This window comes from Coffea eugenioides, chromosome 10, assembly GCF_003713205.1.
Source record: "Coffea eugenioides isolate CCC68of chromosome 10, Ceug_1.0, whole genome shotgun sequence".
Taxonomy (NCBI): Eukaryota; Viridiplantae; Streptophyta; class Magnoliopsida; order Gentianales; family Rubiaceae; genus Coffea; species Coffea eugenioides.
This window is the reverse complement of record NC_040044.1, coordinates 4,220,070-4,281,017: the sequence shown is the minus strand read 5'-3', so window position 1 is coordinate 4,281,017 and position 60,948 is coordinate 4,220,070. Positions and strand designations below refer to the sequence as shown.

The window sequence follows — 60,948 nt, the reverse complement described above, 5'->3', positions numbered from 1 at the left end:
GTTTGTAGCATATAATAAAAGTAAGAATTAATCTTTCTTACACTGACAGTGTATACACTATCAGCGTTGGATGAATGACAACTGTGTAAAATTTGAATTTGAAATTCCAGATTGTTTTGAGTCTAGCAAATAATTGACAACCAATTAATTAAGGTGCACTTTGTAACTAGCAGAAGCAGAAGCAGGCTTTCCTTAATTCATTGGACTCTAATGATTATAAGTATAATAACATTATTAGTATCAACAATTAGAGTACTCTTGAAACCAAAATTTCGGCTTGCAAAGTTTATGCATTAGATATCAAGACCAAAAATTCTGTATCAGTCAGAATAGCTAGATTCGAAGAAAATGCTTTTGGACTACGTATATGAAACGGTGTTCTAGTATTAGTATTAGGTATTCTCTTTATTTGTGTCCTGTTCAACATGTAGAGTCCATATGCCTTGTAATAAGTAAATACTCGTGTTCTAGAATGATTGTATTAATCACGACTTATAAATCAGTTTTAAGAGTTACATGCCTTTTAACAAATTGTCAATTTAGTACTTTAAATTTATGTTAGAATTTGTTTCACTACCTGCGGATCAATTGTAATTTTTTGTTAAACAGCAATCAAAAAGTATTGTGGATTTTTTTTAAAAAAAAATTTATCAGGGGAGAAAAAGAAGAGAGGGAAAAGACTGAATAATTATCTTCAGACCAATAAATCGGGTGGAGACATGATTTAAAAGAAAATAAAGATGATGGCTGTCAAGTGTCATCTTGGGCATCTTTTTTCTTTTAAATAAAAGTTAAAAAAATTGATTGAAAATATATATATGAGAATTTTGAATACAAATTAATCAATGCATTATTAACACATGTCCAAATACAAATAGTTAAGCATATGTGTATTGAATAATGTATTTATTATTTTGAATTACTTTTAAACAAGTTAGGTATTGGATACCCAAATAAAAAATTCAACCCGTCCAATGAATAAGTTGGGTTGTTCTTACCCAACCCAACAAAACCCATAACCCAATTGATCCAACCCATCCTTTAAAATTAATGGACGGGTTGGGCGGGTTGTTGGGTGTTGGGCTTTTTTGCCAGCTCTAGGTACAAATTAGAAGAACCCATATATGATTCAATTATAGATCTGCCAAAATTGCTGGTCTTACAAAGGGGGCGGATGAGGATCAGCCGAAATGGCTTGCTCTTTCATCAAGAACTCTCAAAGACCCCAACTCCATGAATCACGACCATTCAATCTCTGCTTCATTTCTGTTATCTTCGACAACCGCTCCCAAAATAAAGGGTGTTAATTTTCTAACACAGCTCATATTGTTAATATAGCTCATATTGTTAATTTTCTTTCTGAAATTTTGCCAATGCATTTCCATTTGTACTTTTCACTGGGACATTATATGTTCGGTGATGCTTTTAGACTCGTGTGTTGCGAGTTGAATGAGTTATTTCTTCGTAACCATGTTGACATAATTTGCCATGCTATTATTATATTTTCAAATAAGGACATGTGAAGGTGTATCTATTTGTTATAATTAATTTTACAAAACAAATGTTCTTACTTTTTTTTTCAGTTAATTTTTAACTCAGGACTATTATTTTTGTGCTAATGTTTCCAATTAGCAATGCTAAACAGAAACACTATCATGTTGAATCTGTATTTGCCATATTTTTTTATTCTTATATTGCTGATATTTTTCTAAATAAAATGTAATACTAATATATTTTAAATAATATTCTAGGTGGGCCCAAGCTGCGCCTTGGGCAGCTTGGTTTCCCTAGTAGTAAGACAAGAAGATATAGGAGAGCGAAGGACGTGATGGGCGGCGAGAAAGAAGAGAGCAGAAAAGCCTTTCGATGCCTTCTTCTCCTTTCTTTTTTCTTTCAAAATATATAAATTAAAAAATTGGAATTTATGTGCTAATATCAGCACCCTAAATGAAAAAGCAACTTAGCAATACCTACACGTGAAAATTGCCAAGTACCAAAAAATACCCCACACACGAGAACTTCATTAGGCGGAAACTGCAACCAATTCACCATTGACGCAACAAATCCATTCTTATGTTAGAATCCAGCATAAAGAAGTCTGCAACTTACATAATCATTAACCTTACAATACAACTTTCATGTCTGGACTGCAAATTCTCAAAATAGACACTGAAAATGTACGTGCCACACAATCTGAACTACAAAAATTTAGAATGGACAGTTCAAAATCCAAACATAGGTTTGGACACACTTGTAGCTTTTAGACCCCTGGAACTCTATTCTAATTTTCGCCTTTTATCAGGTTGTCCCTTCGCTTGACAATCAAGCAGTGTTTTCCCCTTGACGTGTTTTGCTAACATCCCCTTGTAAACAAAAGGCACTAAACTTGGATTCCATGAAGCCAAAGGGGACAACATTTTCTGACCTATGTTCATGCTCTCCATGTACCTATGAGCAAGATTTGCCTCAGAAAGATGGAAGCACTTTCCAGGATGCAATTTCACCAGTCCAGTATTGATTGCATCCTGCATATACAGCTTAGCGCCAAGAACGACTTTTCTGTCCAAATTTTGGGCCCTATCAACCACTGCATACACCAGCCAATACAGCTCATATGTGATAAGGCAATTGTGAAAGCAATCAAAGATCTAGGAGGCCAAAAAAAATAACCAGATATAATAGCATTAAAGAAAAGTTAACTCCTATAGAATATAGACCATTTCTTGAGAATTACATTCATGATCCGCTTAAGAGTAGGTAAAATCACATACCTAATTCAAATTGTAACAAGAAAATACTAGTTAGTATCCAATCGAATGGACTTCCAATCCGCATCAATGGGCATTTCTTATCTAACACTTCATCCTATATAATGTGCAATACTAGAAAACACACAAGACTAGTGACTACAAGGTAACTTAAAACTAATGCGCACCAATTTATCTGAGATTTTTATGGCAAGAAGTTCCAAAAGATGACAGAGTCAAGCAGAATGTTGGCCTTCATAATAGATGCGTACATTGCCAATATGAAGACATACTCAACCAAGTCAGGAAAAATTGTAATGGATAGGCCACTTAACCACCCAATTTGTTCTCCATTCCTCTCTATAACCCCGGCAACCATGCCTGGTTGGGTCCTGAAGAATGGTTAAGAGCTGAAAGAAGGTTATGCTTAATATGAGAGATACGTTGTGGAGTGGAGTGGAGTGGCAAACAGGTTCAAATATCTATAATGTGGCTCAAAAGTTCAGTCGTCACCTTTTCATATCTAGTGCAATTTGAGTGGGTTCTACATATTTCAAGAAGATGAATTTACGAATAAAATATAACAAAATTAAAAAAGTTAATCCAATTTGTTTTTGTATTGTGCAGATAGTTTTTTCTTTTTAAATTTATATTGCGCAGATAGGTTATGCACAAGAAACTACTTCCTTGCTGATTTACTAAAAAGTTAATTTTGCCTTAAAAAATGAATTAATAAAGAATCCTCACATCCTACATGATGAAAAGCTTTGCAATGAAAAGGCAATAGTGGCTTCTCAAATTCATCAAACAAGTCGATATAGACAGATTACCTTCGATTTGGGCATTTTTCGCCATCAACCACTGAATATCAACATCCACCAATGTTTTACCATGCATGTCCAAAAATACGACCACACCCCCGAAACATAAGGCTTCTAGATCTTGAGGCAAATGATCTCCCCTACTATCCAAGATAATCTCAATACCACCTGACATTGAATAATATTAATCAAAATTCAAAAATAGTAAACATAGGAAATAGCATGGATATCAAATGAAAGCATTTCATCGTATCTTCTAGTCGTTGTGCCAAAAGTTTGACTAAGTATATTCTCTAACTTATTCACCGTTCCCAACAACAAAATAAAATGAAAAACATTAAGAAGCCTGGATACTCAATAGTAAATACATTACTACAAATATCCCAAAAAGTTAAAATATAAACTATACCTCTATCTGACGTTAGTTTCTGCACCTGAGTAAGAAAATCATCATCGTTCCAGTTGATACATTTGTAGGCGCCTAGCTCCATGTAAAAATTACTATTTTCATCATTTTCTACAAAGACATTTGCAACCCAAAAAAATTGATTATCCCAGTAGCATTTTTAAATACAATCTGCGGCTTTAAACAGACTTTTGCATTTGAAAACTGAACGCAAACCTGTAGCAACAAACACCCGAACCCCCTTTAGTCTTGCCATCTGTATCGCAAATACTGCATAATAACCACAGGCTTCATGTACCTGAAAAGTTTCAAACTGACTATCATTTTGTATTATTATCAATGATAAGCATATCAGATTTTCTTAACTAAAAACATTTTATACCAAATGTGACATTCCAATATACATAAACGCAGAAACTTGAAAGATGGCAGGACACACTAAACACATAATAGCTTTTAAAACAACAATAGTAACAAACAAAAATGCATATTTAAAATGTCCTCCTCAGCAAAAAGAAAAAGAATAGGTCCAAAATCACCCAAGACAAAGTTATGATGGAATAAAAAATTCATAACACAAGTTTAAAGCAGTACATTAGACAAAACAGGAATTGGATTTTTATCATAAGAAAGTTGTAAAAGGATAGTTATTCATGAGAATGCTAATTACTCAATTACCAATATGGTTTTTCTTCTTTCTATCTTGACCTTGGAAAAGGCCTGCCAAATGGTACAAGCAGCCTCAGGAAAACATGCAGCTTCTTTGAGGGAAATACATTCAGGAACCTCAAAAACTTGATTGGCTGGCACTACCACTTTATCAGCATAACCCCCTCCATCAAGAATCGCACAAACCTGCATAATATGTCAATAACATTTTTTTCAAAGATACATCAAAACTAATCGAAGCATCAGCAAATACAACTTTAGTTGACCTCATAATTCTATCTTACTTGCCTAAGTAATAGAATAATTTTCTCTAACCCTAGTGCATCCAACAGAAGGAAATATCAAATATCAAATAGTACTATCCACTTTATGTTTTACGTTTTCATCCAATGCAATGAAAAAAATATAGAATAACGAGCAATTTGCTCCAATAAACAAAAAATTAGAAGAGCTAGAGCAACATATCGAGAGCCTTTCATGTGTTTATGAGCCTGCCTTCAACGCACTATAAAATATACATTTTCTTGCATTCCAAGCACCATTTAAGTTGGCCAAATACACATTTAGGACATCGAAATGCTAGAGGAACCACCAAATTACGATAAATACAAAAACGCAAAGTTGAATTCAAGAATCTTTAAACACAAGATCCAAACTACATTACATAAGCCTTCAGAGCACGCTCGACGAGGTAACAAAAGGATGTTTTTGGAGGGTAAACAGCTTAGTAGTTTAAATTGGTAACATTTTCATTCTCATATCACAAGTAACACTAATGCAATGAACATAGAAGAGATAATCAACAGTTAAATAAAGTTTTAGATTCCTTCCAGAAAAAGAACAATCAACAATATTTTATACCCATTTAACTTTATTTCTCATTCAATTGACTAAAACTTACCCGATCAGATGGCTTATGCTGACTGACATATTTCCCCACAGCTATAATACGCCCAGAGCATCCAAGCCCTGGACAATAGGCCACACCATTTGAGCAGTACTTCTTCCCTTCTATTCTTTGGTCCAAATCTATTCTGTTAACCCCACACCATTCTACATCAATTAAAACGTCATAAATTTTGATCTCAGGCAATTCTAATTCTTCCGGTATTAACACATCCGGCCCTCCAGCTCTTTGAATACGGACAGCCAACATCTTCAAATTAAACAAAAAAGCAGTTATTGATTATGTCACAAGTAACTGACACAAATTATGATGATACATACTAGCTTCAAGTAAATCAAGGAAAGCAGCCTTTAGGAACCGACAGCTTGGGGGAGGGACCACGCTATTAGAAAACCATTTTAAGACAGGGGACTACCCAGCTCCAAACATGAAAAAGGAAACTGAATGGAACTACCGTGGGCCACCATGGTTCCAACCACAAAATTGGAAACCAAATGGATATCCTTTTAGTATGTCTCTTCAAGATGCCAAATGATCAAAGATAACAAAACTAAATAGTCACTCAATACCAAATTTAGAGGGCCTGCTAAAGAGAAGTAAAGTAACACTGTGTAAGGTGCTAAATCAACTTTGAAACTCCAAACAAGTTGCCAAATGAGTTCATACATGCTCCACAAGAAGATAAATAAGGACAATTAAACAAGAAAAATGCATCTCAAAATAGCCAGAAACATACTATTAGAAGCATGTAATCATTGTTTTGATATCCTACATGGAAAGCATCACACCATCATTCAGTAATAACGAGTACAAAAAGGTGAAAATGAAAAAGAATAACATTTCAACAGCCAGCAAAAGCTTTAAGTGATAAAAGGAATGCATCATAAAATCAAGTAAACACTCATGGCCTTTACATTCCATATCAGGTAGTGATCACATTTTAGAGAAAATTTGATTACAAAATTGTCTCTCCAAAAATAAATGTTATAGAAAACTATTGAAATGCACTTATGTACAATTGTGATCACTAGCAACTGTTCACCCTGAACAGTTAAGCAATTATCATACATCAACTACATGCATTTTCTTAAGATAACAGAGTATGTGAGAATCATATGCTTGTACGAACTAGCTGTACCCCTTTGTGTTCTGCAGATTGTCAAGAAGCTATTAAAATGCCAACTCCTTTCACAAGCCACTGGTGCCTCTTCCTTGAGTGCAAATTGACCCAAAACTCCAATAACTAAACCAAGAGCCTATGGTTAACATTTGTTTCTTGCAACCGCATGAGTCTGCAACAGGACTAAATGTCAAGTTAACAACAAATATAAAGAAACAACATGCCACTGAAAGCATTATGATGATTGATAATAAGTGCTTGAATGATTAGTTTTCTACTATGGATTAAATGCTGCTATGTAAATGTTTCATTGTTTACCCCAGAGAATGGCAGCGTATGTCGCTAAAGTATATTTCCCAGTGAACTTGGTGACATCAGTCGCTTGAACTAGTACTAGCCTACCATTAGAAGTGTAACATCCCCTTCACAACAAGATTTGCGTCTAGGTCAGACTGGAAAGAAACTAAAATCTCTCTCCAAACAAAGAAAACATTTATTCAAATTATCTCCTAGTTCAACCAACAAGGATCCACACATTCACAAAAAAAGGTTACCTTAAATTCTAATGATTAGATAGAATTATATCACAAAATAAAGGCCAAGGACCTCAGCCTGAATTATTAAGTTTACCTTAGATGGGATCACAAGACACTGCTCAACAAATTGAGGTGAACACTGGAGTAGGCAATGGCTCCAAAACTTTGCAATCGGTGGACATTACTATGGAGTCATAAATTAATTACTCAAGTAACTAGAGATGTGCCTAACCGCCCCCCAGGGTTGGCTCGGTTGGTGCTGGGGAAGCCTCTTCAGGTCCTGGCACCGTGTAGTCGTGGTTCGATCCTTGTTATCGTCTTGTGTCTCTCGGGGGGCGGGGGCCCAAGCACAGTGGGATTAGTTGGGCCCGGAAAAATAATCCATCGAATCCCAGATACCCACTGTGTCAGCAAAAAAAAAAAAAAACTAGAGATGTGCCTAACCAACCTCGTAGAACTAATAGAGTGCGTAAACTTGAGGGATGATGGACTCATAGAAAACTTGGGAGGACATAAGTGATGCATCCTTTTGTCTACAGAAATAATTTGTGTACATGGACCTTCACTGATTTTCACTTTTAAAAGTATGGACCTTGTTTGCTAGGTGATTCACTCTTCCTTTGTATTATATGGTGTTTTCAATCAAGGCACAATTACAAACCAACTAAATACACACTAAGTTCCTAGTTACATATCACATCTTATTATCTATACTATATTTACAGGAAGAGGGAGGTGGTGTAAACTTTTTATATCACTTCATGTTTTTTCTAAACTATCCTTGATAACTACCCACTTCCCACTTCCAATATATCCAATACCGACTAAGATGTATTTCTTATTATTTTGCTTTTCAACATATTTAGTAAACCTTAATTTTTATTAGCAACTATCTTTTATGGTTATGAATTACTACTAAATAATTATTTATTTATATATTTTATTTTAATGAATTTTCTGCATATTTACCATTACAGTATAAAACTAGTTCTCTTGAAAATAATTTCAAATATAATCAAAAAATTTGACATAAATTTCTTTTATTAAATGTGTGTGCCTCGAACACTAGTCAAAATAAACTTTGGTCATGACATGATACCTAACTTTTTCTACATGCAAGTCCTTCTAATTACGAAATTAACAGATGGAAAATAACAATTCACGATATGGCTAATAGTTTGGAATTTAGTTTAACTTTTAAGGTAGTATGCTACTCCACTTTTATAACCACATTATCGATCAATTCTTTTAGTAATCCAACATCACATTTTATAAACCTTAATCCATCAGTTATTGCTGAGAGAATAAATATCTTTCAAATCAATAAATGTAAATAATCGTATTCATCTACTTATGGTCCTTGTGTAATTAGTGAGGTATGCTATACATGTTAAATCTACCAAATTGCTGAGAGAATAACTATCTTTCAAATCAATCAATGTAAATAATCTTATTGATCTACTTATGGTCATTGTGTAATTAGTGAGGTAATGTGCCCTACTATACATGTTAAATCTACCAAAACAGTTCATTGGATGTTATTTGGCTCGATTAGTTAGTTTACGATGTACCAATTCATTATCTATAATTCCACATAATTTTTCTTTAGAAAAAAAAAACACACACAGACACACAGACGCACATACAATCAAGTTATTTTTTTACAAGAATATCCTCATAAAAAGAAAAAGAAAAGGCACTTCGATTTATGAGGTAACCAAATATTAATACTTTTCATTTTAGAATAAAATGCAGTAAATTTCAGATTTTGTAAAGTCACAAAAATTTGTGTTGTTTTGCATTTTGTAAATAGGCCTTGGTTGGGTTAAAAAAAAAATGAATTTGTAGACTTTGCATTTAGCAAATGCAAACTCTTTGAAAATGCTAATGGTCTAGAAAATTTGTGAAAAATACTAAAATTTGCTATACCTCAAATTTGCTGAATGCTAGTTCATTTTCAGTGAGTTTTATGGGATTAATGCCGGACAAATTTTTGTTAGACAATCAATCGAAATGCCATCGGAGGGCATGGTAGCTCCAGGTCGATATCGTCAACCTCTAAACTCAAACCTATTTGCCAAACCATGGATTACTTTTTCTTAGTGATCGTTTAGACAAGGTTCGGAGTTGGACAATCTTTTTTCGTTTTGGAGCTGTAGTTTGTCAGAGTTGGCGTTACAAATTAATCCAACTGACGTGATTTTGAAATTGAAGTTAAATTCTACGTAGATCAATATTTGATTATAAAACTATTTCTTGGGCTTGACATTGCGTGCGCTTAATTTAATGTAATTTGTGTAATAATTCGATTGTTGCTAGCTGAAGCAAGCGCCAGAATGCAAAAACAAATTTTGTGAACAGCCGCTATTGGTTCCAACTATCAAGCAACTCCTATTTTATACAAATATGAGAAGGAAACTAGAGAGATTTTCCACCTTCCTTCCTTTAAGGAAGGTCCGTACGGGGTAATAGCACAATCTTTCCTCGATGGAGGTTCTTCTCCATTAAGGTGTGTGCTTGTGTGGCTTGAGCAAATGAGTAAGTCGCACAAACGTCCACAAGGTGGGGATTGTTGTTTAGAAGAGGCCAAATGTCTCGCCGGATCCCTTCAAGCATGTTACGCTTTCCAACCACATTAAAGGTGTTTATATTTATCCCTGCATTAAATAACAAAACCTCTAGTTATACAACAAGTTTGACTATGGTACCTCAACACAAAAGATGAATGAAAAGTGTTACTAATAAGATACCCATGATTGTTGCATCTTTAGAGACAAGATCCTTCATCTCCACGGAACTCCATTTCCAATGATCTTTATATCCAATACATATAAGCTTACCGCCAACCGCTAGGCTTTTCAAATTCTGGTCAACAACATCATCTCCAAGACAATCTAATACACAATTCACCCCTTCAAAAGAAAAAGGAACGAACGAAAATAAACGTGCATTAGCAAACAATAACTAACTAACAACAACATTCACCTGAAAGTAATTAAGGATCAACTACCATGCTGAAACGAATTACTTCAGTGTAGAAAAAAATTGAATCCAACTTTACCAAAATAAATAAATAAATAAAATAAAGGTTTCACATCTTCTGACTAGTTAGCAAAATTTTGTCATGAATCCTAAAATAACATCGTACACTTCAAACTTAGCCAGGGAAGAGGCAGGGGAAGAAGGGGTTGGAGTGCAAAGTTTCCATACAAAAATATGTTAGATGGAAAGGTGAGACGAAACCAAAATATGTACCAGTCCCATTAGTTTCACGAGCCACGACCTCAGAGAAATCCTGCTTCTTGTAGTTAATGGCAAAATCAGCATCTAAAGTCCTGCAAAAATCTACTTTTTCCTCGGATCCTGGAAGAAAAAACAACAAAATCTAATCAAACCTTGTACAACGGTTAACTCGTCATCTTCAATCTTAAATCTTAAGTTTGAACCTAGCTAGCTAGCTCTTGTCTCCTGCCATGTAATGTCGATGTTCTAAAATTATCTAAATTCTTTTGCAATTAATTTAGGCAACTAACTAGAAAGACCAACTATTAACTTGTTCGTATTTTAAACAAAAGGAAAATTTGTATGTACAATCCAATGCACACATACAAGAATTTTAAGGCAACGAAATGCAAGTCAGACCAAAACCAACAAACCTGCTGTTGCAAATACAACACACCCTAGACTTTTCGCAATTCTGACCGCTAATGAACCAACTCCCCCTGCTGCCCCATGAATCTGAAATGTTTAAAAAGAAATAATTTCTTATTTATTTTTATAAGCTCAAATAAAGAACACTCAGGATAACAAGCAAAGCGTTACCAAAACTTTGTCATCACGAATAAGATTGTTCCTTTCAAAAAAGCTGAGCCAAATGAGTGATGCTGAACATGGTATTGCAGCAGCTTGCTCAAAAGTTAACCCAGAGGGTATAGACATCACATAGTCTTCTGGAACAGCCACATACTCCGCATATCCTCCACCATTAAGAAGAGCGCAAACCTACAAGCAAATATCCCCTTAAGAATCTAGGCAAGTAAGCAGGACAGAATTCGGAAGCGGGAGAGGTGCAAGTAATATATGCTGAGGTTGGTTCATCTTGACAGACCAATGTCCAAGAGGGCAAAATTTATATAGACACAAGGACTGATGCATGGATGAGGATTTTGAAACCACTCTCTATGCATTACCAGATTGCCATTGGATCAAAGGATTTAGAAGAAGCTTGTGCTTCCTATATTTTAAAGGAGTTGTAGCATAATCAATTGGTAGAATGGATAGATTGGAACCTTAAAGTACCAAATTATCCACATCCCAAGATGTAAGCAAGCAGTTTTGTACTTTTCTTGGCAGACATGAAAAGCAGTTTTGCCTGTTTAAAGAGGTTAAGGTCAAGCTCACTTTTGCTGGTTGCCCAGGCAGTGGAGACTGGAGACCAATAAACTGGCATGATGAGGCAAGCAATGCAGATGAAAGAAGTCAGGTATACCTGTTAGCTATGTCTAGGCCATCCAATGTACCAAAAAGAAAAACTCGCATATCTTTGCTATTTTAAGCAGTTTTACTTGCTACAGTAACTATCTTCCACACCCCCTAATTTGGCATCTCTAATATTCTATAGGTGAACAGTAGCATGTCGCTTTCTTTTTGCTTTTACCGCCCTTGAATACCTCTCATGTTGCTTTAGTATCACTTCAAAGTTTAAACATAGAGGAAAAAAAAAAACTTTGTACCCAGTCAAAATTTATTAGTAGCAAGTAATGGACAAGAGGAACACAAAAGCATGTTTCAAAGTAGAAGCTGATTTGTATTGATTAATTTATTTATTTTTTGGAATAAGCACACAAAAATTTGCATGTAAATTAAGCTAAGCCAACCTTGGAGCCTATAGGCAATTTAGAAGCTGCTGCTCCTCTTTTTACAATAGTTCCCGAGCACTCAAAGCCCAAATATTTGTTCTTTCCCAAGTGTTGATATATGCCTTCCCGTATCCATAAGTCTCTTCTATTAACGCCACAGGCTTCAACCTTGATCAAAACCTCATTAAAATCGAGTACGGGATTTTCAACCACTTTCCACTTCAAGACCTTAGGACCACCACAGCTATCATACACTACAGCAAACATTCTTTGCAAAAACCAGCAAACAAACTGATTTATGTTATCAACTAACCATAAATGAAACATCAAACATCAACATTACTAAAATAAGCAACCATGTCATAAAACACTAGAAGATTCAACGGACTTAGTGTTTAGGACGTTCACAAAATATCAAATATCAATATTATCAAAATAACCTTCTATAAATAATTCCCAAGTTCAGCTCAGGCAGGAAGCTGTTGGAGCTGGTAAAACTATTGAAAAATATATGAGAAAATAGGGCTTGGATGGCCAGGGTAGACTTCTCAAGTAGAAGTACTAGGTGAAGCTGCCCACCCCAAATATGCAACCTCTAAGGATTATACTTAATCTTCTCCACGTAGATTACTGGATAAACTGATAGTCATTTCATGTGCACTCAAATTTATAACATTCAGAAAATATCTTTAAAATATGCATCGCACAGAGCACAAACAGTACACTACAACCAAAAGCATTTATTAATCTGAGAACATGTAGTTACAGAAGTTTTACTACTTCGACTTACGTGCTCAAAATATGAGCATCATGTTATTTATGTGCTGAAAGCTTTACCAAAACCATTATCTCAATTGTTGGATGGACTATGAATAGTCATTTTTCAGTTCTTCCATCTTAAAAAAAGGGAGAAAAGGCAATTTTACGAGTTGCAATCTAGAAAATTTCACTTTCAGTCAAAACAAGATATGATTGAATCAGTTCTCAAGAAAACCAGACCAAAGACAATATTGAATGACTAACCAAGCAAATAAAGCACCATTAAATCACCAGCATAACAAAACAAATTTTTATTTAGAATAAACCAAAGGAAAAAAGATCAAAAGCCTAAATAGACTCAAAATTACAGAGTATGCTTGGAATACGAAATAGCTTAGCCCAAAGAAACTAAAAATAAAACCTTCACTTGGAAAAGGTAGGAAAAGAAAACAAATACTCAAATTTAACTTCAATAAAAGTGGGCATTGCCATCAATGCCTCAGTATCAAGTTTAGAATCCATATGGATCCCAAAAAGAAAATCAATGAAATAAAAATATAAAAGATACCAATGCCGTGAAAGATACACCCACAACCTCCTCCTACGGGTATTTGGCAATTATGCTTCCAAAAAATATAATCCCGTGTCACCAAGAATACTAGCCCTGGAATAGTTCTTTTGTCCGAAAAATGTGACTTAAGGAGCAAATTAGTTCGCGATCGGCAACTTCTCTACAATAAGTCACTCACAAGTTGAATTAAATCTTAACTGTAAGGGATGCAACCAAAACACAAAACTAAGTACCAAATGGAAGACAATTGCCAAAGCAAACTGATGTAAACCACAGAGAATAGAAAAACAAAATGGGAAAATTTAAGTTTACTTAGCCTGATCGTGAATGGAGGAGTAGATCCAGGTAGGCAAACCAACCAGAGAAATGCAAATACCAGAGTACCCTGAAACTATAACCTGCAAGACCACAAATCACCATATAAACTGTGTCAGACTTATGGTAGAACCTACCATAAAATGCCGTCAGGTTTGTCCCGTCAAATAATAATTTCAATTGATCGAAGCCTAGAATTCAGCTAAAGAAAATATTAAGTATCAAATGCTACATGAAGATGAAATCACCTGTCGAGTCTGCAATTAACCAAATGACAAAGAAAATTAATAACTTTTGAACGAGGTTAAAAGCATCAAATTTTTTTTTTAGCAAAACAGAAATTTCAACTTCTGATTACGGGACTACTGAGAGCTAATCTTATTTCATGCTAATCTCTGTGCACGTTCAAGAAACAAAATCATTTAGACCTGAGTTTACAGCAAAACCTCACCCCAGTGTTATGTTAAATAAGTTTATGCATCAGGAAGTCAACCATAAAACAGAATACATAGCAAGAGTCGAGCTTTTTAACGAAATATTTCAAGCAAAATGGGTGTACATCAGACTAAATGCAAGTTTTATCATGTTTAGTAGAGAAACTATCCACTAAGAATAATCCGTTTTCACTTCAAAGCCTCAAGAACATCCTACTAAACATAATCACACATGGTGGTATTGAAGAAAAAACTCACGTTGCTTTGTGTTCTCGCCTGAAGGAAGAGATGCTTCATCCACTGAGAGTCACCATTACCAGCCGCGTGGCCCCTGATGCAGAACTCGTCTCTTGGTTGCTAATCCTGTTGAGTTATCTGGAAAGGGAATCCTACTAAACATAATCACACATGGTGGTATTGAAGAAAAAACTCTACGTTGCTTTGTGTTCTCGCCTAAAGGAAGAGATGCTTCATCCAATGAGAGTCACCATTACCAGCCGCGTGGCCCCTGATGCAGAACTCGTCTCTTGGTTGCTAATCCTGTTGAGTTATCTGGAAAGGGAATCCTACTAAACATAATCACACATGGTGGTATTGAAGAAAAAACTCTACGTTGCTTTGTGTTCTCGCCTAAAGGAAGAGATGCTTCATCCAATGAGAGTCACCATTACCAGCCGCGTGGCCCCTGATGCAGAACTCGTCTCTTGGTTGCTAATCCTGTTGAGTTATCTGGAAAGGGAAGTCGACGTGATTTTTATGAGGTTGCATTTGCCCTAGAAGACTCTCGGGATCTGCATATACTCACTAGAACGAAAATCCTAGAACGAAACAAAATTAAAGAAACAACTTTAATGATCTAACGATGTAAGTGGTAATCCAACGGTAGAAAATCCTCCGTCGAGAAATTGTCTGTCTTTATTAGCCGGTGTTCGGTAAGAGGATTTCGGAACAAAGAATTAGAATAAATTTCATAATTATTATTTGAATTACTACTATTAGAATTGAGACTTTGGAATCATGTCTAAAAATTTGGAATTCCTCGGTTCCCTAATAATCTAAAGGGTTTTGGATAAAACCCAAGCCTGATTTTTGTTTAGAAATGGAGTCCTTCTTATCATTGGTTTAAAAAAAATATATAATTATATATATTATATATTATAATTATAGTATTTTATTATAATTATATATTTTAGTATAATATAACTATATAATATATTTATAACTATTATAATATATTTATATTTATAATTATAATTATTATATACGCATATACTATATTACATAAATATATATTATAATTATTTAATTAAATATATTTATATTTATATTTGCAGGGAGGATATATTAAATACTTTGCAGGGGCAGGGAGGATATAATACTTTTAAATTATATAAGATCAATCAATTTTAATGTTTTTGCATGGGAAATTAATATCTTTTCGAATTGATCGCTTACAATTTTGCAAAAGTAATTCGTGCAAAAAAATGCTTACACATTTTAAGCATTAATATTTACATATTTATATCTATACTGTATGTTATTCATCAGTTCAAAACTTCTAGAAGCTTTTCTTAATAATTTTATAGATTTTACAATTATTTTTAGTTTCTTCTATAATTTAGTATGCACCATATTTCAAATTACAAAAATTCGACAAAATTCACAGTAGTTTCAATTGTTAAAAGGTGCTATCACATTCATTAATACTTTAAAATTCACCAAAAAAAATTTAAAGTACATTAATTTTTCTTTTTTTTTTTGTGTATTGCGCTTTTCACACTACAACATCTTATTCTTATAAAATACAATAAGGACTTTTATGATGTTTCGTGATTCAAGTATATACCTTACTAAAATATAAAATTGTAACACGGTGATTGCTACTTTTCCCAATCGCTACGACTACGAAAGATACCTAGTACAGCTTATATCCCTGCGAATCAATTACGTAGTTATCCCTTAGCAAACACTTCATTACAATTCAGCATTCAATCTTGGATCATTTTGTCTCCAATGCATACGAGTTTGTTACCTCTTCAAATAGGCATGGTACCACAATTTCCATGTCATTTGGATGCCAATCACACTTATCATTTCCCACGTACCATGACATAATAAGTGCCTGCGTAGATATGCCAACATTTCTAAGACACAATACATCACAGTTACAGGTATAGATGGCAAACAAATTCATTTAATTAATTTTATTCATACTTGTCATTAATAACTGGATATGAATATATTAAATTTTTACATATGAATATAAATGAGTTATCCTTGGATATAATTAGGTAATTCATCAAATTAGGTAATTTGATTAGGTAGTTCATCAATTAACTAATTCACTAATTAGTTACCTAATTGGATATAATTAGATAATTCATCAAATCCAATCAACACATTTAACTTATATTCCTAAACTTGTATTTCCACCATCAATTGTTGTTGTCTCCACTATCACCTTCTCCTTCCCACCAGCAAGTCCACTGCTCCTCCCCTTCTCTTCCTCCGCTACTTGTTTCCCCTCCACCTTCTCTCCGTCTCTCTTTAATAGAAGGCCTTTGCCCCTTCCTCGCCCGATTTCAATAGCATCAAATCCACCTCGAAAGCGCAAATTCCTGAGCTGATCTATGAAAAAACCCGTGGTGTCTTGAAGATTTTTCCAGAGAATGTCATCCGTGATGCTGCAAGTAACTTTGCAAGCCAAAAGAGACGTTAAACAGGTTGGCAAATAGAACAAAATATGCTGTCCAGGCTAATATAATTATGAAGTTCCTTTCGTTTTATACTTGTGAGAAGTTGTATTATGCTTCCAAATATACTAGCTACTGTTGATTGTTAGTGTTCGAATTGGGTTGGAGGAAAGGGGGATTGGTTGGTTATTTTTTGTTATTGAGATTGAGTTTACATTGCAATTACTCATTTGACTCATTACAGAGCAATTCTTGCATACTTGGTCGATGAGTAAGAAAGAAGATTGGTTTGTTTTTCTAATTTTTACAAGTTTTTAGACTAGTATATTTTTGCCAAATTTCTTTCTCATTTCTAAAGATAATTGATTCTACCTATACATGGTTCATCTCTTTGTGAAAATTGTTAAGATTGAGTCGTTTTGCTGTTGCTAAAACTATGTTCAAAGCACAAAATAAATTCTTCTAAATAGTAGTCTATGTAGTGCTTGGTGCTTGTTCTACCATTTTCTTTCTTATCTTCTGAGGGAAGTTAGTTCAAAAACATCTCAACTTTTGGCATGATTGCTTAAGGTCGTTTGTGGCTTATAAGTATTGAACATTGATCTCATGTTTTTTCCATTAGAAACAAATATAGGTGGCAAACAAACTCATTTATATGGCACAAAAAGTATAGATATGTGACCTTTTGCCTTTCGGTTGGGACTTAAAGAATCCAGAGGAGTATCTGGAGGAGCAAGGGAAATTGTAAGGCATTGATTTAGGTCTAACATCTACCCAGGTAATAGGATTTTAAAAATCTAAGTGGTTTACAAGGCAAAAATTGACTGCTATTGAGGAAAATAGTTCTCCATAATGTACCACTTTCTAGAATTTAATCTCTAATTTAACACAATTCCCTATAGGTGGGAATAATAATGGCCGATGCGATGAATCTGTTGATACATGAATTTTCCCTTTTCTCTTTTAATTGTAAGAAGATACAATAAGATATTTACTTGCATGTTACTGCTAATGTTAAAGCTACTCTTGGGCATTACTTTTTAAGATCCCAACTGGTCTGAAGGCATGGGTTTAGTTTTAAATTTAGTAGCATTCTTACAGCAACAACTGTATAGCATTTTGCTGTACTTGACTTCCATCCAGCCAGTTTAGTATTTTGAATTTGAATACTCAGTTGAGTAAATGCTTTTCTGAAATTTAGCTGTAAAGATCTCTTAGAACAACCATTTAGCGTCGATACTAATTGGCATTTCAATTTGATGAGGTTGTTGTCCTAATCACATCATATATATATATATATATATAGCCTTGCTAATCTTTCTTATTAAATATTTCTGAATTTGAGGCAGTCGTGTATCCAAACACAGTTAGTATTAGAATGAGCTGATTTAGCTCATTTATGTAAGATGGTTAGGTGTTGTTGCTACCTTTCGTACCTGTGAATTTTGTTTACTCAAACTTTGAGTAAATATGTGTTTTCGGGCTGAAAGGAATCTTCTGTTACGGGTCATTTTTTCATTTACACATGTTGAATCAACAATGCATGTAAGGCAACAGTGTGAAACAGGATATCTTAGAAGAAAAATCTTTTAGAGGTAAATCAGGGATCGGTAACATATTTCTTGTTGTATTTGTTAAGGGTGTTGAGAGAGTTAAGGGTGCTGAATTTGGGATCAATGCAAAGGTGTTTGCAGCTCCTGAGCATTCTGAAGGACATACGAATTACTAGTATACTAATTATTGTTGAAAACCAAGAAAATCCTTAACTCTATATGGTTCTGGTAACTATAGCTCTTGTTCAATATGCTTGATCGAGTATTGTGATCAACATGTATACCTTTTCACCAAGTAGGTATAACCTCTGATGTGAATGATTTGCTCCATAGAACTTAAAAAGTCACAGTGGTCATAATAAGATGAATCTGGTCTAAGCAAGTATTCCTATTCCATTTTTGTCCACAATGTAACAGCCTAAAGAGTTATAGTAGTAGGAACACTGGCGCCTTGTGAAGAAATAATTAATAGAGCAAAAAGTACCAAGCACTAACACAGTACTTCTACTACTACTAAAATACAAGGTAAAAAAATGGGTTGTATTACTCTATTGCTGCACTTCTGCGACTAAAGTTCTGTAGAGCAAAAATCTACTTGCAAGATTTTCATGTTTTGTACTACAGTACTTTGATCTATCCAACACTAAATTTCTCGATTTGTTGTTGATTTTATGACCACAAGCTCCAAGATGAGAGTCACTTTCACCTGTTCATTGCATGAGTGAGTATAAATTGATTGTATTAGCAGCTGCTTAATATTCCACCTAGTAAAAATTGACATGAGTGATGCAGTACACCTTCCCATGAGATGACGAAACTTCTGCCTCTTCTATTGCAACTTTACCAGCATTCTGTATATTCTCTTTTTTATCATTTTCTACTTGAATTACCTTCTGTGTTACCTAATCAAAGCTAAAGGGTAACATAGGCATAAATAGAGACAAATGCAAAGAGTTTCTTATAAAGAAACATGCTACATATAGAATATAGTTTAATGTGCATTTCAGCACACATCCAGGACTGTCAAAACTTCTGAGAGTCCCAACTTCTCCAGCCTGTCATTGTTTTAGTTCAATATTATGTGCACAATATGATGATCTGTTGATGTATTAAGTTCCATTAAAACAAGAATACGCTGACCTACAAAATCTTACGGAGACAAAAATAGAGAAACATGAAATGATTAATGGTTGCAAACTCAAAATAAAAAGTAGCAACTTTTTCAGCAGTAATTTTCTAGTTTGTTCTTTGAATTTTATCTTAGATAGATGAAATTTTGTCAGAGCACATTCAGGAACAATGTTCTTATACAAGCCATGAGCCTACCAATACAGATGAGTTGACCCAAGGTTCTTCCAAGCGCTCGAGACAGCTCACATCATTGATATAGAAGGAATTTGATATATTGTACATTGAACCGGATGGTTCACAAAGAGCACAATGCAAATGGTAGTTTGCATCTTTAGTTGCTAAATTTACTAACCTTCATATTTAGGTAAGCTATATATTTCATAATTTTCTGGTCTTCTTACTCTAGTGTTGATAATTTTGGCCAAGATTATGCGTTTGTTTGACAATGATTTGTCTTAAACAACTGGCCCAAGTCAGCTCTTCCTTTTTTATTTTTTAGGATCCTTTTTTTCTTCATCTTTTACTGTTTTTTGTCGATTTTTTCTGTTAGGAGTTCCAATCTGGCTATGTATCCATATCGAATTCATGATGTGATTTTGCTTCTATTGCTACCAATTTTGTTGGAAAATACATGTCACCAGAGACCCCACTGCTGTTACTCATAGACAATAAGTTATGGTGCAGGGTAGGGGTGGCAATCGGGTCCAAATCGGGTTGGCGGGTCGGATTGAGACCCGGGTATAACAGAAAATCCGCTGATCCGAACCTGACCCGCCAACCCGAAATGGGTCAGGATACCTTACCTGAATCCGAAAATTTCGGGTTGGCGGGTAGACCCGAAATTTAATTTTAATTTATTAATTTACCATTGTAATTTCTAAAAAACCAATTTCGCACAAGACTAATTACATAATCAAGTAATAAATTTTTAAATAAATAATCCCAAACCAAATCTAAAATAAATTAAAACACCGTAAAAGTGTTTTATCCCAAACCAAATATAAAATAAATTAAAACAGTATAAAAGTAAAAAATAATATAATACATTATTTGTCCAAATATAATAATTTCAACTTCACACAAGTTAAATAAATTCATTTAGGATTAAGTGATTAATGCCTTTGGAAAAAAAGAATAACTTAGTTTAGTTAGATAAAATAATTTTTATGTTTATTAAATTATTTTTAATTTGTAAATGGGCTATCGTGGTTGACCCGAATTCGACCCATTTTCTTTTCGGGTTCATCTAGTTTGACCCGATTCTGACCTGAACCTGCAAAATCTCAAACCAAACCCATTAATTTCGTGTTAGGTTCGTGTCGTGTTTTCAAGCCGCGTTGGAAATTGCCACCCCTAGTACAGGGTAAGTGCTTGTGGATATACTCGGTTCATGTTATTTGTCTTGCATGGTTGCTTGGATGTTGTCTTCAGCTGATCAACTTGACAAAGAGCTGGAGGAGTGTCATGCTATGCAATCTGGAGGAGCTCTGTTATGCAATGAAAACGTTAGCGAGAAATTGTAGTTGTACGAAGTTTGAGAAGCTGAGTGCTTCTTAAGTATTTTGATGCATTAGGACAACTTTATGCTCGGTATTATGTACTTTGCAGTGATTTGATGAAATTGGCTAGTGCTTAGATTTTAAGCGGTTAGGTTTCTATTGCCTTTAATCACCTTTTAGAATGTTGTGTTAAAGTGGTTAATTTTTATCTCAAACTTGATGTTGCGTTCCCAGTAAAATTACAATTTGCATGACCGAGTAAAATAGGTTTCCAATAATGTCATCACTGCCATAGATCCTGCTGCTTTGGCTTCTTACTTATAGAGTGAGGATGGAAACTAGACAATCATTTTCTTTTACTTATTCTGCTTCTGCTGCCTGTCTTTTTATTACAGCCCCTGACAAGCTTGCTCTTCTAATGTTTCATCCAGGATGCATTAGATATTCAAGAAATCGATCATATGGTTCAAAAATTATTAGGCCTATGAAAGTGATCTGGTAGGAACTTTAAAAAAGTTTTTTTCTTGATTTTGGCAAGAAAGTTTGTCACTGTTGCATGGAAGAACTTTTAGCTGGAAGTCTCTTGTGTCTTCTTGCATCAGATGATAGATTCTAAAGGGGTGAAAAAAAAGAATTATGTGATGGAATTTGTGATTTCATGGTACTTTGCTAGTACAGGATACTGATGAAGAATCAATTCGAATTAAAATGGGGTCGAACTCTCAAGACCCTTTCTCTGATAGTCGGAGTAGTCCCATATCGTCCATTCGTTGACCTTAATAATGTAGACCATAGGTTAAGGGTCATGCATCCCACATCTTAACTTCCTTGAGTTTCTGAAAAATGGTTAGCTTCAGAAAGTGAAGTATTAACATGTAAAAGTTTCATGGATTCTAAGTGTATGTATTTTGTCTACCAATTTGTGGGAATTCAGGTAGCTGTTGTTTATTCTGGTGCTAAAGGTTGGCAAGAAGTTTTGGCCATGTAACCTTTCACTATTCTATCAGTTATTCCAATCTATTGAATATTTATCTTTGTTTGTATACTAAATGAAGTAATTGCTAGTCCCATCAGGATGGCTTGCAGTTCTCAATTGAGCCAATAGTCTTGTTCATCAGGATGCAAATTGTAATTTTGCTATCCTTGTTTTAAGCGAACCATCTTGTTATAGCTGTCAAATGTTTGTGCCCTTTATGCTAGCGAAAGATGGATGAGAAATCAATGTACAAGGGCTACTATGCTTCGTGATGTTAACTACTTTTATTTTATTTATTATTATTATTTGTTGATTTTATCTTTTCATTTTATTTCTTTGTAATTTGTTAGTTTGGTCATTTTTAAGTATTACCAATTTATGACAAGATTTAACCTCCTTTCTTACCTTTTCAAAATGAAATTTTAAATTTGTGCACGAAAAAAATACTAGGGGTTCAAAGTTTTGAATTAAGTTTTTATGTTTACTTTCATATTATTTAGTCCAAATTTTTAGATTCTTATTGTTCAATTATTAAATAGTATGTAATTTTGCGACATATCACACGGATGGAAAAAAATTGGTAATTAGACTTATTTGACATAATAAATAATTAATTAAAATTAATGATGGATGCAAAGTGGTATAAATTGATAATTTAATTTATAAAATGAATTTAGATGAGTTTGTAAAAAATTAGAATAAATGGGTTGTAAATGGGTAATTGGGTTATCAAACTCATTTTTTGACTTATCCATTGATACTCCTCTAATTAAATGGGTTGATTCATTTATACTCATTACCCATTTTACTCAACCCAAATCACTCATTTTGATACCTCTAGTTACAAGTCTCGCCTAAATTGATATTCCCAAAAATAAGACCCAAATTACTAAACCCAAAAATATGCGGGGTTCAATTGAGCAATTTCATTTCATTTTCTATCACTTTTCCACCACCTTCGGTGTTTTTCATTTGTGGCTTTTTTTGGTTTTTCTTTCCTTTTCTTTTTTTGGAGTTAAAGATCACCAAACTCAATGTAGTGAGTTTTAGACCACTCGGTCTACGGGGTCTACGGGCTCACTCGTAGACCAGATTTACACAAGTTTTTTGCCATTGAAAAATAATTCTATCTCATGTTTGGTTAGAGATTTGATAAATAGGATTACTATGTTAATGATCAAAATGCCCTTTAATTTGTAGAATCATCTAAATAAAATAATTTAACAATTTATAACTTTTATTAAAATAAAGTAATTTGAAACTTTAGAATTATAAAGTAAATCAAAGATTTTGATATATAAAAATTGGCATTCACTCAAATTCAACTCGTTCAGGCACTTAAAAATAGGTTTTAACACAGTTTTTTAATCTAAATTTGAAATTTAATTAAATATTGGGTCAAATTTTGGCTAAGTTATGGTTTAATTAAATAAAATCCAACCCATTGAAGAGTTTTAAATGACCCAAGCTCAAGCCAATATAGAAGATTTTTTTTGGCTAAATTTGACCTTATTAAAATCCTCATTTGCAAAATTCAATTAATAACATTATGTATTTTATAGAATTTGGTTGAGAAAATAAGGTGAGTAAAGGCAATTTAGTTCAAGGGCAATATAATCCTTTTATTATGATACAAGTAGGGGCAAATTAGTCAAAAATTTTAAATTAATTAATGGAGATAAATTTGTTAAAAATTTAAAATAATAAACATGGGCAAAATAGTTAAAAAATTTTAATATAATTAATAGGGGCAAATTAGTCAATTTATTATCATATTATTATGTGAGAAAATGGTTATATAATATTCAGAATGAATTTGTATCATCCATAAGAGCAAATTAGTCCAAATATTGTTTTGTTAGTAGTAGAGGTAAATTAGTCAAAAAATTTTAAAGTAATTAGTAGAAGCAAATTAGTCCATTCATGTTATATTATTGTGTGAGGGTAAGATTATATAATTATGAGAGTACAAATTTATATTATTTGTAAGGTTAAATTAATTTAAAATTTCATCATTCTATCTCTTAGTCATCGCGTAATAACTAATACTACATCTCACATGGGATTATTTTATCCCATGTGTAGGAAATTAATTCAGTTAGTTAAAATTTGTCATTTCATATGTAAAATACAACTAAACATAGAATGATACGAGATAATCTAATCCTGTGTCATCTAATAACCAAACAGACCCGAAGAATTAGTGTCTTGCCTTTTTCTATTGTCACGTTTGTTGATGTCCCTTGATAGGTTTTGTCGGCCTAGGGCTAGATGAGCTTAAACGACTCCAGCCCAAATGAATTAATTTTATTGATCATATTAAGACATTATTGATTGGTCAATGTGGGCCTCAAGTACTTTATTTAGGCCCAATTGATTAATCTTAACTTACTGTTTGATTATCTGGTTTGGTGGATGTGCTGTCTAAGCTATGACCGGTAGATTTGGCTTAATAGACTAATATTAGATTACCACATTATCACCCATAGATAAATTTTAATTAAACCCTAATTACCGTTCTCTGCTAATTATGAAATGACTTGATTGGAACTCACTGCCAATTTAGAAAACTAACTCACTGCTAATTTAGAAAACTATCTTTCATTTTTCTGCCCATAATGGCTTTCCTTCTTCCCAATTGTACCTTTTTGTTTTATTGCCATAGATTAACCTTGAGATTAATGATGGATTTGATGTCTTTAATAAGCTTGATTGGTGTTCTAGCTTAATAAACAAACGAGAGTGGCATTGGTTCGCTGCTGTACTGACCATTTCTTCCTTAGTTTTTTTTTTTCCTTTTCCCTTCTATTTTTTACACTTTGCTTGCTGAAAATTAGGAACACCGGGTTTTCCCTTATTATTTTGTCATCTCTATTGATTATAAGATATTAGGCTTTTCCTTTGATTATTTTCTAACATGTAATGAACATTTGTTCCTATTTTTGCTTTATTTTTATGTTTGTACTCATGTTTTTTCATCTTCCTTTTTTTAGTTTCTTGGATAATCTTCATTTATACTTGGTGCAAAGGCTATGTTTATGTTTCTCTCCAACTTGGTTCTGTTGTGTGCTTAATTAAGCTTTTATGATTTTTGTTTGAAGTAGTTAGAGATAGCAAATGAGCAGGATGGGTGGGATTTGGGCAAAATTTAATTGGGACTCCAAAATATGGGTTATACCCAAACAGTCCCATATTAGTCATGGGACAATGTGGGGGGATTAAAATGGTCTCACCCAAATACCCAATAATCTCATTTTATTTTTTTAACTCCATTTCCCCTAATCAAATGTCTCAATGTTACCTTTTTTTTAATATCATTTAGTTAGGGTACATCTAATGAAATTGAACTTTAAAACTGAAATATGAAATCTAACATCTAAATTCATTAAGTTATTGAATTATTAAGTACTAAATATGATACATTTGAGTGTATATCACATTAAATGATAAGTTAATAACTTATCACTTATTTTTAGAGTTAGTTTTATCTAGAAAATTCAGTGCCACTTAATTAATTCAGATGTTCTATTTTTTGTTATCAAACGCATCTGAATATATTAAGATTTGAAACATTAAATTTAAATGCTGAATTGAGTTATCAAACAAGGGTTTACTTTGTTTATTTTGTAAAATTTCCCCCATCAAAGTCATGCATTCTCCTGAAATATTTGATGATTCAGTTTTGTACTTGCCCAAATTTCTACTTCATACGACTAAATGTTGCCCATGTTTACTCCAATAGACGATCTTATACATATTTGTACAATTCATGTCATGATGAAATTGATCAGTGCTAATTCTTTGCATTGTGGAAAAATCATCTAGTAAAACCTATGTCAATTGATCTTTTTTTTTTAAAAAAAAAAATTCAGTTTTCGAGCACTAAATTTCATAAAATTTGGAAGTGAACTTACTTTTTGAAGTTCAATTTGGACATAACAAATTTTGCTAATCAAATGTCTCAAAATTGTTGGGTGGTTTTGGCTTTTAGAAAAATCAATATTTTTAGGTTTTGGGAGAAAAGAAAGACCCATGGAAGTTCAAACTAAGTCCCAATTAGATGCCAATTTTAAATGGATATATTTTCAATTATGTCCATTTACATACCCATTCTGTCCAAAATAAATTTGAGCATGGGAGCCAACTGGGTCTTGAGACTTTTTGCCACCTCTACAAGTAGCGGACTTCTTTCTCTGCTTGTAGAAGTTCGAAAATGCAATGCAATGTTAGTCCTAAAAGCAAATGAGCTTTTTTTCCCCCCTTTTTCCCTTCCTTCCTTTCCCCCTTTTTCCCTTCCTTCCTTTCCATTCTTCTTCTATCTAGTTGCGCAAGTGGACTGTTAGATTGCTCATTCTATCTTATATAAGATTCTCTTCGAATTAGACAAAAAAAAAATATTTTTCTTGGTATCAAATTGTACTCTTTTCAACCAAACATGAATTGATATTTTTGAAGCATAAAATCAACAATATCAATCAAGTGAAGTGACTGCCACCAATGGGGCGAAGTTAAAGGCAAGAAATGGCAAGTGACATTCTCTTCAATGCAAATTGAGACAATCTCCACTAGTCAAATGACGCCAGAAGATAAATACTCGTGCATTTCAGATCTAAACCCAAGCATTTGCGAGGAATACAACCCTCTTTATATCAATTAAAGCAATCATTGCCATATGGTAATGTCAATTAAAGCAATCATTGCCATATGGTAATGAAACCAAGGCCTTATCTGATAATTCAATTGAACACTTAAAATTTAATGGATTCATATCTTAACATATTCAGATGAATTTGATAATAAAAAATTGAATATTTGAATAAATTAAGTGCCACTGAATTTTCTGAATTTTCTAAATAAAACTTGCTCCAAAAAATAAGTGATAAGTTATTCACTTATCATTGAATGTGATATACATCCAAATATATTAGATTTAATTTTTAACAATCCAATAATTTAATGGATTCAAATTTCATATTTCAATTTTATCAAATGCATCCTAACGCTAGTAATCCAAGGCAACTAGGTATGCATGATCATAAGTGAACGTATTTATGAAGTATGATGCCTTAGCAAAATGGTTAGATAGTACGGCCAAACTGTTCAATCGTTTTCGTTCAGAAGGGTATGGCAAGTAACATACAATAACGTAGGTTCAAGAGTTCCTCCAATGTGAAAATAAGACAAAACATTTAAGCCCTCCTGAAATGAAATGCATACTAAGTTGTAAAAATGCCCAATTGATTTATTTAGGTAAAATGTACAGTAATGTTGTCAACTCAACTTGGTAGCATTAGAACAATCTACTGCATATATATATATATATATATATATATATGGAATAAATAGGTAATACATATATATTAGGTAAAATTATCCCACATACATATGGGATAATTGCAGAAATCTCTCCTGAGATTTCTAACAGTTGCACTCACCTCCCCTAATATTTGAAAAATAACACTAACCTCCCTTGAATTTAAAATTTTGATAGCAACTTCAACCCATGTTAGAGAAAGTGCCATTAAAAAAGTCTTTTGGGATGTGAGATAATAATTTTGTTTCATTTGTACCCTTTTTGTTTCTTGTGAGGTTGTATTAGTAAAAGAATGAAAGACATTAAGAGATAGAAACAATTAGTGAAACTTAGAGGATATATGTGCAAAGAGAATAAGCGCAGCAATAAAATCTACAAGAAGCAACAAATATATGTTCAAAAATCTAAGATTCTAAAATATATAAAAAGACTATTGATCAAGTAAAAAAATTTACCTTTGATCAATACAAAAGAGTTTCTTATTGTCATACTTTATAGTATATCGATCTAACACTATTTACCATATTTCGTACACAGTTATACTCTCTTATGATCAACACAACAATTTCATCATACTATAACTAAAACCACAATTTTGTGTATCAAGTTCAGATGACAAGGATTGCTTATCTATCATCTTCTGATTGCCATATATTTTTAATAGAAAAATCTTTAGATTTTGCCTTGATTTCTGCTTTTTTTCTCCTTTTGTTTCACGAATGCATAAGATGAAATAAGTTCAACCAAAACCACTAAAATTTATTCTTTTATGAAACTTTGTCTGGAGGTTTATTTATCCTACATTTTTCTTGTTTCTGCTTCTCTTCTATGTAGAAAATATATGATTTTTATTGTTATCTCAAGTGTTGTCAATCACAAAATGACACCATATTGGAGCATCAATTAGCGCCATTTTGTAAGTGCACTTACAGTGCCTAATGAAGCGAAAAATAATCATTAATCTTATTTAATTAATTATTTTAGACTTGTTTATTGCCCTAAGTTTTTTTACTCAAATTCGTTTACTAATAACCTTAAACTCTTAGGGTATAGAAGTAAATTCATCCTATCTTATGTCAACTATAAGCCCCAAATTCATACTAAGGCAAGTTGGTGTTATTTTTCAAACCTTAGAGGAGGTGAGTGCAACTGTCGAAAATCTCAGAGGAGGTTTTTTGCAATTATCCCTATATATCGTCTTGATTAATATGTATATATATACACACACATATTAATCAAGACGAAAGAGGATCACAGTCAACATAACAACTCCTCCCATGCAATTTGTCATCGTCATGCACCACTCCTGGTCCCATAATGTAGCCCTCCATTTCCTCTTTTTTTTTCTTGTATAACTAGACGATGCAGATAAAATAATGCCTGCTTTTGTTCAACTCAATCCGGTTTAGAGATAGGTTATATAGATAAAACCAAGCCAGCATGACAGGCCCCAGAAACGGGTGTCGTGCTTTCAGAATTGGGTTTGGCCCAACATGCGTACCACCCAAAAAAAATATTTAATGCTTGTCTACTCTTCTAATCACCATTGTCAAGTTTAAGTCCAAAAAATTAGCATGCGCTTCATCTCCATGATTTTCCTGATAATTTAGTCAATGTACAAAACGAAACTTGATTACAACTTAAAACTAACTTGGATTTTGTGTGTCATACATAATAAGAGCCAATTTAGGATGAAGATTTAAGTGAAAAATTACACGGTAACGATTCGTATACATAGTCCTAGCAATCAGAGAGAATTTCGACTCGATCATGTGAAGTCCGGTTGGCGATAGGCTTTTACTTGTGCACTCTACATATCCAACGGCCAAATTACTAGAATATTATTGTCCACATTTAACGTTATAGTGCCAATATCACTTTTCCTTTCACAGAAATCCAAAAGAGAGATTCAACTGACTGCGCTCGCGATTCAACTTAATCACCTGCCACAAGCCATCATTTATTTACTCCTTCAACGGCTTTAGGGAGTTGTAACCGACTTGTTTACCATCTCTCAGAATCTCTCGCCAGTTACCATCCAAAATTCAAATTTAGGTTGGAAAACAAGAGTTAAAGACCGAGAACAAGGAAACTGCATTCGTCCGTCTTCAACCAAATTGTAATTTATCCAAAGGCAAAGTCATATTAATCTAAGCAGTGAAATAGGCACCTAAGAAAAAATAGATACTCGGAACTGATTATTGTTTTCTTCATTTTTATTTTTTTTTTGGGATTGCTTTCTTCCAGCAACTTCTGTTCACCAGGAAATATTTAACTCGCTCCCCTCATCCTCTCTTAGTCTGTACAATAACCCATCTAAAGATTATTTTTGTATAGAAGAACCCAAACGGGAATGCTAATCGCCCCCCCCAAATTTAAGAGCCCAACAAGAAAAACAAAATTACTACTTCCCTTCTATTGCCCACTTCTCCCTTCACCCCACCAATCAATTGATACCAAAATTCATGTCCGCGGACATGGACATGAAAGAGATTTTTCGTGGCCAATTCGCAGTCCCCCACCACTCAATCAGCATTCATTAATTTGGTCCGGATTTAATTTCTTTGCATAAATTATTTAATCAATTTTGCTAATTCCAATACGCTTGACCACAGCATTCCTGATTGCTTCAGTCTGCATACACATCCCATTCTGCTCTATCCCTGACATGTAACTCCTCACTTCTTTCCTTATCATTTCCTGCAATACCCCCAAGAATTCTGGGCTGAAGAACTGCCTCTCTGCTACTTGACCCGGCATGGGGGCTGGGGCGGGAACCGGGTACACGAATCCTCCATGCGACTGCGGTGGTGCCACTGGTGCTGCTTGCGGCGGCGCCATTGGGGTCGGTGGCGCTGGTGCCAACGGTGGCGGCGGGGGCGGAGGAGGTGGCGGGGGAGGAGGTCTTACCATGACCTGAGTTGGCTGCTGTACGGTTTGACCCGCCGCCCCGAGTGAAGGGGTTGGATCATCAACCGACTTGGAGTTCTGGGTCGGACTTTTTGCGGAGCTGGAGCCGGGTAGGGATAGGGTTAGGGATGTTGGCGGGTCTGGTGCTGCCGACGAAAGCGTCTCGATCTGTTGAACCGGAGGGGAGATCCCGCCGGTGAGAGCAAGGGGTCGGAAAACATGACCGGACCCGAAACCCGAAAAGCTCGAGTCACTCAAGTCGGATCCAGAAGGGCTGCTCGGGTTGACATATATGGCGGAAACATTCGTACCGGGACCGACGCTGGCGGATCTCTTGAGAGGCTGCTGAGGGACTTCGAAGTTGAAATCGTCGGACATGGAAGAGCACCTTCTCTTGAGGGTGGAATTCCAGTGGTTCTTGATGGCGTTATCGGTTCGACCTGAGAGCAAACGGGCTATGGTGGCCCATTTGTTCCCAAACTTGGCATGAGCCCGAATGATCTTCTCGTCCTCGTCGGCCGTAAAAGCCCGATGCTCCACCTGCGGCGAAAGTTGGTTACACCAGCGGAGCCTGCAGGATTTCCCGGATCGACCCGGAATCGACTTGCTAATCAAGGACCAATTCCTGGGGCCATGCTTCTCAACAAGCCTCTGTAACAGCTCATCTTCTTCGGGGCTCCACGGACCCTTGATCCGATCCGATTCTTTTCTGTGCGCGATCGTCCCCATGGCTGTTTGCTTTGTTAACCTAATTATTAACCACCTAAGAGCCTAGAGAAATTTACGGGTGAGTGCCACTGTACAATTAGATGGGGGAGGCGGAGCCTCGCCTTACTGCTAATATAAAAAAGCAGAGCGAAGAGGGCAAATTGGGGGGGTATAAATATGAGAGAGTTAGGATAGGGATGACTGGTTGGAGCCGGTTGGGATAACCGGTAAAAGGCAGTTAAGGCGTAGGATACAGCTGGCGAGGGACACGCGTCGGTGGGCGAGAGAGCGGAGTGGACACCTATATGAATCACACTCACTAAAATCTCGGGTTTTTTTGGATTATGGGAATTTAATTTCAAATCACCGACCGTTTTGGAAGTTAATTATATAATGGAGTGTGTGAGTGTGTGTGATTTTTTAAGTGGGGAGGGGAGTTGATTTGAATTGAGTGTACGTACGGTTGAGGAGGTTGGATGGACTTTGACTGAGCCAGGCTGGAGAGCATAGAGGGATTTTTTTTTTTTCTCTTTTTCTTTTCTTCTTTCTTTTTTTTTTTGGGATTATTAAAGTGTTTTTTTTAAATTATTTAATTCTGGATTTTTAGTTGGGGAGTTGGTTTAAATTGGAGTGGGGTCCTAGGGGGCGGGTGGTGATGAGGTGGCGCTAAAGGACAAAAACGGACGCAGAAATGGGGGGACGAGGCCAGGCTGTAAAACTAGAAACTGACCACTCCCCATGCTTAACTGCCTATCACTTTGCGGGTACCCACCTCCACGTGCCAGTCACACGTGGCCCCTTCTCAATTTTTTGAACCGCCAAAACCGACTTTAACGTTTTTTCCTTCCGCGATGACGCGCTGTGCATGGGGCATGATATTGATGTTTCTCTTTCCCATCAATGTGGGCATTGTTCTGGGTATTTGATTATGGTTGTGTCTGTTACGCCACCGATAAAAAGCACAAGTCGTTATTGGCATGAAATTTAATTCTACGAACAATAATAAAGAATCACATAGGTTGAATTATCTCTCTCTTTAAAACATTAATAATGACCTTAAGATAAAACTAAAATAATTGAAGAAACTCGGAATAATTAATGTCTATCTTCTTAACTTTCCGGGGATTGCTTGATTCGGTTCCCATATTGCATTGATTCATTAAGCTATTGCAAGGGAGCTCCTCTTCTCATTAATTGGTGATGAAAGGAAATGAACCAGAATAGAATTGAGAAACTGCAGTATTGTGTTATGCTTAATCATTGCGAGCTAAAAAAAAACCCATAAAAAAGGAAAAGAAAAAGTTCGTTAGTGTCATTTATCATGCTTTGGATTGTAGCTTATTTGTAAAATTTTACTTACACGTATTATCAGTATATTTTTCAATCGACTTTTTTTTTATCTCACATGCATCACATATAAAAAGTGTTACGTTATTCTTTTTTTAAAAAAAATATCTCAAATAATCTAATATTCAGACACACTATCTGTTTATGCTTTTTAAGTTGATGTATAATTTCCCTGCTTTAGTAAACAATACTGTTGTGTTGTTTTAGCTATTATGGTAAAAGACACTTGTTATGAATAGGAATATTGTTAAGGATCAATTAACTGTAAGAGTTATTAATCTTATTTTTATTTCCATGGCTCATCATGTATTATACCTTTTTTTTTCCTGGACACGATACAAAATATACTAGTTTCCCAAGAAAAAGTTTAGCAGATCGGAATCTCATTTGAAAAATTGTCGCGTATCTTAATTCGACGGCTATTCTTTAATGGAGGAACTTAATTGTTTGCGTCTTTCATCGATAATTGACCTTCAATAAGCACGTCAATCTTGATTGGACAAGGCTTTTGCACAAAGTAGATCAAAATTAAATTGATGAATGCAGTTGGGACGTCAAATTAATTCCTATCGCTCACAAGTCATTCCTTCAAGGCGTCACTCATGAACTAATATTATGGTGACAATATTCATGTCAATTTCATTGTTTTTAAATTCTGAAAACCTATTCACGATACTCATATACTCCTAACTCATTGTTTTTTTTTTTTGCTATAGCAAAATTTTGGCCTTTTTTGGATTGCTTTTTTTTTTGGATATTTTATAAAAAAATTATTATAATGATCCGATATATGAAAAATAAAAAAATAATTAAAAAATATATTTATAGAAAACGTAACAATTCTTTTTTGATAAATGCCAATCCAATCGAGTTTGGTTTCTGTTTCTGATGCGTGAAAAAAAGGGGGTTGGTTTCGTAATTTCCCGTGGTCTTTTCGCATTTCGAACACCACGTGTTTTTTAGTTAGCTCAGAGTTTCTGGAATATTCCGGAGACAATAAACCGTTTCTAATTTATCTCCCTGAGGATTGAGGAAATCGCAGTTACCGCAAAAAAGAATCCGATCCGATCCGATCCAATTCGTAAAAATAAAATGCTAACAGAAAAGACAAATGATGCAGTCCGTTTCTTGCTGGTTACGCTGGGGTGACAGCTGTCTGGAGAAACGTACCACTGAAAAATTTTTCTGTCTTTTGCCACGCATGCCGGTGTCACGTGCCACCATCGTCCGTCCCTCACCTAATTCTGTCCTTGGGCCGTACCCGCACGTTCACACCCGATAGCCCATGCCAATTACCGAACCCATCACGTGACTCCGAAATTCACCTCACCCCTCCTCCCCCCCCCCCCCGGCTCCCTTTCTTTTTTTTTCTTAATTTTGCACCTTCGGGCTATGCTCCAATTTTTACTTCAGTCCTAAACCAGAGTTTCAGAGTTAGCCTCTCCTTTTTTTATTTTTGTTTTGAGTGGTTCGTATTATAATTCGCTAGCTGCAGATCACTAATGTCTTACTCTATTGCTACATGTCAACAGGGATGGAATGTATAAAAATGAGTCCAAGTAAACTACCTGTCACATACTACTAGTAGTAATGAAAGAGTGAAAAAAAAAAGTTGTGAACAAATCCAGATGGATTAAATTTCGTAGTAACTCGTGGCACGTATTTTTACAATTTATGTGGAGAAAGAACGTAAAGGTTCTAATAAAAACTTTAGATTTGTGCAGTAGTAATTGAGCAGCTATTGTTATAGTTGTCATTAAGGAGACAACATAAATGGTTGTACTTTGCGTCTTCTGAGGTTTAGAGTATTAATAATCGATACACCAATGTGCCTAAACTTATCTAGCAAGAAAACTGGAAGTGTTAATACATTTTTTAAATATATATATATAAAGATAATTTTTTATACACTATCAGTATATAATTTTTTACAAAAAAAAAAAATTAGATCATGTAATATAACATAAATTTAAATTTGAAATTCAAGTTATGCGTATTTAGTATATATCTAAAATTATTAATATAAAAAATTACTATACTATACTATCAGTATATAAAAAGTTAATCTTATATAAATACTCCCTCCGTCCCACTTTGATAGTCCTGTTTTTCTTTTTCGTCTGTCTCAAATTGTAGTTCACGTTCCAATTGAAGAATGTAGTTGTATTTTAATTTTTCTAAAATATCCTTATTCAATGTAAGTTGTTGTTATTATAAACCTACCCCATTTAATGAGAGTTGATTCTTTTTTTACCATCAATTCAAGTTCCCATGAAGTTGTACTCTAATTAATGTGAGTGCATTTTAGGAAAATAGCTACCTAAATTGATTGTTTCAACAAAGTTAACTACTTTTTATTAAATTGTGTGAAAAAAGAACTATAGCTATCAAAGTGGGACGGAGGAAGTATAAAGAAAATGCGTGACGCAGTTAAATTACACCGGTTTCGTGACCGTGGAAGTCAGATACTCAAAGCCTTCCAATTTTCAAAGGAAAAAGGAAAAGCAGCCGAAAATATCTTCCGACCAGGAGGTTAGGTGTGCAACTTTAGACAACATTAACTAAAACTTTTGACGCTAATACACTGCTTTAATTGTTTTAAATAGACATATTGGAGTGACCGGGGGGGGGGGGGGGGGGAAAAGAAATAGAGAGAAATGGAAAACCGTCTTGATTCGCTTAACTTGAATGGGAGGGATAATGGAGGAGATGTCAGGCTTTATTGCAGTAGCTTTTTAGCTTTGCCATTCTTGCTTTTTAGGCAACAAGTAAGTACAAGTAAAGAACATCTGTGGTACCAGCATTAATTAATCAACATATTCCGAATAAAGATGGCATTGTAATTTGTGGGAATCATTCGTCCGGGCTTTTGGTGAATAGTTAATACACCATTTGGATGAATGATCCACGTGGTGGGGAAAAGCCCGAGGGGAAGAGGATGCTTCCCCTCGTCTCCTCCGCTTCTTTTTTTTCAAGGAAAGTGACAAAAACCAACGTATTCTCTTCTGGATTCAACTTGTAGACTAAGAAGATTAGGGACTGTGGCTGATAATTAAAAGATTGTCAAACTTCGAAAGCTAATATATATATAGGAGCAATATAATATCAAAAGATCTTGTACGATCTCAAAAGCCCGAAAATGTTAGCCTGGATCATTCGATTGTTTCGAAGCACATCCATTGAATTGAATCTCATACCAGTAAAAAGAGAAATCCCAGCAACTATCAATTCTGTTTTCATTAAAGCTTTTTGATCAATGCAGCTGGCCGCATCGTACAGATGAGGACCACAAGATCACTGTCAAGATGCAGCACTACCAAGTACCATCATTTGTAACGGATAAACAAACCTCATAGCCACAGGTGACAAATTCAATTCACCTTCAAGAATCAAAGACCCAGCCAGTGCTTTCATTTTTTGGGAGCATTGATGCCACTGAATTTTTGTTTTTTGTTTTTTGTTTTTGGATTTCTCTTCCTTGGAAAATTGATACATGTAGTTCCTGCTGATCACATTCACAGGATCACAGTTGGAAAAATGGATTTAATAGACATCTTTACGTGAAGACAGCATCATGGTTCCGGGTCAGTCACTGTGATGTTTTAAAGCCAGATTACATTCCGTTGGTTCTACATTCAAATCCAATGCTACCTCAACGTTCAGGGATTCCTTTTTTTCTTTTTTCTGGGCATCGTTTGTTTTCCAAAGCTGCTTTTAGGGTCCGTTTGTTTCGGGCGAAAATGTTTTCCAGGAAAATATTTTCCTAATTTCCCGTGTTTGGTTGCACAAAAGTTACTGAAAACATTTTCCTATGTAAAATATTTTCACTCATCTTATGGAAAACAACTTCCCTTCCAAACTTATTGAAGTTGTTTTCCGAAATGCATGCATCCCGCCTGTAGTATGTTTCCAAACTTACTGAAAACATCTTGTAGTATGTTCTTTTTTTTTTTTAGTGTAAACAGGAGGACTCGAACCCAAAATCTCTTCCTTACACTCCCCCCCGTACCAACCCAACCCAACCCTCCCCCTAGTATATTCAAAATTAAAAAAAAACCTCATCCTGCTCATCCTATGCTAATAATTAATTATGTATAATAGGGACATTCTTTTCTAGAGAAACTTTCAGCAGTGAGAGTGCAAGATATATGTCACAATAAGCATTGCATGTGATTGATATTTGACGCTAAATGGCCAGTAATTTGTTTATTGCTTAAGGAGATTTTTTTTATTCATATATACATTTCTCCAAGATTTTTTAAAATTAAACAATGAGATAAATTTTCTTATTTTGCATGGGAAGAAGTATGTAGTTATAATGTGTAGAAAGTAAACATAGAGATAAAAGTGAAAATATTTCAAAAGTTAAACAAACACCAGAAAAATGAAGTAAGAAAATATTTTCAATAAGCTAACCAAACACCTGAAAATGATGAAAGGGAAATGATTTTCATGAAAAATTACTTCCACGGAAAATATTTTCCCAAGGAAAACATTTTACTTCCAACCAAACAGACCCTTAATTCAGTGCAGCAAAACTACATTCAAGATTTGCAACTGTCAATAATATTGAAATGTTTTTGCAAACTACATTCAACTGCCGTAGTTCCTGTTCTTCACAGAAGCACCCTCCTGAGCCTTAAACATAGTTGTCAAAATCGCGATCCGGATCGTAGGATCGTACGATCCTACGATCCGGATAACCAAAATCGATCCGGATCGTATGCAGAGTCGCAAATCATATTAATTTTTTGCAGGATCGTATAGAATCGTAGCAGGATCGTGTAGGATCGTGCAGGATCGTTCAGGATCGTATAGGATCGTAGGATCGTAGGATCGTACGATCCTACAATTTTTTGTAAATTTGTGAAATACGAAGCTCCATTTTGCAAATAAATGAAAATATTTGTGGTATATTTGTAATTTATCAAAGAATTGCAACCTTTAATTGCAATTAAGAGCTTTTGGTAGGATCTTACGATTCTACGATCCGATCCTACGATCCGATCCTGTGAAACTAAAATCGATCCTACGTAGGATCCCGATTTTACAAACCTTGGCCTTAAAGCCCTCCAGCCATGCATTGCGTTGGTGAAAGAGAAAAGCGAGAAAAAGAAATAAAGCGATAAATACTAACAAAACAAAAAAAGAGAGAGAGAGAGAGAGAGTTTACAAAAAAAAAAAAAAAAACGTGCATGCTTGAGAATCAGTAACCAACTGGAGTAATTATTCATCAGGATTTCACACACACACACACACGAGATAATTCTGCCTGTCTCTCTCTTGAATTATTGGGTACAGTACAACAGTTAACAGCATGGCTTGGAAAGTACCACTCCAATACTATATGGCGCCGAATTTCCGCTCCAACGGACAGTTGTGATGGTGGGACCCGAGAGGAAACACGTGTATTAAGGGCTGATGACTAAACGCCCGACATGTTACAGCTTAATCATAAGATATCTATCTTGCCACGTCGGAAGTTTGTTAAGTGGGATCTGCAGCGTCCATTGTCCGTTTCTGAGTGATGTGTGCAAAACTTTAACGGGCCTAACTGCAACTTTTGAAATTTTCACACATCTCCGCGGTCCCCCAAGTCCCAGGTCATTAGTTTTTGCCAGCTATAATCCACTTCTTTCACGAGTCTCCATACAAAAAAAAATCATCTTTGCTGCTTTATGTCTGTTCTGTACTTCCGTTCTTTACTGGACTCTCTCTATTAGTGGTAGTTGTGAACCTAAGTTGGCTCTGCTCGGTTGATAAATTTATTCACGAAAAATGCTGAAATTTTTTTTTTTTTGTGACAAATTCCTTTTCAAATAAAGCAATATATGTTCTGACTTGCAGAGTAATGACCGAAGGATAGATTCGAATAAAAAAAAATTACTAGTAGCTGTTTTGGAAGAGCTGCTATAGTAATATGCAATTTGCTCTTTGCTGTTGTTGCTGTTGATGATATAATAGTTTAAAATTTGATATGATTAGTGGCAGAAAAATAGGAATTATCCAATTTATTTTTCTCTTACCAAGATTATATTTGGATTAAAAAAAAATTGTCATCTTTATAAGAATTACGTCCGTATTAAGGTCTGAATTATGACGATTATTTCTTTTCCTTTTTTTTTTTTTTTTTGTAATGTCTTTTCCTTTCTATGACGCGGGAATTCGTAATTTTATCAAAGCTTATCATGGAAGGTGGGGTGGCACCATCCTATGATTGCTACATGCTAGTCGTAGCGTATTTCTGTGACTCTTTATTGGATGCACCTTATCAAATTGTTATAAAAGCTCATCCCACGAATAAACCTAGCGTTCAATTTACCCCATTTTTTAAAAAAATTTTGTGAAGGAAACCCAATCATCTTTTTTTTTTTTAATTTCTTTTTCTGGAAAATAAAAACTTACAAGTTGTCTCCTTTGATCTTTTTGATCATGATTTAGTACGTGGAAAATACTCGTAGTTGATAGTGATCTGGATTAGAAGAAAGAAGGAAAATGATTGAGAAAGTTCAAAGGGATGAGGAAGGGGGTATTGGGACCATAAATTACCCAGCAGAACTTTGCTTTAAGAAGTGGACTTCAGTCTTTCATTTAACCAATTTTATTAAGAAGAGTAATTAATAAGTGGAGGTAGTTTCCAAAATGTTAACAATAATATAAATTAAACCAATATTGAGAAGACCTTCTTTATTTTTATTTTTTTTGGTACATCGGAGGGAGAAGGCCTTCGATCATTTGCTTCTTGTCTTCTCCTTCTAGACTGAAGTTTCTATGTAACTAAACAGGTTGGATTTTGTTTCTTCAATTCAAAGCAACTAAAACGGTGGACAAAACGAAAACCGTTTTCATTTTCCAATTTTCATTCTGTTTAAGCGGTCAAACTTGCGACGAAAATATTAAATAGACGGGAAAGAAGAAAGTTCATTCTCACACCAACTAACAAAAAATATCACGCCACCAGTTGTTTCCATAACAGCTTTGACTAAAAAAAAAAAAACAGTAACAGCTGTTTTAGGACTTCAGCAGTTCTTTCCAAGCAGTTTCTCGTACACAAATTGCAACCACTTCTCGTGAATCACCCCAAAAACCAAAAAACAAAAAAAAAACCGACACCAAACTAAGAAAATCTTTGACTTCGGAGACAGATTTTGTAAACAGCGCTCAAAATAAAGAACTTTGACTCAAAATATTTTTCCTGTTGCATATTTGAATGATATTTCTTAAAAACATATTCCTACGTTTTTTTTTGGCCTGCGCCGGCGGAGCGATAATATAAATGTATTTTACTTCATATATATCAAATCAGTACAGTATTTTTTTTTTTTTATAAATAATCCAGAAAAATGGAATCCAAAATGAACTAATCTAAATGCAAATGCAAATTGCTTCACCATTTAGAAGGTATAATTAAGGAATGATATTTTAAAAAAAAAAAAAAAAGTACGAGGTGGGACCTTAATATGCATACACTACTGTGTTTTGTCCTGATATCTTAGCTAAGATTTTACAAACTAATAATGCAACCACTAACCACCCATTTTGGATGAGTTGTATTTCAATAGCAGAGTACTATCAATTATGAATAGCAGCTGAGCGAACCAAAAGAAAGACAGATGAGATAGAGAGGATAAGTATCGTGAAAGTCGTGGTTCTCGTGTTACAATTACTTTTCCAAATTACCCGTACTGCTAATTGAAAAAGACCAGAGGGACCCTTTTGGATTTGACTACTTATTAAATTAACAGACCAAAACAAAAGGGCCAAGGAAGAGGGTCTCGTACATGAAGAAGACTCCGCCGCTGCCGGAGGAGCCTACTCATCCGACTTGATGGTCTCTGTCTCCACTTTTTCTCATTCCGCTCTCTTTCATTGCATTAAAAAAATCGCATCTGCTTTAGTTTATACGCTTTGGGGTCAAGAAGTGGATTACAACTAACCAAGAGTTCAAGTTGGATTTTGACAAATAAATTGTAAATTAAGCCAATGATTTGTCTAAAAGTCTAAAACAAACAAACAAACAAAAAGTAAACTTGCAATCTAGCTGTATATTTTTATCGTTTCATTATACCCACGCTACGCATCTTCATTAATCCTTGAGGGATACTCAATTAGAATAGCTAGCGAACCCTTCTAGAATTAAGTTTTGTTTTGTATCTTTTTGATTGGATTTGGACAGGTCATGTCAAATAAGGGTCAATGGATTTGATTGAAACCAAATGCTAACAGTAACTTGTGTTGGGATGATGGGTTGACCCTGTGGATATCTACGACCATCCATCCATCCATCCAAGGGTAAGTAAGTAAACGTGTCGGAATTAATTCTTGAAGGTAGACGTGCTTGACTGGGTCAAAATTGGCTCTCTTCAAAATCATTATTATCGTGCTTTTGCTTTCGAGGGCCGACAATAATGATACCTAACCTAAGTTACGAAGACAAAAATAAAAAAATGAACGTTGTGCTGTTACTTGTGCATGCAAAAAATTCCTTCTTTCGAAATAATTAGTGTGCTTAGCGTGAGATTGTGAAACTTCCAATCCAGATGTGACAATGTGCAAAGCTTCAAATTTCAACCCAGAAAAAAGTCTAATCCAGATGATTTCCCCTTCAGGCTGATGAGCCCCAGGAAAGAATTTTAAAAGGGCTAATATCATTTACGGGTTGAAGTTTTTTTAATTAAAGATATCCTGGATACGAGTCGTCTCTTGTATTCAACTAAATCTTGCCAGGGCGATAGACAAGAAAATCTGTTGTCTTTGACAATCGTAAATTCAAACAAAAAAGAAAAGAACCAAATATATGCTGTACAGAAAAAAAAAGAGGTCAATAATATTGTTGAGACTTGGGAGGGCTGCTCCTTTCCACCTGGATCTTGCAACTTGCCAAACACTAAGAAGGAAATGATGGCACAAGCAATATTATGAGCAATAGAAAAGAAACATGTTGATAGACTAAATATATTATGACGAGTGGAGGCCTAATGGCATTCAGATTTCGGGGATTAAGTCCTAATTAAGCAATGGTTTTATTATTAGAGAGTTTGGGGGGAGGCAAGACTGAAGAAGAAGAACACGTTGACTTTCTCATTTATTTCCAATTAATGCAGCCATCAATCAGCCATGATGCAGGTTGACGTGGTTTTTTCCTGTCCAATTAGCTGCTTAATCAAACTCTGTTTAATCAGAATCGCAAATCGGGCCCTAAAATCTACTACGGCCCTGATATTCGGTTGGACTTTCACTTTATGGAATTCGTTTGGCCTGTGGAGTCGTGCGGCTTGTGACAAAATGTTTTCCCACTTTCGGGCCACAATATTCCATCGCTTGCGACTGCTGTCAAACCTGGCGGCTACCCTTTTTTTTTTTTTTTTTGTCATTTTTTGGTTCCTTTTTCTGTTTTAATAATTCCTTCACTCCATCTTCCTTGTCTATTTTGTTTCTCTTGAAACATTGGGACCCTACACCTTCTCAAATTTTCCATGAACTAATTAACCGCTTTTGTTTCTTTCAGAAGTTCAAGAACCAGGCAAAACTAGTTGGAGGACTCGTGCATAGACTTTTTTTTTTTGGGGTCATGAATATGATGTCCTTTTTATCTCATTGCCATCAAAAATATTATGAGTTGGCTTGATTGAGCTCTGAGCTTCATATACCATTCTGAGACCATAAATGCTCGAGCTCGGCTCAATTCAGATGCACCCTACTTACAAACACAGGGGAAAAAAGTAAAGAAAAAAAAAAGGCCATAGCGAATTGGTCATATCCTCTCTCTCCCTCTCTCCAGCTATAAATGTACTGTGTGAAAGTTAAATAGAACTGGGCTCGTATCCTTTCTGGATCAACTGGTTAAACAGAATTTTGGAGTTAAAGTTTGACGACTCTGAAACATGGGCCATGAAGCCTGACAACCAGAGGTATTTTGTATAGCAGGGGAATGGGCTAAGATTAGTGTTTGACTTTTGATCTGCAATTGGCATTCTTTTGCACTTGGTTGTATCCAAAATAGTCTTCGACTTTCTTTTTTCTTTTTTTTTCGGGTTTTCATTCAAATCTTGTTGCTGTTGCTTTTGTTAACTTGTTGGGGACTGTAACGCAGATGATTCCTTTTTCAAAAAAAAAAAAAAAAAAAACTGGATGATTCACGTGCGTGTTGGGATTACTAAAATAACCGAGTCAACCCCACCACAAATTCAATTCAAAATATTAATTAAGTTGGATCTTCGCTATAATTGTTCGTAGAGGACTTAGCTTTTGGTTTTTGGATATAATATAATCGTACCACAAGGAACACATTATTACAACTTTTTTCTCTCTTGGTATGTGGAAAAGAGGGAAAAAAAAAAAAATGCACGCTTATAATTGTTGTAACGCGCTCCTTCCAAATGACAATAGCTTAATTTTCCCGTTTGATGAGCCAACATGGTCATAAATGTGGGGCTTTGCTGCATCATCCTGAATATAAAAAAACTACATCAGCCAGCTTAGGAAAGACCTGAATAAATGTGTTTCCAATTTTGAATTTGGATCAGCATTAAGTTATTGATTATTCTAACACCAACAGCTTTGTATAAGGAGGCAGTTTTCCCTAACTAATTTGATACAGCATTGCTCTGCAGAAATGACGATTGAATTTCTCTTTCTGCTTTCGGCCTATGTAAGCTTTATGAGTGGCAATGCCCAGGCGACTGATGGTTATGCTACAGATTCACCAAAGAACGTATTCATCTTAGCCGGACAAAGCAACATGGCTGGCAGAGGAGGAGTGATTGATGGCATCTGGGATGGGATTATTCCTCCTGAATGTAAATCCAATCCGTTCATTCGACGACTTAGTGCAAACCTGTCGTGGGAGGAGGCAACAGAGCCCTTGCACAGAGACATCGATGTGAATAAAACTTGTGGGATTGGACCAGGTATGGCATTTGCTAATTCAGTCTTACAAGGGGACCCCAGCTCGGGGTCTATTGGCCTGGTCCCTTGTGCCGTTGGAGGGACGAATATAAGCCAATGGGCTCGCGGCACCGACCTGTATAACCAGCTTATCAGGAGGGCTAGAGCGGCCGTTCAAAGTGGTGGAATAATCAGGGCTCTGTTGTGGTATCAAGGCGAGAGTGACACCGTCAGTTTCGAAGACGCCAGACGTTACAAGAGCAATTTGCAGAGGTTTTTAACGGATGTTCGCTCTGGTTTGCAATCCCCTATCCTCCCCGTGTTTCAGGTCATTCTTTCCAGCCTTTTAAACTTCTATTTGATGCTTCAGAGAGTTCAATGTTTCGATCAAATTCTGTTTTCTTGATTCAGGACTGAATTTGTTCGACTGATTTTCACAGGTTGCATTGGCATCCGGTGAAGGACCATACGTTGAGATTGTGAGACAGGCTCAGTTGGGAACTGAGCTTCCAAACGTGCGATGTGTAGATGCAAAGGGTTTAGAGCTGCAGCCGGATAATTTACACCTCACTGCTCAGGCTCAGGTCCAGCTAGGGGAGATGTTGGCTGATGCGTTTTTCCAGACTCTGCCTTATCCTCTTCCCAGTAATGCTCACAGAGGACTACATTAGTTTTGTTACCAATTTTGCTCTTAGCCCTTCAGGCATCCACATTGGAAATGGATTAACCGTTAAGTTAGATAGAACATGAATTGACTAATTGAATTATACATGTAGCAACTAATGGAGTCCAAAAAATGGACAATATTTGTTAAAAAGTTTTTGGAACCAGACCTCAGTAGCATACTACACAAATACTACAAAATTAAAAGACACTAAGCTATTGAAATTCAGTTTTTAGTCTTATTATGTAATTCCAAATTCAATATGTTTTAGCTCTTTGGTTCTGTTAGGAGCAGTTGATTTGTCGTAATCAAACATCAGCAAAGTTTCCTTAGAATATGGAATACCAAACGTTACACAAAGAAATGAATAGGAATTGATTCCATATAACAAAGCTTTAAACGTTATTAAATTGAAATCTCTATTTTGTAGGAAACAGTACAAAAGCTTGAATGACAAAGATGATGACCAAACCAGCTGCATTTTGACGTCCGGTCCAGTTGAAAAGACTCGCATCATTTCACCAAGCTAGAGCTCCACTTGAAGATCACCAATTTGTTATCAAGGCAGAAAAGCTGGTCTCCGATTTTCTCCTGTTTTCTTTGCCGTTCTCTATGATTTTCTGTACGTTTAGCTGATTTTGTTAAAAATTGCTTGCTTAAATGAGTCGGACCATTTGATAATAAAAGCAAATTCGCATCTTTATCTGTGACTTTTTTCCTCTTTTCCTTTCCATGGTTAAGGAGAACAAATCTTTGACGAAATCACTAACAAAGCAAATATACGATTGCAAATATAGTGCAGTTACCATTAAACGGTTATGAATTATAACAACTGTATATTTGCTTTCTTTGAGTAAATACTGAACCGGTGAACCAGTTGTACTTTCAAATTTCAATGAGACAGCTTTTTCTCCAATAAATGTTCATTACCGTTCAATTCATCTTTTGGTTTCAGGTTGTGGAACATGTTTCCTGAATAACATTTACATAAAATATCAATGCCAGGTATTGATTAGTCCATGGGATTAGATGACAAAAATTCCCCATTTCCAAGCTGCGAATATTTGTTCGCAGCAATGAATGCTGTGGGGGCAAAGCAATTAAAACACCTATGTAATCAAATGATCCAAAAAAAAAAAAATGAAAAAAGAAAAAGGGTGGATTTCAATAAAACCAGAGACATATAACTATTGATTAGGACATACAACATTTACAAGATTTCTTGAAAAAAATTGAATTTCAGATTTCTGGAACATCATAAGGAGCTATAGGCTTACTAGAACATTACTGCTCCTTCACTCTCTTGATGAAGCAGAATGTCCACCACCTCCCTCATTGTTGGCCTGGCATCTATGTCCTCCTCTGCACACTTCAGAGCAACTTTAACCAAAATTTCCATCCGCTCCATATCAAATTCACCATCCAGGGCAGGGTCAACAATTCCCATAACAGATGTAGGTGATCCTCTTCCATCAGCTTCCTGCATTTTCCCCTTCACCCAACTCACAAGCCTTCTCGGCTCAACCGCGCTGCCGTCATCATTAGAATTTCCACCTGTAGGTCTCCTTCCAGTTATTAGTTCCAACACAACAATTCCGTAGCTATAGACATCAACCTTAGAAGTGATTGGAAGGTTGAAAGCCCATTCGGGTGCCATGTAACCTCTAGTTCCCCTAATCTTGGAAAATTGTAGATTGTCGATACCACTTCTGTTCAGCAGTTTAGAGAGCCCAAAGTCTGCTACCTTTGGCTGATAACCAGAGTTCAAAAGTATGTTTTCAGGCTTCACATCACAATGCAAAACCCACTCAAGGCACTCTTCGTGCAGGTAAGCAAGTCCCCTGGCTGTACCTAGAGCAATTTCATATCTCTTCTTCCAATCAAGTTTATCAGAATACAAACTGTTTGCTAGAGTCCCGTGTTCCATGTATTCATACACCAAAAGCCTGTGCTTCCCCTCGGCACAATAGCCCCATATTTCTATCAAATTCATATGGTTGAGCCTCCCAATGGTGCTTATCTCTGCAAGAAATTCAGCTTCTCCTTGGATTGCTTCCTTTAGATACTTGATTGCAGCAACTCGATTATCCGACAACATGCCTTTGTATACAACACCACCCCCTCCTTGTCCTATTTCTTCGCTGAAGTTCCTTGTTGCCTTCTTCAGCTCGGCATAACTGAATTTCCTAAATCCCGTTGCAACCTGAAGGTAGCTCTGTATCTTTGCACTAGACCGTCTTTGGGTTTTGAAGAAGTAAGTGAATAAACAGATTATCTCGAAAGCTCCAATAGCCAGAGTACACCACAGAAAAGACTTCACCCAATCTTGGTTTTTTCTTTCATAAGTCCTGTCCAACGGCGTAATCTGGGCACTGCATTGCAAATTTAGATCTCGGCTAGGCTTAATCGTATTCAGATTTATTGTGGGTGCTCTTATGTACATGGGATCTGGAAAATCACCCGAACGATATCCATTGAATAAAATAGTCTTGGGCTTACAACTATAGTAACCATTTACTAAGTCAAACGTATATTGAAATCCTTTGCATTCACAATAACTCAAGCATAAGTTTTTACAACTCTCGAAGGTGTAATTAGTGAACGAGCCAAGATCGTAGCCATTATATTGGACATTGAGCAATTGGACAAAACCTGATGAAACAGTGTCATTGCACGAGAGCTTGAAATCCGGCTCACACCCATTAGACCAATCCGTCAAATTGTTCATCTTATATCCAGGTAGACAAGTGCATTTCCTCTCACTGTCAGGAGCAGAGCTACATATGCTGTTGGCGCCACAAATGCCAGGAATACTGCATGGTTCAGAGCTTTGTTGCCATGTAACCTGCCAGCTCTGAGTGGCCTTATCTAGACTATAGACCCGAAGGTTGCCATCAACATCCATTACCAATCTTCTCTGAAGTCTAACACCACAATCAGAAGTATTAAACTGAAGTGTATCAGATGACAAGAAGTAGCCTGATGAGTTTAACATGGCAACTTTACTACTGTTGTAGGTGGACCTGCCTGCGGTCCAGATAACAAGCGTTGGATCAGGCCAGAAAACATTAGTTATTTCAGGACCCTCGTACCGGAGATGCAGGACATTATCGCTACCGAAATATAACTTGTAAAAACCAGAGGAATAATTAGTTTTGCTTCTGGAGGAAACAAGAATTGAGTTTCTGGTAAACAGTTGCTCGGGAAGGAGAGTATCTGTAGGGGAATCAAAACTTTGCCAAAGATTTTGGCCATCAGAAGTGCTCAGAATAAGGTTACCATTATCATGAAGTTCCAATTGAACAGAAGAGCTTGATTCTGTAGCACTTGACCAAACAAGAAGCTGTCCCGCATCAGTCAACTCAAGATTGCCTGAATTTTGTAGAATCAGCTTGGTGTGTTGTCCGTTAACCGGCTGATCTCGATTGGCCATCCAAACTGTTGTGTGATTATCATCATATCGCTCAGCGAACCATATAGAAAAGCAGTAAGAATTTTCACCGACGCTGAAAAATCCAGCGGCGAAAATGGCATCTGGGGTCGAAACAAGAAAATCCCGAGTCGAAAGCGATGAGCCCTTTGTTAAACTTGTATAGGTTCTCGAGAAAGATGGAAGTGGCAACGACAGGAGTAATGAAGAAAGGAGAAATCGAAGCAGGATAGCCATGGCATGAGCAACAACTGCGACTGCTCCAATTAATGATCCACCTGAATTCGGTTTGAATAAATCTATATGTAGTCATTCTCTGACTTCGTATAAGTTCATAATTAAAAAATAATTGAAACTGCCGTTGACTACAGGATTCTTCAGCAGCCTCATGGCGTTGTGGAAATAAAAATGATTTTTTTTTTTCCCTTCCGGGGGAGTGTGTAGTGAGAGTTATGCTTATAAAGTGTTTGACCAAAAAGGAAGGTTAAATAATTTTTGCCAGGTGATAACTCATCTTTCACTACCCCTGTCAGATCAGAAGGAAAAAGTTAAGGTTAAACTTAAAATTACCATGGGCTAAAAAGTTAAGGCTAAAAGATAACCATCCAAAACAAAACTTACAAGTCTTCTTTTATATATATTCAAAATATATATTCTAACAGCGTTATGAAGTAGTTTCTGAGTCATAATTTCAGCCATATATTTCTCATTTCGTTTTTATTTGTGAAGTAGCTGTCTTTTCCCTGAATTGGACCACAAGTTTTTGCTGATATGATCGAACAGCGTTATGTTTCTTGAGGCCTACCGGCAGAATGAATGGGCCTCCTAGAGTACCATTGAGGCCACCCACAATTGAATTTAGTACTGCCAGTTTCTAGGCCTCCAGAACTTGGATACAATTTAGTACAATTAAGGCCCTTCACTGCACTATCCTCAGAAGGGCCCCTAATTTCTGTGCCTACAAGTAATGGGTGGTCATCCGATCCGAGTGCTTTATGCCTTGATTATCGCTCGTTCTTCATCCTAAGAAAGTCAGCATAGAACTTGGAAGGACTCAAAGGATGCCCCAGTCAATAAGTTAGAATTCGATCAAGAATATCAAATCCTGACTGACTGACCTTGGTTTAGTTTCTCAGTTTCCACACGGCTTGAATAACATGTAATATCTCAAATTAGTCTAAATCATACATATAAAGAGAACTCAGTTCATTCAAAGTCTCTATACGCCTTTAGTGGGAGGCTAAGAAATAAAAGTACATCTATATATTTTCGTGTAATGAACTTTCAAATAGTTTTTCAAAACTATACATAAAGATGCCTTGATCCTGAGCACAATATAGGTGACACGAAATTCTTTTTCTCTGCTATTATATATATTGACTTGAGTAGCAAGCAATTCTTAAAGCAAAAAGCTATCGACTCTCGAGCAGTTGAGATCTTAGAGATTATGTAAGGGAGGTTTAACTTCATTCTTAAAAACATAACCAATCACTATGCATAATATATGCATCAAAGTCAAATCCGTATGTGTATTGCTTCTACCAAAATAACATATTCCTATCAAATTTAGGCATCTCTTTAGATCTCTGCATGCAATGCATTATTAATTTCTGCCCCACAACGACCTAGTCAGTGACTACCGCGTTTGGAGATCATTGTTCCTCTTCACATTTGATTTGACTAACAACATTGGAACCATTAGAAAATTAAGGCATTAGCAAAAATCAAATTTTTTTAGAGAAAAAGAAAGTTTGAATACTTTTGATTCTATTTATCAACGCAGAGATTGGGACAAGGCGTGTATGTTAGAACTAAAGGGTTTCTTTTAAGAGCGAAATCTTCTTTGTAAAAAGTGATCCATCCTTTCTTACCATTTAGTAAATCAACATATGTTGGCGTGGAAATCGTCGGATGTGTACGCGGCAATTCTTAGCAACTCAACGATTACTAACCTGTAATCAAAGTTTGCGAGCGAAGAAGTTATAGTCCGTCACTATTTAATATCATCAGGCCTGCTTATTATATTCTTGCTTCCAAAGTGGTCCAACTAGCTCTGAATTCCATACGGGCAGCATAAGGTTTGTCTGGATTGGGTGCTGCATCATCTATCAATAAAGGGATGTTTGCCTTTCTTTGGCTAATGCTTCTAGCCTACGCCTGGTTGGTGAGCCCTGTGAATTCCAACAATGTATACTCTCCTCCTCCTTCACAAGTCCAGAGCATATTCCTGCTGGCCGGGCAAAGCAACATGTCCGGCAGAGGCGGCGTAATCAATCGCACCTGGGATGGTGTCATCCCATTTCAGTCCCAATCAAAAACACCAAGCATTCTCCGGCTGAGTGCCGTCCAGACTTGGGTGCAAGCTCAGGACCCCTTGCACAAGGATATAGATGTGAACAACACTTGTGGGGTTGGGCCGGGGATGGCGTTTGCAAATTCTGTTATGAGTAAGGACTCGAGTATTGGGGCCATTGGTTTGGTCCCTTGTGCCATTGGAGGTACAAAGATCAGTGAGTGGGGCCGTGGCAGAGAGCTGTACAACCGGCTGATTAGGAGGGCGGAGGCCGCCTTGCAAGGTGGCGGGATTATCAGAGCACTTCTGTGGTATCAAGGAGAAAGCGACACAATTGAGCATGAAGATGCCAAATTATACAAGATCAGGTTGGAGAGATTGTTCACCCATCTGCGTGCTGATCTACAGTTGCCTGCACTTCCTGTGATCCAGGTAAGAAGAATTAACTTAGGAATGGGGAACTGTCGTGATCAGTGCCAGCCATTGCTGATAATATCATAATTCATTGTTTATTACACCCCAAAAAAAAAAAACCACCAGCGTCTTCGAGATGAAAACAAAGGTCCTATGCACCAAAGACTTTGATGTTTATTAATTGACCACTCTACATTATTCACAAGCTAAATTCCAAGGAGAAAACACATTTGTACATATCACATGAATGAAGTAAACTAAGGTCCATTATTAACGTATAGTGTATAGTTTAAAAACTCAAAAAAGGTGTTCCTACATTAATAACGTATAGTGTATAGTTTAATAACTCAAAAAAGGTGTTCCTACATTAATAAGACAGACACCTCGTGGCTGGCCGGCCGGTCGGCGAAACATATCCAAAATTAATTTGGTTGGTTGTTCTGCATGTGCATTTTATCTACTCCATCATCATAGAATTTGTCTTCTTTTGCGTCGTTGGATTCAGTGGCCATTAATGCATTGGGGTTGAGTTTGTTCGGTGGTTTGTGGGATGTAGGTGGCATTGGCATCAGGACAAGGACCATACGTGGATGTTGTGAGGAAAGCTCAGTTCGAGGTTGACCTCCCAAATGTGAAAACGGTGGATGCCTATGGGCTACCCATGGAGCCGGATTCCTTGCACCTCAGCACTTCAGCACAGGTCCGGCTTGGGGAGATGTTGGCCGATACCTTTCTTCAGTCTGTGCCTCTGCTGCCCGTTCACGTTCAGAGTAGTGCCTGCAAAACATGTCAAAATTTTGTTTTGGACACTTTTCTTAGGCCATTTAGGTAAAGTCTTTGAATCATGGGTAAAATGCATAATATATCCAGCCTCATTGATCACACTTCATCAATCTATTGCAAAATGCATGTATTTAATTCAATGAATCCAGCATGGTATTTAATTTCTTCTTCTTTTTTTAAACTTGTAAGAACCCAAAAATTAATATCTTTATAACACCGACAGATATCTTATTTGAATTGTTACTTTAAATTCTGTTGGGCGTTCGAAAGTTGAAATGAAAAGCCTCATCGGCTCTTCCAATTTTAGTTAGGTAAGGAATTCCATGAAGGCCATGACCAAGAAAGGAACAGAATGATCTTTTCTAAGCATGAAATTCGTCGTAAGCGTAAGCAAGAAGGCCGGTCAAGCCCACATTCTACCGGAGAACAGAATGTATCCTGCTTCCTTGCACAAGTCTAAATCCTGAGAGGTATAAGATGTACCAAGTAACCAGGAAACGAAAACCTTTCGCAAATTTTCAGACGGGTTTCATTGGTATTTCAACTTTGTAGAAGTAGATTTTCCCGTTTTAGACTTCATTTCAGTATCTTGTTTATTTGTATAACAAATTAAAAGCCAAAAGTAGATTTTTCTTTTTAGGCTTTTCCAAAATCAAATGCAAGCAGAATTTGTTGGATGTATCATATATATTGGAGATTAGTAAAAGCTGCTTTTATAGATTTTTTTTTCATACCAAAAAATAACTGTTTACTGTGCATGCCTGCTCTAACAATATGTCTCCGAGCAGTATCAAAAAAATAGTTTTGAAATTTTTGTTTGGAATTTCATGGTTGATAATGATCATGACGAATGCTCCTGTACAAAGAAACCAAGCCGATACCAAATGGTCCTAATCAAAAAGCACGAATTCTTGTTAGCTGGGGAAAGTAACATGGCTGGCCGTGGAGGGGTGGACAAACACATTTGGGATGGTTTTATCCCTCAAGAATGTTATCCTGATCCAGCAATTCTTCGGTTAAATGCAGGACTTTCGTGGGAGGATGCATATGAGCCACTGCACTGGTATATTGATGCCAACAACACTTGTGGGATTGGACCAGGACTGGCTTTTGGTAATCGCCTACTGCAAAAGGCTGAGTCCAACTTTTGAGGCCATAGGTTTGGTACCCTGTGCTGTGGGAGGAAGTATTATTAAGAGTATCTAATTTTTCCTCAGATAAAAAATTATGATTTCAAGGGTAGTTGTGTCAATTAATTAATTAATTACACGCCTTCCTATTTTAAAATATGAACTTAAATTATGTTAGTAATTAGCCAATTGAAATTAATTACCAAATAACTAACCACCAAATCATAAATTTCCTTTACAAAACTAATTTTCATGAATAATATTTTTACCAAAATACCATAATTTTGATCACTTGCACACATCTAGAATGCGTCTTATGCACTAATATTCATTGACTTTTCTTTTTCTTTACTTACAATTGATCATTGATTCATTTTGCATACTCTCAAAACATTAAGTTTAAAAAAATTACTCAAGGTTTGGGGATTGCATCGCATATTTCATGAATTTTCACAAAAATTTATCTACACAAATTGTGGCATGCGTCTAGGTAGTTAGTGTATACACGATTAATTTAATTTGGATTAATCCTTTTTTATACCATCCATCCAATATTTTGGAGCATCACTTAGTGTTGTTAATATACATTTTTCATCTTTTAAATTCCTTTTGTATCTTTCTATTAAGAGTATTTAATTTTTCCTCACATATATAAAAAATTATGGTTTCTTTAGTAATTTTGTTAATTAATTATTTACCAATTACTGGCCTCCTTTCTTTTTTTTAAGTACTTCATTTGTGAAATTTCAATTAATGTTAGTAATTACTCCCTCCGTCCCATTGATAGTGTCATACTTTCCTTTTTTATCCGTCCCAAAATAATTGTCACTTACTAAAATTGGCAATGAAAGTTTTCACACATTTCCGCTCCATACCCTTCAATGTGACAGCCTTTTCTTACCTTTTAGTGGGCCCAATGTGACACATTTCTGTTCACTTACCAAGTACCAACACTACACTCAATAGTTCGTGACTCTCACGTGAAATGGTAATAGCAATCGTGCATGACACTTTCCTTCAAAGTAGTGTGGAGACATTTAAATCTTTTGGGTCCCGCATGTCTTATCACAACTTATGCCCCTTTTATCATTCACCCACGTTATGAATATATTGAAAGTCAAGGGGCATTGCCGGAACTTAAATGCAAATCATTTAAAAGTCTTGCACTGTTGATAATAATTACAATTCCCGAAATGCGACACACTTTCTTGAACGGAGGGAGTAGCAAATAAGTAAAGACCGTACAAAAATCACCATCTCATAAAAATCCTTTACGAAATAAATTTCAAATTGAAAAACCAAATTTTCATTAAAAAATATACTTTTAAATGACCATAAAATTAATTACTTGTACATACATAAGGAAACTTAAGGCAACAGTGGTACGAATTTAAGTGATTCTTTGACTTTTGTTCTTTTATTTATTTATTGCTTAAGTTTATCAATCATTGATCCATTTTCACTCTCTCATAATATTAAGTTTAAAAAAATGAGCATCTATAGTCTCACTAATTTATCTAATGACCCAACCAATATAGATTGATATTTACTGTCCACTACTTCAGATAATATAACCTTTGATGGTTACCTTTGGACCCCAAATAAATAGACAAAGATGCCTATGCTAAGTTGTCATCTTAGCAATGGTTTTGCCTACCCATGCATAGTTGATCCGACTTTTCACCATAAAAGCAACCCCCTCATCATCGTAACTCATTGCCAACTAAATTCGTCAGGCCTAAAAGCACAAACACGAGGAGCGCGATCTTTCTTTGTCAATTGAAATGGTTGACATTACATTCAAACTGATTAGGGACCAAGCACGAGGAGCGCGGCCTTTCTTTGTCAATTGAAATGGTTGACATTACATTCAAACCGATTAGGGACCAAGCTGTGTCGCTGAATGAAAGATTCAAATCAATGCTGGAATACTGCCGTTGGTGGCTTGTCTGAGGTCCTATAGTGGGCTTACTAGCTGGTGGATGGGCCAAACATATTCCTTTCCTGCACTAAAACATATTCCTTGTTTGAATTACCATTTTTTCATTAAAAAAATACTAGATTTTTCGTAAAAATATTTTTAATGAAAGCAATGAAAGCAAATATTTTTGCAATGTGTGTGTTTAAGAGAAATAGAAAATAATGACACAATTTAGAGATGGAGGTTAAGTGTGCATATTTGTGCGGGAGAGTATATGTTTGCATGCGTGTGTGTCTGAACCAACAAAGAAAACAAATGTATATTTTGTCCGAGAACATGTACGAGAGCGTGTTATATGTATGACAATTATAATATGTGTAAGGGAAAATGACATGTTTCATCCCTCACATTTCACAAAAATATTCTTTTTGTCCCTCACTTTTAAAATGAAGCATTGTCCTCCGCCGCCGCCGCTTGCAATTTCCTTACTACTTTCTTTATTGCTCCTATATAATAATGCCATGTTATATTATATCATACATGCGTGTTCCTGTTCTTGCAGCCGTGGAGGATTTAAAAGATGAGAATGCCCACCATTCAGTTACGTGTCAAGACCTTGGTGTTTTTCTGTCTGCCAACCAACTACACTAAGCCACCGCTGCATTACGTGGCGGTATCAGTAGAAAGTCTTGCCCACCCCAGGTTTTCTGTTTGTCTGATCAATCATGATAATGATTGCAATTTAGCGCATTAGATTCATTTAATCACGTTATATATAACTCAAGAGTCAAATAGGTTTTGGGATTCTTCATTAATCGAACCAAGACTTTGCAACCACTCTTGAATCAAAAGCCTGACGCATGGATTCTTCAAAGGTATGCAATGACTTTTGTTTCAGTTTCCATATTTCCATGCGAACCAATTTCTTGTAGCCTAAACAAATTTCCATGTGCCGGCACCGATGATAAGCCAGGTATCCGCCAAGGAAACCATTTTGGGCAAAACCGCAGGCACCAACAATGAGAAGAATAAGTGAAATGCAATTATCAGTATGGGAGATTGCCAAGATAGATATGAGCGCGCAAATTGGCTTGCCAACACAACCGAAAGCCCTTGTATCAGGCTATGTTCACCTCTAATAACTGCTAGTTTTTCAGCGAAATGAAAAGGGGGTTGTGACTTCTTTTTCACAAAAATCTGATCCTCCTGGCTCTAAGCTCAAAGCTCACGCTCGTCAGACAGATTGCTCAAGGATGCTTCCTTTCCTTGACGGTAGAAAAAAGCAGTGACAGTGAGAACTGTTGTTGTGCAAAAAATTCAGGCCTTGATGCAGAACTTAAAATGTCACAATCTATGTGGGGCTGCAGAACTCGTTCTCAAATTTCACCATCTGCTCCATGAGTTTATATCAGTGTCTGACAGATGATTGTCAATATCAATGTTCAACTGGTGGTGTTGAAGCAACTGATTGTAACGCAAAAAACGAGACAGATTGAGGCCTTAAATGATTAATAAAAGATTCACTACCATTACCGATCATCAGCCCAGATAACCCATTTTGTAATAGTTAAAATCCTACTCAAGATCAACAGTCATTGCAAATTATTCACCCATAATTTGCATTGCATGATCTTTTTATTCTGACGACAAAAGCTTCAGAACAACCAAAGCAACAGCAATCATCATCAAATTCTAAATTGTCAAAAAAATATTTACTACCATATACCAACTTTCATGAAACCATCTTCAGTAGCACACCCCCTAAACATTCCATTCGTATTGAACCCACACGCCACCTCCCCGGTTTTGGACACCGCAATCAAACCAGCCTTCCCTTCGTCCAGCCTTTTGTTGATCACATAATCCACCGCATCTTGGAGGCTGAGCTCCTTGTACTCCATCAGAGCTGCCACGTCACGAGCGAGGGTCCCGCGTATGATGGCCTCGCCTTCTCCGGTGCAAGAGACCCCGCATAGGTCACATGCGTAGGTCCCAGCTCCAATCAAGGGGGAGTCACCAATGCGACCGGTCATCTTGTTCATGAGGCCCCCGGTTGAGGTGGCGGCTGCGCACCTGCCTTGGCCGTCTACCACCACGCACCCCACCGTCTCCGGCGCGTATACGCTGATTGGCAGTCCATTCATTAGGATTGGGCTCTCAGCAGCTGCGCCGCAGGACTCCAGTCCAACAATTGGGATCCTATAATCGTACTGTCCCAAATCATAGGCAAAACCTTGAACTATTAGTACCGTGAATCTAATTGTTTGAATTAATAATAATTAAACTGTATACATTGTTTGTTTGTTGGGGCGACGTACCAAAATAGAATTAGCTTCTTTGGCTAATTTGAGCATGCCCACATTGTCTTCGGTGATGAAATATTCATTGTCCACCATCTCTACTCCCTGACGAAATGAACCCACATTTGGAGGGAAAAAAAATCAGCGGGCTGACAAAATAGAGCAAGTCACGAGACGAGATCTACTGTAGATTCCAAACCCCCGCCAAAAAAAATAGCATTCTAAAACTTTCATATTCTATGGCTTCCACTAAACTAGACAGCTAAACAAAAACTGACTTTGCTAACGTGCCACATATGAATCTACCAAGAATCTAAGTAGATTCCCTGCAACAAAATTAAATAAATAAAGAATTTCTTGTGGGACTGTTTGTTGGATGCAAGAAAACGACAACGGACTACATGTCATGACCCTCACGTGACAAATGATTAAAAAGTAACAACGTTAATTGTATATTCTGTCATCGTACCTGTTGTTTGGCAAATTCTTCAGCCCCAGAGAAGGCAAGATAGGAATGGGGAGACTTGTCCATGACAAGGCGAGCGAGAGAAATGGGATTCTTGACGGTGGTGACGCCGGAAACGGCGCCGCATCGTCTTTTCGGTCCATCCATGATGCTGGCTTCCATCTCAACCGTTCCATTCTCAGTCAGTGCAGATCCACGGCCAGAGTTGAACAAAGGATCCGATTCCAGTGCTCTAACCTGTACGCGTAACCGCACGCATGCAAATTACGGCAAAAGTAAAGGTCAAGAAACACCGCCTAAAATCGTGGTTCCCTAACCAAAACAAGAGCTAAATAAAAATAAAACCACCCCTTACTAACACTCTATTGAAATTAATTAATGTTTTAACAAAAATTTAGGAGTGAAAATTGTGTTAAAATGATGAAGTTTTGCTAGAGCTGAACAATCCTGGACAGCATTTGTATCCCTTTCTCGTAGAAATTGATACGTTTTTCTTACGGTATCGGTTTAACGAGCATGAAATATATGGCAAAGAAGAATAAACAAATAACTAAAAAAAGGAAAAAAAAAATGGGAAGAGAATAGAATGGGGTGCATACCACGAGTTCGACGACGTCGATGGCGGGGAGGGAGGAGCGAAGAGCAGAGATGCCGAGATTAAGGCAACGAGTGAGGAGCTGTTTTGCTTCTTCTTGACGTTGGGGTGGGAGGTTGGGGTCCACCCCAGCGCCGCCGTGCACCGCTATAGCCCAACCACCCATTTTCTGCGTCTCTCACACTCTCTCCTCTTGATCCCCTCCGCCGTCTGTTTTGCTCTACTGCAACTGCTTCAGAAGGAAGGAAGGAAGGAGAGTGCCAAATGAAAACAATGCACGCCCTCACACAGAAAGGTGGCAGAGGTCCCCGTTGGAATTTATAGGCGGTTCCGGAATTTTGAACCAACTCTTAATCGAATTTGATTCTTTGAACCAATTGACTGAGATTCCGAAATAGCCCTCCTTCGACTCCCGGGGGCAGGTAATATGTACACGTGCATTTCGCTTAGCTGGAGGTAGGTTCCCCATAATATAACTTTTCTTCTTTTTCCTTTTTGTTTCCCATGTAAAGTAATTAAGCTAATTAATACTTAAGTATGTCGGATAAAATTGAAATCTCGTAAAATTAAAATTTAAAAATTAAAATTTTAAATCTGAATTGGTTAAATTATTAAATATCAGTTATATATATCCCTTATGTGTATCAGTGTAGCCGCAGCAGCCATGTTTGAATGATAGAGGGAAAAAATTACTTTGCTTCTTAGTCATTCTCTTGTGATTTCCTGCGGATTTATGACTCGTTATTTGATTTCGGTCCATCACTTTCAAATACACGGTACAAATTATTTTTTTTTCGGTGAGCTAAACGACACAAATCTTGGTTGTCACGTTATAAATTTTTAACTTGGTGATCAAATGATGATAGTCAATGAAAAGGTTGTTTGGCACACGACTGTCTACCACAGCCCAGCACCTCTTGCCTTTTTAAGACACTACGGCATGAGGGCTACTAAGATTCTTTGGTGTAATATCTTTCCTTTTTAACTTGGTAAATATCTTGTCCAGTATGCAAGGCAATCAATACTAAGCATAGGAAAATGATTCCACATCAGATAAAAAAGAATGGATTATTAATATTATATATATTATCAAAATGTACACTATTACCATTAAATATATGACGCATGTGAAAAAATTTGAATTTGAAATTTAAAATTTGTTCATGTGTCATATATATATATCCAATCGTGGCTAAAAATTACTCTAAAAAAGTAGTAAGCATTTTCTATTTGCGTTGCAATAAGCAAATTTGAAACTTCGTCCCAAACACCCTCCATTGTGACTTACAAATGTCAAATCCCTATTCTTTTTCCGGCTTGTAAATTTTGCTCCAAATGTAACAAGTTTCCTCTTGAGTTTCGTCATATCTACCGGATGGCCTCTTGTCATTTAATTGCATTTCTTTTAGGAAATTATTCAAACCAAAAGGCTAAAACGAGGCTAGCTCTAATTCAATCACGTTTAGTATGATATTGAGAGGACAAAATTAAGATAAGTAACATTATTATATTTTCTTCCTAAAATTGTATTGTTTGCTCTATCAAAGTGGACCTTATGCAATAGACCTTTCAACATCATAGCATCTATGAGCGGTACTAGATTTACCATAAATTCGTTCATCCAACGTTGTGTGCATGGCACAAGTTTAGCGGTGTCAGGTGTGTCTAACTCCATCAATTATTCACCGAGTGCGTTTACAGACACGTGATTCAATCATTTTTGTAGGTCTTTCAAATCAATGTCTGTTGAAAACTTGATAATATCGGATTCAGTTGTTAATAATTTAGAAAAAGTATAGTTGAATAGAGAAAGTTTATTAATATAAAAGTAAGGTAATAATTATTAATATATACATTTTTAAGTGTACTAACAAATACTCACTAGGTAAATTTTTTTTTTATATAAAAAAAAAAAAGCACCATTCCCTTGTAGATCTCAGTGCAATAAAATTACGTCTTCTCAATCCAAATTTAGCCTAATACTAGTACAAGAACAAGAGAAAAGACACTAGTGAAGCTTTTCTATGAACAAAGTGGTTCTTTTTTAATTTTTTTTTTTAAAGGAAGTTACAACCCCCAGATGAGCTACTCCATCCATAGATGACGGGAATAAACAAGTGGTTCTTTTGCTTCCAAAAAAAAAAAAGGAAGAAGAAGAAGAAGAACAAGTGGCTCTTTTGCTTCACCCAAAAAAAAAAAGTGATTCTTTAATCAATGACCATTTTCGTAACAATCCAGGATTTGAGGAATCAAGGGCTGGCGGCTCGCAAAGAGAGGAAAAAAGGTCCCCACCCCGTGACTGGATGCTGAGATGACTAACCAGGTAGACATGCTCCTGTGTTCCAGTTCTTGTGGGGAAGATTAGTTAATTAATTAATGAATTGATAAGGATGGTGATTGGTTGGATTTGCTTGGGTTGATGACTAAGCCTCGAGAAAGCTTGACATGTTTTTGATAAATAAAAAGTCTAAAGTTCCACGTAAATGAATCAGGATACATGTATTAAGGGTAATTAATTAGTAATATATTAATGGCCTAGTATGGCAATTTGCACTTCCCTAACCTAGCCTCACCTCCCTGATGGGTTCCGCGTACTCTTTGTTATAGGCTTCTGGCCTATTCTTGAGACAACGTGGAAATAGTATCTTTTTCCCCCCAATAAAATATGGCATACAGTAGCAACCGCAAGGAAAAAGAAGCTTATATGGAATACATTGATTGTATTTTTTTCAGAAAAAAAAAGGAATTTCACAAAGTTATATTAGGAGAAAGCCCCTCCAAAAATGAGCATGGACAAAGCAAATTGAGAAAATTTGTAGTGTTTCAAATGGTCAAGCAATGGGTGAGATATATCCGTTCTGTATTAGACGTAAAAATATTTCAGGATTGGACAGAAAAATGTACAAAAGATAGGCATTGAGCGTACTTTATAGTATGTGTGGAATGGAAATTGGCGTGGAAGGATATATTCAAGTTCTTGATTTCATGCTAGCAAAATTTTGACTACTTATGGTGGCAGTTCATTGTATCCGTCGCAGCCAGTTAATGTAGAATTTTAGTTTCCAAACTTTGATGCCCCTTCCTAGCTCCTAGGGACATTTTCCAGCTCAAAAACAAAAAGTCAATAATAAAAAACTGAGCGGCCGGGGTCGGGGTCGGGGTCGAGGTCGGGGTCGGGGTTGGGGTTGGGACTCGGCGCTTGGAAGATAAAAGATGGGTGGCTCCGTGCACGTCCTGTTTCGGATTAGGGGCTCTCCTAACTGGAGCCATGCGCGTCTTCATTTTGGACTGGAACAACTAATGGTCCAACGTCAAAGAGAATTGCTACTGTTATTTGTCCAAAGATAATGTAGCTATAGCTTCAGCTCAGATATGCTAATGTGTACCGCACGATGGTTGTGCATTGTAGGTAGTTGCAATTAACAAGAACTTCTACATATTCCCAAATTTGCCGAGATACCAAATGCAACTTAATATTCTGTTTTATTGCTGCTTTTGCTTTTGGCCCATCATTCCTCCTAAAAAAAAAAAAGAAAGTAGACGCGAATACAAATTGATTGAGTTTGGCAAGAACGGACTACCTTCTTATAATCTAGGAATTTTTTTCTGATTAATTCAAGGTAGTAATTGAAGTTAAATTCATCTAAACTTTCGAGAACATATTTTAATCATGGCGCGGTGACGACCAGCGTTGAGTCCATCCAAACTTTTATCTGTAAAAAAAAAAAAAAAGTAAAGAAAGTAAATGGAAGGCACGTTGAAACTTTTGTTCAGCAGTCCTACTTCAAAT

At 36.0% G+C, this 60,948-nt stretch overlaps 7 protein-coding genes across 11 annotated transcripts; 2 read left to right on the top strand and 5 right to left on the bottom strand.

Annotated features, from left to right (window-relative positions):
• Positions 1 to 2,098: 2,098 nt before the first annotated feature.
• On the bottom strand, positions 2,099 to 4,071 carry LOC113748625. The gene is made up of 3 exons (XM_027292114.1): positions 3,978 to 4,071; positions 3,578 to 3,736; positions 2,099 to 2,587 (listed from the first exon to the last, which is right to left on the bottom strand). The coding sequence occupies exons 1-3, from the start codon at positions 4,057 to 4,059 to the stop codon at positions 2,277 to 2,279; spliced, it is 552 nt and encodes a 183-aa protein (XP_027147915.1). The 5' UTR covers positions 4,060 to 4,071; the 3' UTR covers positions 2,099 to 2,276.
• A 5,451-nt stretch (positions 4,072 to 9,522) lies between these two features.
• LOC113749644 (quinone oxidoreductase PIG3-like) lies at positions 9,523 to 14,927 on the bottom strand. 5 transcript variants are annotated; one of them, XM_027293458.1, is made up of 8 exons: positions 14,403 to 14,573; positions 13,708 to 13,793; positions 12,084 to 12,333; positions 11,029 to 11,208; positions 10,863 to 10,944; positions 10,462 to 10,569; positions 9,957 to 10,118; positions 9,523 to 9,863 (listed from the first exon to the last, which is right to left on the bottom strand). In XM_027293458.1, the coding sequence occupies exons 1-8, from the start codon at positions 14,439 to 14,441 to the stop codon at positions 9,652 to 9,654; spliced, it is 1,119 nt and encodes a 372-aa protein (XP_027149259.1). In that variant the 5' UTR covers positions 14,442 to 14,573; the 3' UTR covers positions 9,523 to 9,651. The 5 variants fall into 5 exon arrangements, with proteins under 5 accessions (XP_027149259.1, XP_027149264.1, XP_027149261.1 ...); XM_027293463.1 differs by lacking the exon at positions 14,403 to 14,573 and adding an exon at positions 14,757 to 14,927 and having other exon boundaries at positions 9,524 to 9,863; positions 12,084 to 12,356; XM_027293460.1 differs by lacking the exon at positions 14,403 to 14,573 and adding an exon at positions 14,757 to 14,927 and having other exon boundaries at positions 9,524 to 9,863.
• Positions 14,928 to 29,393: 14,466 nt separating this feature from the next.
• On the bottom strand, positions 29,394 to 31,054 carry LOC113749005 (transcription factor MYB44-like). Its single transcript, XM_027292623.1, has one exon. The coding sequence runs from the start codon at positions 30,947 to 30,949 to the stop codon at positions 29,888 to 29,890; it is 1,062 nt and encodes a 353-aa protein (XP_027148424.1). The 5' UTR covers positions 30,950 to 31,054; the 3' UTR covers positions 29,394 to 29,887.
• A 10,987-nt stretch (positions 31,055 to 42,041) lies between these two features.
• On the top strand, positions 42,042 to 44,491 carry LOC113748772 (probable carbohydrate esterase At4g34215). Its single transcript, XM_027292320.1, has 4 exons — positions 42,042 to 42,186; positions 42,889 to 43,490; positions 43,603 to 43,807; positions 44,257 to 44,491. Exons 2-4 carry the CDS (start codon positions 42,891 to 42,893, stop codon positions 44,274 to 44,276), a joined length of 825 nt encoding a protein of 274 aa, XP_027148121.1. The 5' UTR covers positions 42,042 to 42,186; positions 42,889 to 42,890; the 3' UTR covers positions 44,277 to 44,491.
• Positions 44,492 to 44,993: 502 nt separating this feature from the next.
• Positions 44,994 to 47,587, bottom strand: LOC113748771 (putative receptor protein kinase ZmPK1). Its single transcript, XM_027292319.1, has one exon. It carries the CDS (start codon positions 47,491 to 47,493, stop codon positions 45,103 to 45,105), a length of 2,391 nt encoding a protein of 796 aa, XP_027148120.1. The 5' UTR covers positions 47,494 to 47,587; the 3' UTR covers positions 44,994 to 45,102.
• Positions 47,588 to 49,075: 1,488 nt separating this feature from the next.
• LOC113749728 (probable carbohydrate esterase At4g34215) lies at positions 49,076 to 50,911 on the top strand. Its single transcript, XM_027293555.1, has 2 exons — positions 49,076 to 49,981; positions 50,520 to 50,911. Exons 1-2 carry the CDS (start codon positions 49,376 to 49,378, stop codon positions 50,793 to 50,795), a joined length of 882 nt encoding a protein of 293 aa, XP_027149356.1. The 5' UTR covers positions 49,076 to 49,375; the 3' UTR covers positions 50,796 to 50,911.
• A 4,357-nt stretch (positions 50,912 to 55,268) lies between these two features.
• Positions 55,269 to 57,464, bottom strand: LOC113748904 (probable isoaspartyl peptidase/L-asparaginase 2). The gene is made up of 4 exons (XM_027292496.1): positions 57,163 to 57,464; positions 56,567 to 56,800; positions 56,116 to 56,202; positions 55,269 to 56,007 (listed from the first exon to the last, which is right to left on the bottom strand). The coding sequence occupies exons 1-4, from the start codon at positions 57,322 to 57,324 to the stop codon at positions 55,513 to 55,515; spliced, it is 978 nt and encodes a 325-aa protein (XP_027148297.1). The 5' UTR covers positions 57,325 to 57,464; the 3' UTR covers positions 55,269 to 55,512.
• Between the last annotated feature and the right edge of the window lie 3,484 nt (positions 57,465 to 60,948).

Bases quoted from the DNA above. Each gene is read 5' to 3' on its own strand.
- LOC113748904 (XM_027292496.1), bottom strand. From the start codon at position 57,324: ATGGGTGGTTGGGCTATAGCGGTGCACGGCGGCGCTGGGGTGGACCCC. The intron at 56,801-57,162 runs GTATGCACCCCA...TTACGCGTACAG, and splicing joins TCGACGTCGTCGAACTCGTG to GTTAGAGCACTGGAATCGGA. The intron at 56,008-56,115 runs GTACGTCGCCCC...GATTTGGGACAG, and splicing joins AAGAAGCTAATTCTATTTTG to TACGATTATAGGATCCCAAT.
- LOC113749005 (XM_027292623.1), bottom strand. From the start codon at position 30,949: ATGGGGACGATCGCGCACAGAAAAGAATCGGATCGGATCAAGGGTCCG.
- LOC113748625 (XM_027292114.1), bottom strand. From the start codon at position 4,059: ATGGAGCTAGGCGCCTACAAATGTATCAACTGGAACGATGATGATTTT. The intron at 3,737-3,977 runs GTATAGTTTATA...ATTCAATGTCAG, and splicing joins GAAACTAACGTCAGATAGAG to GTGGTATTGAGATTATCTTG. The intron at 2,588-3,577 runs GTAATCTGTCTA...TGGTGTATGCAG, and splicing joins GAAAAATGCCCAAATCGAAG to TGGTTGATAGGGCCCAAAAT.
- LOC113749728 (XM_027293555.1), top strand. From the start codon at position 49,376: ATGTTTGCCTTTCTTTGGCTAATGCTTCTAGCCTACGCCTGGTTGGTG. The intron at 49,982-50,519 runs GTAAGAAGAATT...TGTGGGATGTAG, and splicing joins CTGCACTTCCTGTGATCCAG to GTGGCATTGGCATCAGGACA.
- LOC113748771 (XM_027292319.1), bottom strand. From the start codon at position 47,493: ATGGCTATCCTGCTTCGATTTCTCCTTTCTTCATTACTCCTGTCGTTG.
- LOC113748772 (XM_027292320.1), top strand. From the start codon at position 42,891: ATGACGATTGAATTTCTCTTTCTGCTTTCGGCCTATGTAAGCTTTATG. The intron at 43,491-43,602 runs GTCATTCTTTCC...TGATTTTCACAG, and splicing joins CTATCCTCCCCGTGTTTCAG to GTTGCATTGGCATCCGGTGA. The intron at 43,808-44,256 runs GTAATGCTCACA...TCTATTTTGTAG, and splicing joins TCTGCCTTATCCTCTTCCCA to GAAACAGTACAAAAGCTTGA.
- LOC113749644 (XM_027293458.1), bottom strand. From the start codon at position 14,441: ATGAAGCATCTCTTCCTTCAGGCGAGAACACAAAGCAAC. The intron at 10,119-10,461 runs GTACATATTTTG...TTTCTTTTGAAG, and splicing joins TCGTGAAACTAATGGGACTG to GGGTGAATTGTGTATTAGAT. The intron at 9,864-9,956 runs GTATCTTATTAG...TATTTAATGCAG, and splicing joins TAAAGATGCAACAATCATGG to GGATAAATATAAACACCTTT.